This window comes from Lotus japonicus, chromosome 2 (assembly GCF_012489685.1).
Source record: "Lotus japonicus ecotype B-129 chromosome 2, LjGifu_v1.2".
NCBI lineage: Eukaryota > Viridiplantae > Streptophyta > Magnoliopsida > Fabales > Fabaceae > Lotus > Lotus japonicus.
The window spans coordinates 67,379,178-67,450,416 of NC_080042.1; the positions used below are offsets into that span (position 1 = coordinate 67,379,178).

Sequence of the window (71,239 nt, forward strand, 5' to 3'; positions counted from 1 at the left end):
CTGGCACATTTTTTTCCATGCTAGCATCCTACTTGGCACATTTTCTTTTTTCCTCCTAAAAACACGGTCAAACTCGTCCCTCACTTATGCTTCTTCTTCCTCTTCTTCATCTTCTTTATCTTCCTCCTCTTCATCATCTTCACCACACCATCACCATGCTTTTTTCTTCCTCTATGAAGTACCACCACTATCACCATGCTTCTTTCTTCTTTCGTTTGGCCATACAAATCAAATAGGAGCTTGCACTTGAACCGGAGCTTGGTTAGGGTTTCCATTTTGCGGATTAGGGACCCCTGAGTCCGAGGGTTCCACTGGTTTTGATTGTTCCATCGATTGGGACTCGGGGGTGGCTGAAAGTTGGGTTTTGAGAACTGGGTCGTTGGAAGTTGGGGTTTTGAGAAATGGGTGATGGAAAATTGGGGTTTTGAGGAATGTGTTGTTGAAAATTGGGGTTTTGAGGAGTGTTTGGTGGTGGTTGTTGTTGATTCCACGCTTGTTGAGGAAATCGATTGGGAAGTGCATAGGTACTGGTTTTCTGTTCCCCTAATTTTCTGTTCCATTTCTTGCTCTATCGTTTCTTATTCTTCATTTCCATAATTTTAACTTCAAAATCGGTCTTTGGTTTTTGAGTCCTTTTTCGGTTTCAATTATTTTCTGCATTCCTGTGTTGTTCACCTTGTGTGCTTATTCTTCCTGTGTTTTTCATATTAATTTGTTTGAATTGCTTGAATACCACCTCCTCACTTTGATCTGCCACCTAGTGATACTTGCACTGACTAGTGACTACTCTATTGTTCTTATGGTCTAATGGATCCTCTTTGATCAACAAGTGTCGTTACTACTGTAATTGAATTCAGCATGTTGTTTTATCTCAGTATGTTGTTTTCTTTCAGTCATTATTACATTTCTCAATTTGCTTAGAAATTGGTAGTGATCAAATGGGGCAGGCGGGTTTACTGGTTCGATCTCATGTTGTCAGCACTGCAATTAAAACCTTTGTTTGTTGCACATGTATCTTGACCAGTTGGGTTTTTTTAAGATTTGGGGTTTTGTTTGGAAAAGAGATTAACATGAAAAAGATGATGTTTGGGATATGAATATGTTTTCTTTTTTCTGGGTAAGATGATGAAGAAGATGAAGATTGATGAACATGATGGATATGTTGAGTTTCTTTTTTTATATTTATTTTTTATGAACTCAGAGTTTTTGTTTTTTCTTAGGGGGACTAAATTGACTAAAGTGACATAACAAGATCTGAGTTGTCAAGCCAAAGTGGCAAAAATTGTGACACTTGGACTTTTCCGTCTCAGGGACTAACGGAAAACTCAACCAAGGATGAACTTGACCGACGGCAACACATTCAGGGATGAAAAATAACCATTTCCAAAATATAAGGACCAGTCCGTCATAAGTGAACACATTCAGGGACCAAAATGGCTGTTTACTCAAAAAACAATGCACGGGTGTGCTCGCGAAAGCTCTGAAAGAAAAAAACAAATCTGGACCAAGAGTCTCGGTGGTGTCCCCACCTTTAACCAAACATGACTGACACTTTATTTAAAACCTCATCATCACATAAAACAACAAGAGACACTTGTCTCCATCCTGCCCTCTACAACATGGAATGGAATCGTGTCCCACCGTCCATTACACAACCCCTCTATCTTTTTTATTCATCGAATATATTATTCCTTCATTCTAAAAAATAAAAATATTTTTATTCAAACCTATCTAGAGTGAAAAAAGGTGGAGAAAGCCAACATGCAAGTTGAGACTACTAACTTTAGTTTACTCTTACCTCTAATAAGGTGATGGTTTTTTTACCTCATGTTTTAGTTGATCGTTTCAGTTGAGTGTGCATGTTTGTTCTTAATTTTCTTATGTATTTATGTATTGTGGATAATATATAGAGTTTTCTCGCATGTTATAAGTCTTTTTTTTTCTCACTTTAGCAAACATTTGAGTTTTAATTCCATATATTTTTGACAAAATAAAAGGTGATGACTCAAATTTTGATGTGAGTAAAATATCAAACATTTGAATTTTAATTTTTCAATTTCTATTTTTAAGGAGATCCTCTAGCACTTATTCTTACGAGTGAGTTTCTACTGGTCTCCTCAATATCTCATTGGCACCTTGAGAAAAAATATTGGATTTGAGATATAGATAAAAAGGAGATAAGAGATAAAAGTAATATTAAATTAGGCGGATATATAAAAAAATTTAGAGAATAAAGTAAGTTTGTTTAAAAAATTAACTATCTTTATCAAATATAATTAGTTCAACTGATATACATTTGATTTCTTATATCGAGTTCGAGTTCGAGTTCAAGTCTTAATATATTCTTTTTTGGTTAGCATTCAAGTCTTATAGATATTTATAGATATGAATATTTCCGGGTAAAAATTGTATCCAGTGTAGCTTACAAAAATTCAGTAACTAAATTGGTCCCTTTCTCCCTCCTTCGCTTTCGTGTTCCTTTCTAATCTTTCTTCCCCTCAAAACAAAAACCCCATCAATCAACTCAGATTCCTTTCCTTCACAAACCAGCAACCCCGGCGCACGATAGCACCATCGCTTCCGTTTCACGACTTGCTTCACTTTCTCTTCCACCATTCGAACCAAACTCCCTCAGATTTTCATTTTTCTCTGTTCTCTCTGTTTCTCTCTCTCTCTCTCTGAACCAAACGGAGGATCTGTCATCTGAGCCTCACACTGAGTCGGAGAAGGATTTACACATAAAAGCTTTGTGATCGACGCTCTCTGTTGATTGGTGCGTACTTCGCCATTTTTTTCCAGCTCAGATTTCGCTTTCAATTTCATCTGTTTCTGTTTCTATTTTTGCAACCGATTTTGCTTTGATCTCGATGCATTTTCGTGTTTATTGAAACAATTTTCATGTATTCTGCTCTGTTTTGTTACCTGAGAAAAACAGAGTATCTTTATTTCTGTTTTAGATTATCAAAATCTATTCACTTTGCTATGTCAAGTGTGAGTATCTGAATTCTGGATATGATGTATGCAAATATATTTACAGAGGAATCGTAGTATTTCTAGTGTTACTGTGATTTTTTGTTGTTGGTGATTTTGTGTGTATCAGTGGGGTTTAAACTGATGACACTGTGATTTAGAAGTTCTGTTACTTTGAATCTGTTTGATGAAATTGAATTTGCAAAATGGTAGGTTTCGGTTAGTAATCTAATTAAGTTTGCGAAACGTTTGTAATCTGCTTACTATTGAAACTTCTTTTAGTTTCATGCTTGGATTGGACAAAATTATTAAGATTCTAGTTTGCTCCCCTGCACGAGATCAGAAAATTATTAAGATTTCAGCTCATTCTTGTAATCTGTTTGAACACTTTAATTGATATCAATTAACTGTTATATCTTGTTTTGTCGGAGAAAGAGAGTTCAGTTTTTTTTTAATTGACCTCCTAGGAACTGGATTATTAGTGTCTCACAATGTGTTACTTTATTCAACTGTGTCTTTGTTCACTTTGCTGAAGTTTTCATCAATATAGAAGTGTAACATAATGAAACTTTTCAGCTAGGCTGATACAGGAATCAGGCAGATCAAATATTGGCTTGTGGGCGCATTACCGTGAAAATTCATCAATGTACAAACGCACTCCTTCAAGAGAATACTCAAACATGGAAGATGTGGAAGAAAACTCAGGTATTTCACCCTCCTCAGGTAGCACTTTGTTGTGAAATAGAGCATCTGACCTAAATACCCCCTCAGGAAATTCCTACTTGTGAAACTCTTGCCATCTTTCCAATATAATCCTTTCAATATTTCATTATACAACTAAAATGGAAAATAATCTAACATCCATAGAGATCTGAGTTTCATTTCTATGCTGTTGCAATTGCTTTTACTATTGATTACTGATAATTTGTAATAGATTGCAGTGCTGAAAATGATCCTTGAAAATTGAAAAGATGGCCTGTGTTAATGATGTACTGCATATTTTGATGAGCTCTTCAATCACGGTGACTACTAACTATGTGTTTTATATGACTGCTAGATCTTTTAGGCAACGGCTTGGATAAGGGAACCTCAAATCCTTCATGGAAGCTTTCTTTACCGCATGTTCTTGTGGCGACCATTTCTTCATTCCTATTTGGATACCATCTCGGGTTTGTTATTTCATAGCTTCACGTTTTCCATGCCCTCTGTTGATTCCTTTGCTTTAATTGTGAACCCAATAAAGACTTCAATTTTGATCCTTAGAATTTTTGGGTTCTATGCAGAGTAGTTAATGAACCGCTTGAGAGTATTTCTACAGATCTTGGGTTCAGGGGAAATACCTTGGCAGAAGGTGACAGAAGATTCCAAAAGCCTGTGCTTAATTTAATGTCATAGTATAAATTTAGAATAATTAGAGTTTTTTTTGAAGGTCTGGTGGTAAGCATATGTCTTGGTGGTGCCTTGATCGGATGCCTACTGAGTGGCTGGATTGCTGATGCGGTGGGGCGGCGTAGGGCTTTCCAGTTGTGTGCTGTGCCAATGATAATTGGTGCTTGTATGAGGTTATACTTCCAGAACCAATATATATTGTTTGAAACATTCTGCTTTTTCATGTAATAAATGGAAATTATCTTTGCAGTTTATGGTTTCATCCCTCTCTCATTTGGGTTTGGTGTGCTATGATTTAATTTAAAACCCATCTCACAGCTTTGAAGGGAGGGTAATCAATACTATTATGCATTTTTTTAATGAATAATGTAAGCTTTTGGTTGTCATTTTCATTTTAGAAGCCAAGATACAACATCATCACCTATCATAGTAAGATGGGTGAAGAACATATGCTTTTCTTCTTTCTTATATTTTGAGTATATCCGGTCTAATGGAATAAAACAGTAGAGCAAACCACCAGTTTAATTAATTTCTAAATTACTGGTGGGAAAGGTGTGCTGTAAGAAGGCTTAGTTTTTATTTTTAGGGGAAAGGCTTAGATTTCCTTACTGTTATATAATTTATACTGCAATGTTTTTAAGTTGCTTTGCTGAAACATCTGACCCCTGTATGTATTTCACTTTGATCGAGTGACAATTTTTACCTTTATCTTTTCAAATCTAAGTTCTTATGACCAATTCTCCCATTGGAAAATTCTGCATTTGCAGTGCAGCAACAAACAACTTGTTTGGCATGCTAGTAGGAAGGCTATTTGTTGGGACTGGCCTGGGCCTTGGCCCTCCTGTTGCCTCTCTGTATGTGACAGAGGTATGTGAATGGTTGCCTTTGTCTCATTGACTAGGCTGAAAATTTACTTGGCTATATTCACCTGATTACTGTCTTGAATGACAGGTTTCTCCTGCTTTTGTGCGGGGTACATATGGGGCCTTCATCCAGATTGCAACATGCCTTGGTCTTATGGGAGCTTTATTTATTGGAATTCCTGCCAAAGAAATTTCTGGATGGTATGATATAAATCTTAAAATCATATTTTATGCTGTTTACACACAATCTTCTATAAATACTTCCTGAATTTTTTTAACTCAGGTGGCGGGTTTGTTTCTGGGTATCTACCATTCCGGCAGCTATACTTATTGTGGCTATGATCTTCTGTGCAGAGAGTCCGCATTGGTTATACAAGGTTGACACCTTATACTATTTCATTTCGATATTTTCTCGTTACTATTTTTTGTAACTCATTGTTTCTGTATTTGTTTGAGTCTCTTGAAATTTCTATGTAAGATAATGCTAAATGTTTGTTCAAGATGTCCTCTTCTGCTGCCTCTTTTTGTATTCACATTTAGAACTAATTGAAAGCTTGATTAAACAATAGAACACTCTAGAATATAAAAAGCTAGAGGATGAGTATGCTTAATTTTATGGTGTTGCATATTTAACCTTTAAGGTGGTATGGACATGTACAAAGAGGACCTTTAGGGGCACCGGTGAAAAGGGTTGATAACATGGTATTTAGTCCTTTGGAGAGAGGTAGAGGGTGGCCAAAAAGAACTTGTGAAGATATTGTTAATAATGATCTTGTTATCAATAATATCCCTCGTAATCTTGTTTTTGGCCAAAAAGTTTATTCTTACTTCTACTATTGAGTGCTCTTCCCTACATCTCTCTCTTACTCATCCTTTACATAGTCATTGATCATTCCTATCTGTTGTGATATAGCAAGGAAGAACTTCTGAAGCAGAAGCTGAGTTTGAGAGGGTTTTGGGTGTATCCGAAGCAAAATTTGCAATATCTCAGCTATCCAGGGCAGATAGAGGAGATGACACTGAGACTGTGAAGCTCTCCGAATTACTTCGTGGTCGCCATTCTAAAGGTGTTTATTTTTCCTGCTTTATCCCTAGGATAGTTGTGGGTGTCAGTCATTGTTGTTATCTTGTCGCTGGTTTCTTTAGGTTTCCAAAAGTTATCTTTTATTCACGAGTTCATTTTGCAGTTGTTTTTATTGGATCAACCCTATTTGCTTTACAACAGCTATCTGGTATAAATGCTGTGTTTTATTTCTCTTCAACTGTTTTCAAAAGTGCTGGAGTGCCATCAGACATTGCAAACGTCTGTATAGGGATTGCTAATTTGGCAGGTATGGATACATGTGCCCAGGTTATAAATCCAAATTTATTGAGTTATTCTATTCTCTAATGCTAGACTTCTTTTCTTCTTTCCTCAGGATCTATCGTTTCTATGGTTTTGATGGATAAGCTTGGAAGGAAGGTCCTACTCTTTTGGAGTTTCTTTGGCATGGTAAATTATTATGAGTTGATGTTCTACTAGTATTTCTTTGTTTCCCTTATTATTCCAAGTGTAGCATATCATCACATTACGGGTGATTATCACAGCACATGAAAATATGGGACTCAAGGGGGTGTATATGTTAATTTAGAGGACACTTTTTTTTGGAATTTGAACTAGTGAAGCATGCTTGCCTGGCTGCCTGGCCTTCTGTTGTGGGGAAAATGCCTTTTGTTGTGTTAATTTTTTTATAAAAGACAAACCTGGCTTTCAATTACAATTTTGCTTTATTTTGAACTGTATAGGCAATATCAATGATCCTTCAAGCCACAGGAGCAAGTTCACTTGTATCAAACATGGGGCCTCTGTACTTTTCTGTTGGTGGCATGTTACTGTGAGTATCCTTTAACTATGAATGTGGATGGATGCACCTATAATGAGAATTATGAATCAAGTTAAATTCATGTTTCTGGAAATTGTGACATGCATTTCTTAGTTGTAAAGGCAAGATAATATGCGGATGCTTGTAATAGAACTTCCTAGATTTGTCAGTGTTTAACTCAGCAAGATATTTAATATTGGTATCATTGTCAGAAAAATCAAGGTCCTCAGCCTGTAATTAGAACCTTTGGAAGTTATAATGAACCAGAAAAAATCAAGTATGAGGCAGCCTCTAACTTGGTGTATGTTTCCGTATAAATGGAAATTGAGGATGAAATGACGATAAATTGACAATTTAACATTCAATTACTTAGTTCATATTGCCAGGATCTGTGAAGGGTACACAGTTATCACTCTGAACAGTCGCCTCGAGCTAGGGGTGCATGCGGTGGCCTGTCAGGCATACACTTCCGGAATATGAACACTTGATTTATTATTCTTTCATGCAGGTTTGTCTTAACATTTGCTCTCGGGGCTGGCCCAGTTCCGGGTCTCCTTCTACCTGAAATCTTTCCTGGTCGAATCAGAGCCAAAGCCATGGCAATCTGTATGTCAGTTCATTGGGTAATTTTCTTCTGCTTCTTTGATTTATAATTTCTGTTGTCTTATTGTGAACTATATGGGCTATCGGCTGCATACCATTTAGTCTAGATGAGTTTGGTAGGTTATGTTCTACAGTTTTGATTTATTATTGTGCAACTCTACCAAGGTTGAATTAAGAAAATGATGCCTGCTGAAATTTCCTGCAATCTTCGCCAACTCTTGAAACAGCACTATTCACAATGACCTCGAAGAAGGGAAAATCTCATTATTTATGGAATCCTTTTCTCATTAGGTTTCATGATTTTATTGTACAGGTCATAAATTTCTTTGTTGGATTACTGTTCTTGCGTTTGCTGGAGAAACTGGGTCCACAGCTGCTTTACTCTATGTTCGCTACCTTTTGCATCATGGCTGTCATTTTTGTAAAAAGAAATGTGGTGGAAACCAAAGGGAAATCACTTCAGGAAATTGAGATTGCACTTCTTCCCCAGGAGTAGAGCTTCTTGTGAATCTCAATTCATTGCTGTAATTTTGCATAGTTTGTGGCTTTGTGCAATCGTAGTTTCAGCTATGAGCAGCAGGTTGTGTTCATTCTATCTTGGTACAACTTATTATAGTACAAGGAGAAGCTCAAGGCAGAAACTGTGCATTGTTTTAGTGGAACAACAGTATGAAGAGGCTTAGTGAAATAAGATAGCAAGTTGTGGTGGAGATGATGTATACCTTCGCGGCTTAGTACACTATTCTAGTATCTTCAGTTTTAGACTCATGGTCTCTCTAATTTTGTGTCCATGTAGAGGAAAACATGTTCACCTGGAAATCTGTTCCATAATGTTAAAACGTACTGTATGTAATATATTTCTGTGTCTGTAGGTGACATTTTTTAACCTGGGCTCATCATGTTATCGGAGTCCTTATATCAATCATATTACTCTGGACATATTAATCTCTATAAAAGGGAATGATGTGATTGGATTTGTGATTTTAACGAACATTAAAATAAGATTCTTATATTTTTCCTAAAGATAATGTCAATAATTTTCCTCAAGTAGCCAAAAAAACTAATGACAATAATTATCTTTAGCACTACCCACTGAATCCCTAATGGGTAAAATATCAATCATATGGAATAAGATTGATTTGGTTAAATACTCTATGCTATTGTATCGTCCATCATTTAACCGGGTACAGTTTTAAATAAATCAACAAGGAATCTTAACACATTCTACAATACTTTTCAGTAATTTATTTTTATTCTTTGTTTCACAATTTTATTTGATCTCTACCAAATACAGTATCAATGAAACAACTCAAATGGTGAATTTGGTTCCAAGAACATGATATTCCTTGAGTTCAATTTTTCCTATGTATTAATAATGAAACAAAATTCAAATTGCATCATATCTTCAAGGGGAATGTACAGAGGACCAGCACCAGTGGTGGTGACATTCACAGTGCCACTTCACTGTCACCATGTAGAAACCAACCAGGGGAATCCTGCTCTTGTCTATTTCTAACCAAAGGAACCCGCAGCTCCAAGATACAGGAAGAGGCTCTTCACTGAAGCACTTGTCATGAAGCAACTCCATTGCCATGGCTCTCTTAGCTGGATCATAGCAAACCAGTCTTTGGATGAGGGAAACTTCATTGGAGGTGCGGTCAGGCAAGGTTGCTTCAAGACCGGTAGCACTATCCACCTTTAATAAACGACGAGATTGCAGCATAATCAGGAAGTTTGGAACAACCAGGCCAAGCTTCCTCATTGAGGTCCCCCAAGACACTGACAATTCTACTCAGATGATCTATATCAGTTGATCCAGAAAACAACGGCTTCAGTGCCAAGAGCTCCTTGAAGACGCACCCCACGGACCAGAGATCAACCTCCAAACCGTAGTTTGTGGATATGTAAAGCAGTTCAGGAGCCCTGTACCATTGAGTTCCGACACACGATGTGAGACAGCCGAGTTCATTCCCTGCTCCCTCCTCTGCTTCGTAGGTAAAAAAAGCCATGTAGAGATCATCATCTATGTCACTCGTTGTGCATGTTGCAAGGCATGAGATGTTACCATCATGGATGTTTGAATCCTTGCCTGTCATATGTGTGGCTCTTATTTTTCATCTCATCTAAAACTCTGAAATATTCCTCATGACTCACCGTTCCCTCCTCTTGATTTCCAAATCCAGTTTGGTTCCAGTTGTCTAGATTCGAAGCATCGAATCCATATGGTGGTGGTGGGTTCTCCACAGTAGCATCAAATCCAGTATCCATAAGTATCCTTGCCTGCAAAAAGTAGCCAAATTAAACATTCATTAGATCAGAAAAAGAAGGGTAAAAAACCTCATCAGAATGCATCAATCATCAATTTATAAAAAAAGAGCTATCCAGATGCAATACTCATTTTCCCTAATCTAAATCATTATCATTTTTCTCAGAGAGAGAGAGAGAGAGAGAGCAGAGAACTATCAACTAAACTACCGATTTAAAAGCAAAATGAACTGAAATTGCAGCTCTGTTGAAGCTAATTCACAAATTGCAACCATCCACGACTGACCCAAATCAAAACACATGATCAAGTTAAAAAAAATAATAACAATAATAAGTGACTCACCGTAACGATCAAGCAACCAAACGAACTCAGAAAAGGTGAAAATCTAAAATTCGAATAAAAAAAAATCAAGATAAAAACTTTTCGGAAAAACCTGTCCAAAATCTGCCAACTTGAGCATCCCATCATCGGAAATCAGCAAATTCCCAGGCTTCAAGTCCCTGTGCGCGATCATGTTCCGGTGGCACGAGTGGACCCCACTAAGCACTTGCATCATCCAGCTCTTAATCTCCCCGGCTGCGAGTCCCCAGCACCACTGCCGCCATCACCGGCAGCAGCTTCCTTGATCACAGCGGTGAATTCGGTCCTCAGAAATTCGAGAACGAGCACAGCGTCCTCGTCCTCGCACCAGAAGAACTCGTGCATGAAGACGACATTTCAGAGCCCTGAAGGACCCGCAGCGCCTCAATTTCCCGGGAAGCCGACCGGCAGTCATGAACCTCCTTCAGCGGCACCGTCAAGCCGTCGGAGAGGTGTCGTCCGCGGCACACGCCAGCGAACGCAACCGACCCGACCCGCTAAAGAATCTCGTACTTGGCGGTTATCTCGGGTCGGGTATGGAAACTCCAGCTATTAAATGGAGAGTCCATGTCACTACCGCTGCCACTGCACAGAGCAACAGCAATGTTTGTTTTCTCTTCGGGTTTTCAACTGTTTAATCTGAGTCATCCTTCTTGTGATTCTATGAAACGCTGCCCTGATGAAACACAACATCAAATGACTGATATCATTCTAAATCTGCAGCTGAAACTAATCTACAGTCACTAGGTTGACAAGGAAGTAATCAGCAACCAGCCAAACCACATAAATCAGGAACCTATGCCAAACCAGTCCCAAAATGAAATATTATTGGAAGAACTAAACTTCAAAGCGGAAATTGCTGCATCAATTCTCAAATATCCTTGGAAGTAACTCCCATGCGCCTACATCTATCTATGAGTCCAACATTTCATCTCGCAACTCTGCTTGGGGCAATAAGACCTGGAAAGAAAGTATTCTTTGTCACTCTCGCTCTCTGTGCTGCAGCATCTTCAGCATATAGATCTTTGTTATCCTGCAGAACAGAGGGAACAATTAACTAACCCCGGGATGGAATACTGTATAAATATAATAAATTGCAATTGCAATACATCATGCTACATTGTACGGTCAAATAATCAAGTGGTGATTATAAGCAACTAAAGTAACCAGCAGTTGTCACGAATTTTAATTGCAGAGAACTTCCAGAAGTCACAAAACTTCAGCTATGAATATCAAGGAATGCATTCAAGAATTCAAAGACCCCAGGCCAGCCATGCTTGGAATCGATAAAAGCTACTTTTAATTGGAAAACACATAATTTTTTGGGTCATGAGGCCAAAGTACATTCAACATAGAATTAAGTGTTTGGATAGCAAGTTAAGTGCAATGTAAACTGACTTCCGTCCCAATTTAGAAGAAGAGTTCATTCACTTTTGGCCTCAAAGTGAGTGCTAACAGCTACATTGGTATCAATGAGTAGAAGAAATACTGCCCAAACTAGAGAAAGTATGAGCAACAAGAAAAACTAAGAATAGAAAGGAACTCTTGCAGGTTAATGGTAAGGTAACAGCTCTAAAAAATGACAAAGGCCACACCTGAAACTTCTTTAGCATCTCCAATAACAGGTTCAGCCCAAAATCAACAATGTTTTTTTCTGCATGCAGAAATGCTCATATGATTGAATCCGTGACAAACTTGCTGACATGTATTACAACAAAATCAGGCCCGCACAAACAAAAATTACGTATTTTGGATACAGCTACAATCATATAGGTAACACACAGGTATTGAGCTCAATGCTTGGTCACGGTCATACATTTTTACGACAAAGTACCCACAATGCGAAGGATTAAGATCTTCTCAAGTCATATTACGTTGTCAAGTGAAACATCGAGAGGATCACGATCTCAGTGGGAGCGAGGGAGAGAAGGATGGGATGAAAAGCCGAGCGAAAAGGAACCAGAAATCAAGTATCCACCAACAACTATATAGGTCAAACACGTAATCGGGCAGTTCATACTGCCAACACAATTTGTTTGTCTCAAAAGTAGTGTAAAATCGCCATGCTCAAACTTATATACAGTGTAAATCTAGCATTTGCAACACAAAGCATCTATATACTTCAGCTTTTGACGTAACCTAACGCAACCTAAAAAATATGATTACTTTTCTACAGCATTCTTGAATGAATCTAGCCAAACTCTCCTTCTGAGGACAACAGTCCAAGCCCTCATAAACATAGTCTCCCTCAAGTGCACAAGCTCCTTGTATGTACCATTTTCTATTCTTTAGATAAAATAGAACTAGTCCTTCGCAGACTTCCATGGGAGTCATTGCCCCTCTCTACAAAAGAAGAAAATATTAACAATTATGACTAGGAGCATAAAGCAAAACAAATCTAGGTGTTCATTTCAGTTTGTCTAGGTTTGATACTCCATGACTGAGCCAGCATAAACACAAGCCTGCAACTGGTATGTATGGGAAAGTGTTGTATAATTTGCTACAACTCCTACAAGGATGTCCACTCAAATAGCCCCATAAAAATCATCCAATATGAGATCTACGAATCTTACACAATTATACGAGATAAACTAGAGGTGCTGGTCATATTTGAATGGCAGAGAACTTGTCTAAACCTTCCGTTAAGGAGAATGGATGTATCATAAAAGAGCAAAAGGTGATCCTTAGGGCTGAATGGATGTATAGTTAATATCTCTAACATGGTCTCTTATCACAAGCATTTTGGGCTAAGAGAGTGCAAAAAGCACAGGCACCTTTTGACTCATGCTGAAATTTAATTGTGAAAAGTGGGGACAGCATAGATCGAACTTTCTGACCACTTATTCAAAAGAGGCTTTGATACCATCTCAACAGATTAACCATCCCTAGTTGCAAGGTACAACTATGAAAAGTTTCTACCTAATACAAGAAAATACAAGATAGAAGTATTAACAATTCAGAGACCTTCTAACTAATTTGATATGATTTTAATTGTTTCAATAAACGGAGTAATGTAAAAACCAAACATTAATATGTATGATTACATCCTAAACAAGCTAAAAATAGCAGAACTTCCCACGCTCCTCTTAACAAATTCAGTAAACTATGTCACTATGTCAACCAATAACATGCTTTGACTATGCAATCTTCAGTCAGTAATAACCATGAAGTCAGGTAATGCAGCTGAAAGAACACAAGGGAAAAAAAAGTAAGGAAGACATACCAGATCCTGTTTATTGGCAAACACCAATATGACACTATAGAGCATAAATAGATCATTTATGATTGTCTGCAAGTAATCCATAAATCGATTTCAAAGTTAGTTTGTAGTAATATACACACACTGATAAAACTGGTATTCAAAGTTAAGGAGAGAACACAAAAAACAGAGAAGAAAATTGTGACAGATTCAACTGCATTCTGTATAGAAACTAAGAAATAGTTTTCTTACGAGAAGAACAATTGTTCTTGAGAAGAATTACACCTGGTTTTCAATAACCAGCTACCAAACCCCAATTCTCCCAAAAACAGACTAATAGAGATACACTCACCTCTATTTATACTAAACCAAATAACCTAATAAAATATAATAATAAGAATATACATTATGATCACGATACTGTAAAATTTCTTTTTATATTCTATGACAGAAGGAAAGGTTAATAGTATTATGACTATTATCCTTAGTTTCAACCAGGTAAGACCAAGCTTTCAACCTGATTATCAGCATTCCAACTATAAATGGAATGATGATTACAAACATTACAAAATTCGAAAGTATTATATCTCTGGTTATATAGAACTACTTCGTGGCGTGACATTAACAAGATCTCGTCATTCTGAGACAAGACAAATCCAAAAGGATTCAATAAAGTAGTCCTTTCAAAGTTGAAGAGCTGAATCCAAGCTCCAACGTCATTCATTTGCCAAACCAGAAACCTCGTCCTGCCTTCATTGTGCAAAATGCACAAGCAATCCTTCAAAACCCCAAGAATTGGAAAACGGAAGAGCTCTTCATTGTGTAGAGAATCAGGCAATGAGAATTGTGAATACTCTTCCCTCCCCAAATCAAGCGAAACAATAATGGGCACATCGGTGTTTGTTACTATCCAGTTAAGTGAGCCCCTCACATAAACTCCATTTTGCAATGACACTAACTCAATCGCCGGAGCAGGAAAAGATTGAATCATTCTCCAACAAGTACCACCCATGTCGTAAACTCTCACGACGCGCTCTTTACGATTCACAGCCACTGTCTTATAAGTGTCATTCAAACAATCATATCCAAACCCAAAAGTATAATAATTAGGTTCTAACAAATACAAAGGTGGTGAGACTTGAGACGATAACCTCCGAGCCGGGTTCCACAACCGGACCCGAACAACACTGCATTGCAAATTCTTCGCAAAGGAATAATCCAATTTCATGACAGAAGCCAAGCCATTGCAGACTCCAATCAACTCATACCCATTTTCTATTGGGTAGAGATCATGACCCTTTTGGTGTTGTGATGAGAATGACACAGAGGCAGAGCAATCTGTTTGATCAAAGGGTTTGTCGATGTGGGAATTGATCAAATCGAAGAGCAATCGGGTGTGTGCAAAGTGTGCGGTGTTAGCTGAAGATCGATGAAGGTGGAGTTTCACAAATCGGGGATCGGAGACGATGAGCTTCCATGATTTGCAGACAGACATGAACCGCACTATGGATTTTACAGGAAGGAACAACAATATTTCTCGGATGACTTCGTCGGGGATAAGAATCGCAGGTAGGCACTCCATGTTTGGTGGTGGTTTAGGCTGAGTTTCATGCTCGCAGCCGCATGTACTAGGTTTTTGATATTTTCATTACATCCTCTAAAATAAACTCACTTTATTTTTTTTTATTTGTTTCCTTTGGCCACTAGTCTCTACGAGAAAAGGTGTCTCACGTGACTAATCTGATCCGGGATACGGTAGTGATATCCCTCACCACAAATTATTTTAACAAAAAGTAAATCTCACCCCATTAATTAAATTGTTTATATTGATTTTTACAATTTTTTTAACTAGACATTTACAATTATTAATAATTAATAATAGGATTATGACTTATGGAAGGCAAAGGTGCTCCCTCCGTAAGGAGCTCGCTTGGCGAGTCTCTCATGGTGTTCTTCCTATGCGGGTTGTCCTAGGAACCTGGGGAATTGATGTGCATACTGTATGCCCAGTTTGTGGGGAGGCAGAAGAGACGGTGGCCCATGCGTTGTTCTTTTGTGGAGCGGTGGTTCCTATCTGGTTTGGCTCTAGTTTGTCCCTGAATTTTAGGCATGCTCCACCAGAATTTTCAGTGATTCAATGGTTGTATCGGATTTTGAAGGTGGATGATGATTGGGTTATTTAAACTGTGCTTACATTAATGTGGGCAATTTGGGAGAGGCGTAACCAATGGTGCTTCGAGGGACGGCGGATCACAGAGACTCTGGTCTGGGGTCGGGCAGCATCCTTGTCATTGGAGGCTATTAGAGCAGAGCAGCTTGTTGCAGGGTCCAGGGAGCGCAAGAACGACCTGTACGTCGAAGGTAGAGGCCTCCAGCACAAGGGATCATCAAGGTTATTGTGGATGTGGCAGACCCTTTAGGTACGATGATGGGATTTGCAATGGTGGCTCGGAACTTTCGTGGTCATGTGGTAGCGGTTAGAGTCCCACATTGACTAGAGATATAGTCAAACAAGTGCTTATAAATGGTAGAGTAACCCTCAACTCTTGAACTAGCTTTTGGGTTGAGTTAGGCCTCCCTAATTCTAATATGGTATCAGAGTCAATCCTAAATCCATTTGTTGTGGAAACCCCCCATATTTGGGCCACCCGTTGATGTTAATTCCACACTCCAGATATCCAACCCTGGGCGTGAAGGTGTGTGTTAGAGTCTCACATTGGCTAGAGATGTGGCCAACCAAGTGCTTATAAAGGGTAGAGCAACCCTCAACTCTTGAGCTAGCTTTTGGGTTGAGTTAGGCATTCCTAATTCTAATATGGTATCAGAGCCTATCCTAGATCCATTCGCTGTGGAGACATCTCATATTTGGGTCACCTGTTGATGTTCATTCCACGCTCCAGGTGTCTAACCCTGAGCATGAGGGAGTGTGTTAGAGTCGCACATTGACTAGAGATATGACCAAACAAGTGCTTATAAATGATAGAGCAACCCTCAACTCTTGAACTTGCTTTTGGGTTGAGTTAGGTCTCCCTAATTCTAATAGTAGCTTCGGCTGCCTTGATATGGCCAGGGGTGCGGACGGTGATGATGGCGGAAGGACTTGCATTGCGGTGGAGGCTCCAACTGTGCCTTGAGCTTGGTTTTTTCAACGTTGTGGTGGAGATTGACAACTTGCTGGTTGTGTCTGCTTGGAAGAATAGAGCTACACAGTTTCTTACCTTGCTTCTGTTTTGTTTGATTGCTTTGGTTTAGTTTAGAATTTTAATAGTTTTAGTTTGGTTCATGTGAATTGTGATAGCAACATGGCTGCAGACTTTTTAGCCAAATTTGTTCTTTCAAATTATTGTTTTGTTGGTTTAGAGGAATATCCTTCCGCAATGAAGGTGTTCTCTCTGTTGATATTTCGCTTGATTATCAATAATAATTCAGTTTACCGTAAAAAAAATCCTTTCATAACAATTTTTTTTTAGCAAATGTTGCATTCTTATGCAATGGTTTCTCAACCATATCTTTTTACTTTACTAACTTTGTAAGATTTTAAATTTTCAAATTATAAATCAATAATGTATAATGAATGTTTCTGAAGTAAAATAAAAAAAAAATAATGTATAATGAATGATAAAATTATTAATAATATATATTTTCCACCTACATTTTTAAAAGTTTGATGAGAATTTCAAGTTAGTAAATTTTTTGTCAATGTCTTACACATTTAAATTTAAAATTGTTATTGAAAAAAATTATCTCTAAAAAAATGTTTCATTTAAAATGATTCTTCTAGGGTGGTTTGGAATTGGACTTCTCCTCCCTCTTCTTGGGTCAAGCTCAACATGGATGGGAGTTGTTTGTTTTCCTCGAATAAGGCTACTACATGTGGCTTTTTGAGGGACAATAATGGTGCCTTGTGTTTTGGCTTGGCCTCGAAGTTGGGTCCTGGAGATGTTTTCCTTGTTGAGATTATTATTATGAAGAAAGGACTCCAGTTTTGTTGGAAGTGGGGCTTCCGCAAGGTGATTTGTAAGTCAGATTGTCTGGGTGTGGTGGATATTATGAATACAGCTGGTAAAGGCTTGGTTCCAGTCCTAGAGTATAATGTGGAGGTAACTGTTGTTATGCAACTCTGTCACTTAGATTATGAGGTTTCTCTTTATCATATTAGATGTTGTAATGTTGTGAGAGACAAGCTCACAAACCTTGATCATGCCCAGCAACATGTTCATCTGTCCTAGGAGGATCCTCCTCCTCTAGTTCTTGCTTTGCTGGCTACAATGAAAGGTGTTAGCTAGGGTGTTTTTTTTTTTTTCTTTCCTTTGTAGAAAAAAAATGATCAATCTGACGCTATAATGTTTATTTGACATTTTTTTTATCAATAATCAGTTCATGTAGGTGATCCACATAGAATTTTAACATATATTTTAGTCCCTAAAAAACTTCTTTAATCAAATTTACTTCTTCACATTTTTACACTTTTGTTCTTGTTCATCACATTTCGAACCCACCACCTTTTCTTCTCACCATTATTTTCGGCGTGCCATCGTGACCATCAATCCCGCGGCCACCATTAACCACCGCACCTGAAATTTTTCCCTCCCCACTCCCAAATTTTCCCTCCCCTCTCTTAAGTTCTAATAAACACTTAAGAGCTTGTTTGGTACGTTGTATAATATAAGACCTGATAGTATAATACCTGATTTTATTAGACATGATAGAATAAGGTCTGATAAAATTTTAATACTATACAACGTTTGGTCATACACTGTATAATTTGGTGGCGACACTGATGGTGTGGTAGTGGTGGTATTGGAAGGTGATGATGGTGGCAGTAGTGATGGATGGTGGTGGGGACGTTGGTGGTGGTAGTAGTGGCGATGGTGGCAGTGGTGGAGGGTGGTGGTGGCGGCGGTGGTGGAGGGTGGTGTTGGTGGTGGCGGTGTTGAAGGGTGGGGGCGGGGGCAGTGGTGGTATGAAGATATCAGCGATGGTGGCAGTGGTGGCGGTAGTGGTAGTAGTGATGATAACGATGACTAGAGCGTGGTGGTGGCTGCGGCGGCGATAGTGGTGGTGGTGGGGGCAGTGGTGGTGGTAGTGGTAGTGGTGGTGGCGGCGATAGTGGTGGTGGAGGGTGGTTGTGGTTGCAGCGACAGTGGTGGCGGCGGCGGCGGTGGTGGTAGTGGTGGAGGGTGATTGTGGTGGCGGTTGATTAAATATATTCAAGTAGTTTATACATTGCACTCTTATCATGACTTATCCATCATCTATAGGGTGAATTAAATAATCCATCATTTTGAATTTGATATATAAGAGGAGATTGATGTATAAGCTTATACAATACAATGTAACCACCAAACAATGGATAAGTCCTCAATATACATATGAAGATGCACATCGAAAAATGGAATTGAAATGACTTAATTGCACTTTTGATCCTCAATTTATCACAGTTGTGTGATTTGACTCCCTCATGTTTAAAACAAACAATTTTGGACCCTCAAGTTCTAATTTGTGAAAATCCGAACCCCCGTCAACTTGTCATCCAATTTCAAATAGAAATTGCTGACGTGGATTTTATAATTGCACCACCGGATGAAACATCTGTAAATAAATAAAACAAAAATAAAATTCAAACATAACCCCAAACACTCATGATATTCATCCCCATCCATATCACCCAGAAACTCATCATATCCATCCCCATCTTCTTCCTCATATTCATCCTCATTATTCCATCATCATCCCCAAAATTCAAAAACTCGAATGAGAAGAGCTTAATTTCAGAGTATTTAAAAAAAAAATGAAACTAAGAAATTTGTTTGTCTCAAAAGTAGTGTAAAATTGCCATGATCAAACTTATATACAGTGAAAATCTAGCATCTGGAACTCAAAGCATCTATATACTTCAGCTTTGGACGTAACCTTATGCAACCTAGAAAAAATGATTACTTTTCTACAACATTCTTGAATGAATCTAGCCAAACTCTCCTTCTGAAGACAACAGTCCAAGCCCTCATAAACGGCATCTCCCTCAAGTGCACAAGCTCCTTGTATGTTCCATTTTCTATTCTTTAGATCAAAGAGAACTAGTCCTTCGCATACTTCCAGTGGCGTCATTGCCCTTCTCTACAAAAGTAGAAAATATTAACAATTATGACTAGGAGCACAAAGCAAAACAAATCCAGGTGTTCATTTCAATTTGTCTAGGTTTGATACTCCATGACTGAGCCCGCATAAACACAAGCCTGCAATTGGTATGTATGAGAAAGTGTTGTATAATTTGCTACAACTCCTACAAGGATGTCCACTCAAATAACCCCACAAAAATCATCCAATATGAGATCTAGGAATCTTACACAATTATACGAGATAAACTAGAGGTGCTGGTCATATTTGAATGGCAGAGAATTTGTCTCAACCTTCCGTTAAGGATATGAATTGGTGTTCTACTAAGGAGAATGGATGTATAAAAGACCAAAAGGTGATCCTCAAGGCTGAATGGATGTATAGTTCATATCTCTAACATGGTCTCTTATCAAAAGCATTTTGGTATCTACTAAGGAGAATGGATGTATCATAAAAGACCAAAAGGTGATCCTCAGGGCTGAATGGATGTATAGTTAATATCTCTAACATGGTCTCTTATCAAAAGCATTTTGGGCTTGGAGCGTGCAAAAAGCACAGGCTCCTTTTAACTCATGCTGAAATTTAATTGTGAAAAGTAGGGACAGCATAGATCGAACTTTCTGACCATTTATTCAAAGGAGGCTTAGATACCATCTCAACAGATTAATCATACCAAGTTGCAAGGTACAACTATGAAAAGTTTCTACCAAATACAAGAAGATATAAGATAGAGACCTTCTAACTAATTTGACATGATTTTAATTGTTTCAATAAATGGAGTAAAGTAAAAACCAAACATTACTACGTTATATGTATGATCACATCCTATAGAAGCTAAAAATAGCAGAGCTTCCCACACTCCTCTTAACAAATTCAGTAAACAATGTCAATATGTCAACCAATTACATGCTTTGACTATGTAATCTTCAGTGATAACCCTGAAGTCAGGTAATGCAGCTGAAAGAACACAAGGAAAAAAAGTGAGAAAGACATACCAGATCCTGTTTATTCGCAAACACCACTATAGAGTATAAATGGATCATTTATGGTTGTCTGCAAGTAATCCATAAATCGATTCAAAGTAAGTTTGTAGTGATTTACACACACTGATAAAACTGGTATTCAAAGATAAGGAGAGAACACAAAAAACAGAAGAAAATTGTGACAGATTCAACTGTATTCTGCATAGAGACTGAGAAATAGTTTTATTTGAGAAGAACAATTGTTCTTTGAGAAGAACTACACCTGGTTTTCAATAACCAGCCACCAAATCCTAATTCTCCCAAAACTAACTAATAGAGGTACACTCACCTCTATTTATACTAAACCAAATATCCTAATAAAATATAACAAGAAAAATATTAAAAGCCAACACAAAAGAAAAGGTAAATTGTATTATCCTTAATTTCAACAAGGTGAGACCAAGCTTTCAACCTGACAAGCATTCCAACTATAGATGAAATGATAATTACGAACTCTCCAAAATTTGGATGTATTATATCTCTGGTTATAGAGAACTAGTTCGTGGTCTGACATTAACTAGTTCGTGGTCCTTCATTATGCAAAATGCACAAGCAATCCTTGAAAACCCCAAGAAGGAGGAGATCTGGATTGTGTTGAGAATCCGACAATGAAAATTGTGAATACTCTTCCGTCCCCAAATGAAGCGAAACAATGAAGGGCACGTTGGTGTTTGTTACTATCCAGTTAAGTGTGCCGCCGGTGCCCCTCAAATAAACTCCATTTTCCACTGATGTGAGTGACTCAAGTGACGGAGCAGGAAAAGACTGAATAGTTCTCCAACAAGTACCACTCATGTCATAAACTTTGACTTGGCACCCTTTACGATTGACGACCACCACCTTATAGGTGTCATTGAAACAATCATATCCAAAACCAAAACTATAAGTAGATTGTAACAAATACAAAGGTGGTGAGAGTTGAGACGATAACCTCCTAGCTGGGTTCCAGAAACGGAGTCGAGCAGTGAATGGTATTTTGTTTGCAAAGCAACAATCGACTTTCATGAGAGAAGCTAAGCCGTTACAGACTCCAATCAACTGATACCCATTCTCTATTGGATAGAGTTCATGTCTCTTTTGGTTTTGAGATGAGAATAACAAAGAGACAGTGTAAGGCAATGCTACATTTGTTTCTTCTTCGGGGTGGGAATTGAACAAATCGAACAGCAATCGTGTGTATGCGATGGTAGATGAAGATCGATGAAGGTGTGATTTCACAAATTCGGGATCGGAGATGAGGAGCTTCCATGACTTGCAGACACACATGAACCGCACAATGGATTTTACAGGAAGCCACAACAATATTTCTCCGATCACTTCGTCGGGAATAAGAATCGGGGGAAGCCGCTTCAGCTTCATGTTTGCTCAATTGGTTTGGTGCTGCCGTGGTTATTATATAGAGGGCTTAAACCTCATATTAGTCCCTGTCTTTGTGTCGCCGTCTGAACCAGGTCCCTGATCGGAAAAATTTGTGGAATCAATCCCTATCTTTCAAAAACGTATGGAGCCAGTCCTCGCCGGAGCCCAGAGCTCCGGCGAGTGATGACATGGCTTGCTGATTGTGCTAATGAGGCTTACGTGGATTTAAAATATAAAAATAAAATTACATATTAGAAAATTAAAAATGCAAATTACCCCAACTTAATTAATTAAAGGCTTAATTAAATCAAACTTATTAATTAAAAAATAAAAATCACAAAAAAACTTTTCAGAAAAACAAACTCTCTACCCTCTTCATCATCATCTTCTACAATCTTCATCAATTCTTTTCAAAAAAGAGACTTTCTCCATCTTCTCATCTTCCTCCCTCTCCCACCATACAAACCCACCCCCACCCTCAACCGAACCCCCAACCCTCACCCTCCACCAAACCCCCAACCCTCACCCTAACCGAAACCCAAACCTCCCACTCCCCACCCTTAACCTCAACCCCACCACCAATCGAAACCCCAACCCTAATCCAACACCAGAAAGGGGAGAAGAAAGAAAGAAACAACCCAAGGAAAAGAAGCTTGAGTTCGGTTCTGAAAATCTGGGTTCGGATCCGAAATTTTGGGTTTGAGTCAAAGTTTATGAGAGAAGGAGAAGGAGAAGAGGGTGAGAGAGGAACATAGAACGAGATTCACAATGGTTTATTCGTTATGGATCTGAGTTTTGATCTGAGAAGAAGGAGAAGAGAGTTTGGATCTGAGTTTCATCTTCCATGGTTTCTTCGACCTCGCACCAACACCAGAGACCTCCGAAGCCATTCATTTTCCTCTCTCAGATTGAAGCAGATGAAGCAGAAATTTGGGTTTGGGGTTTCTGGATTCTGGGTTAGGGTTTTGGATTTGGGGTTTCTAGGTTGAAATTAAAGGGGAGATTATATGGAAAGGGATTTGGGGTTTCTTGGTTGAAATCCCTCTTCAATTGGTGTTGATGGTCGTCCTTGCTTGCCAGGTACTGTGCTTGCTGTAGTTTCCTGTTCGGTTGGGTTCTGAAAGCATTAATTGCTGTGTATCTTGCTCGGCCAAATTTCCTGGGATTCCTATGTGGTAAATGAATTAATCTTTGAGAGGTTCATTATTTGCTGTGTATCTTGCTGGGCCAAAATTCCTTGTTTGCGTGAAGTAAATGGTCTAGAGATGTTGCATTTTGTATGGATACTAACAAGAATTTCTGGAATTTTTTCCTTCTTGGAGGAAGAAGATGATAGGTATTCTGGAATTCTGGAGTTGTATGATGAAGATGTACCATAATTAAGGTTTTGTAATAGGTTTTTTGTTTTGTTTTTTAAATTAAGGATTAAGTTGTTGTAATTAATACTTATTTTTAAATTATATTTGGATTTTTTATATATTTTTAATTAATAATTAATTTTTTTTATTTTTTAAAAAATCCACGTAAGCCACATTAACACAGTCAGCATGCTACCTCATCACTCGCCGGAGCCCAGAGCTCCGGCGAGGACTGACTCCATACGTTTTTGAAAGATAGGGATTGATTCCACAAATTTTTCCGATCAGGGATCTAGTTCAGACGGCGACACAAAGACAGGGACTAATATGAGGTTTAAGCCTATATAGAGGCATGAATTGGTGCTTTGATATTTTCATATAAATCACTTTTTTTAAGATAAAGTAATAATCACTGTCAAAAAAGATAAAGTAATAATCACAACATTAATTAATTAAGTCAAATTGTTTTCAAATTAACTACTAATTATTAGCCAAATCCCCTTTTATAATTTACTAGTATATGACCCGTGCCTTGCACGGGGGAATTGAAAATTATATGTAAGTTTCATTGCTTTTTTAAACAATTGTGTAGTTTATTCTTTAATTATTTTGTAAATTTTATGTATTTTGTCAAAATTGTTTTATTTTGTCTTGGTTGCACTGAATAATCCTAATATGTTAAATTAAATCTAAAAAAATATTGAGTTTTTTGTCAAAAAAAAAAAGAGGTTAATCTTGGCCAAGTTGATGTTGTAAAGTATGGTGATTTAAGTACAATTTGTCGGCAGTGTGATTTTAAGGTCTTTTGTAAACTATAGAATATGTGTTATGCAGATTAAATAAATCAAGGAAGATGAATTATAATAGACATTCATATGAAAGACACCGCTTCTGGAATGGCAGGATTAAACATAACTTTGGTGCATTTTAACCCAGCAGTTGGCTGATATTCACTAAAGATTTTTTGTATGGTCGGGTGTTATAAAGATAAAATATATGTGTTATTATAAATAAAAGTTGATTTAGTACGTTGACCAAAAAATGTAAATGTGTCTTGATTAACTATCACTTTTTCCAACAACAACATGTTCGATATCGCTAGTACTTGGAAATGCGTTCAACTCGTCGATAAATTCATCGAATAACACACATTAATTTTTATCCTTCGAAAACAAAGAATAACTTAACTGCTTGTGTAGTAGTTTACACGTTTATTTATTTTAAAATTGAAATAAGCTATTTTTTCGGCTTATAATTAACCATGAGATTCGATCTCAATTTCATTGATTTTCGTTACCACTACTCCGCTTCGCTCATATGAGTTTTTATTGCCGAAGTTCGTAATAGACTAAACCTTCAGTGATAATATCTTCAAAACGATTTGCAATGTCATTCCTAGCCTCTTGAATTTTTTGACCCTATAAATCAATTAGGTTTCAATCATTGCCTGATCATGAAGGAAAATAAAATATATTGAATTATTAATAATAGTATCAGACTCTATGGATACAAATATTTGAATCTATCAACAACAAATTATAGGACATATGATGGAGCCTTTCATCGTCATCTTCAGAATACCAAACCTTAAGGACTCTCACAATAAAAGATCACTCATGCGTTGACAGATTGATTTGGCCAAGATGGCTGAAGCGAGAATTCATGATGTATGTGTTCAAATGAGATGAAAAGAATGTGTGATGGTAAGGAAAATGAGTAACGTTCTTATAGTACAAATTCTGTCAATTTATGTCCGCCTATGTAGTTTTTTGTCAAACAATAAGTTGCAGCAGATACGATGTTGATGATTTTTTTTTTAAATTTTAATAAGCAAAGGTTTCGTTTTTTTTTATTCATTAAAAAATCAATTTACAAAAGGTTCAAATCTAATAATCTTTTAATTAATGCAAGTCTAAAAATTAGGCAACAAATGGTAAAAAAATTGAGTATAACTAATTTCTAATTGATAATTTAGCTCAAAATTAACAATTGGATTAATAAATTTTAAAAACAACTACAAATCTCATATATTGTCAAACACTTTTTTGTAAACTACGTTTTTCATTTTGTTTGTCACTTTTCCTTCTTTATCCAGGACTAATAATTTGAGTCACTTTCTTTACCTTACCCTTGAGAGAGCTACATAAAATTGACCATGTGTGAAGATTGGGCATGTAAGGTATAGGCCAACGTGAGACAATGACTAACATTGACTTTTATTTATAGTCATTGCAAAGCACATACTGATCGGAAATTGACATCATTTATTTATGTCCATTCTTGGAATGAAAATTTCATCCGTTGGTTTCTGTTATTACACCGGCACGTATAACATTTGTTCCAAGATCAAATACAATTAGTCGCGTCCCATTGCATAAACCGACTGCATGATCTATATTTCTTAAAAGCATTATCGGAGCATCTACCTTCAATGGTATTTTGTGATTCGGTATTCTTGAGCATGTAATATCATTTAAGAACTCAGTAGTAAACCACTCTTACTCTAGTTCGGTGTCCTCATCAGATTTGCAAGTGCTATCGGAGCTTAAGTACTCCTTTGTATCACCTGGAAGTAATTCAAGGATAAAATCATTAACCTTCTCAACAGATTCCAAGGTAGGGCACAATATCATCGTTCCTCAAAAAACTTGTCATTCTTCATGTTCTACACCAAATTGAGAAATGCAAAATCAACCTGATTGAGAATTGGATTTTAACTATCATGTATTAAAAGATCTGCTGAATATTCAATATTTGATTCGCCAAGCTCATTTGAATCGAAATCAATATCACCGATTTTGAGAATCTAGTCAGCAAATTCTTTTATTTATAATGCATGCTTTGGTAATCCTATTGTGCCTAATCTCATGTTTCCGGTGAGCTTTAAAACCTTACAATGTTTCCAAAGATCAGTAGAATTAACCGCAGCAAATACGATGTCTTGCCTTCCTTCTTTTGGAATGATCGGAAGAATTTGTCTGAAGTAACCACCAAGAACTACAACCTTACCACCAAATGGCTTGTCTATATTGCTTTCATCTTCTTGTCTCATGATATCTCACAAAGTCCTATCTAGTGCCTCGAAACAATTCTTATTTAACATGAGAGCTTCATCCCAAATGATCAATTTGGCACGCATAAGTAGATTTTCCGTTAAACTACCTTGTTTGATGTAGCAAGTAATTATTTCATCGGTTTGCAAAGGAATGGAAAACTTGAAATGTGTTGTTCTTCCGCCGAGCAACAACAATGAAGCAATACCACTTGAAACTACATTTAGAATAATCATACCCATTGAACGGATGGATGCAGATAAAATATTCCAGACGAAAGTTTTTCCAGTATAAAAAGAAAAATCTCATTATCAAACAACACTAACTGCATTATGTTGTCATATGCACCCTTCTATTCAGCTGTCATCATATTTATAAAGGATGCATATTTAGTTGTCATTTCTTCTTTGTTGTAGTTAAGCTCATCTACTATGAAATTGTTCTGAAACTGTTCCACAACATCAAATATCAGATATCCTTTGCCATTTCGTTGGAGCATTTTTTCTATCTCAACCAAACACAAATTTTGTAGATTTTGAAAAAATGTCAAAGTAAAATTGTTAAATAGATAACTGAAGTTAAAAAATAAAATAAAAAACCCACAAAATTAATATTTTGAACAACCTGGTATTTGAAGTATTCTCCTTCTTTCATGCAAAATTCCATCACCAAGTAACCTCCATGTAGCATTCCAAACGAAATTAGGTCTAATCATTGTGCTTATTTTAAAATGTTACTTTTCTATTAGTTTTAAAATTAAAGTATTTTCATATAAAATGTTCCACCCTGTGGAAGCTTTTTATCATATAATTACTACAAAATCAAAAGTAGACTATATAACTATGTAGTACATTTAAATATAATTTTAAAATTGAGAAATTTAATTAAAATTTGTTTTTCTATTAATTCTTAAATGAGTTATTTGGTGGAGAAGAGAGTGATGATGCCTAAAAAACAAAACAAAAAAGCTCCTCTCTACCTATTCATGCTCCCCCTTTTACACATTAAAAAGAAGAGAATTATTTGAGGGAGGATGGGTACACCACACTTCTTCAACCCTCTCTAAACTCCATTTAATCACCTTCTTCAACCCACTAAAACCATTTTTCACATCACCATCCATCAGCACCATTATCCAGCTATATCCTTCTATTTCAAAATAATTATGAATCAAATAGGAGGGTGGATGGTAAGGAGGAACACATTTCAAAAATCAAAGACACATCCTTATATACTATCAATGTCGAGTTACAAACTGCCTTCAATTTTCACCATATGGGTCATTATATAGTTTCAGGGAGAAGTAGAGAAGCATACAAAGGTATTAATTCAATAAGGAATCAAACCAAAATAATTATAATCAATTTATGCATTATACCTTATTAAAAATAATTTGAAATTTAAAAAAATTAAAATTAATTTTTCATCCAACAATTTTGTATTAAATCTAAAGGAGAAAATATAATTTACAAAAATATTAAAATTTAAAAATAATGATGCTTTCTTTTAAGTAAAATAAATACATATAGACATATAAAAAACTAATTTTGAAATTATCATCTAATCTACATATTAAAAAAGACATATTTTCCTTTAGAAATAGTAATTACCATTTAATGCATAAAATAGTCAAACAGTATAATTAAAAAGGCTTAAATGCACCTTTGGACCCTCATGTTTTAACTTTTTGCGATTGTCAACCTTTATCGTTTTTTTCTACGAATGGGAACCCTATTCTTTCAAAACGCTGCACCGTTTACCCTTCCGTCCAAATCCGTCAAAAACTTGACGGAACACGCTGATATGGCCTTCCACGTGGATAAAAGGTGGATTTTAAAAAAATGGCTTAAATGCACTTTTGGACCTTTAAGTTTACATTTTTTTGTGATTATTGACCCTGATCTTATTTTTAGTTTGAATGGAGACCCTAATCTTTCAAAATGTTGCACCGTTTACCCTTCCGTCGGAAGGCCAGGTAAGTGGGTTCCGTCAAGTTTTTGACGGATTTGGACGGAAGGGTAAACGGTGCAACATTTTGAAAGATTAAGGTCTCCATTCGTAGAAAAAAAAGATCAGGGTCAACAATCGCAAAAAATATAAACTTGGGGTCCAAAAGTGCATTTAAGCCAATTAAAAAAGACATATTTTCCTTTAGAAATAGTAATTATCATTTAATGCATAAAATAGTTAAACAGTATAATTCTCATCAAATTCTGCATTAAATGCATTATTCCCTAATTCATTTTGAAATTATCATCTAGTTTTATTCTATAGTCTTGTTTACATAAAAATTCAAAAAAAGTTATGGAAAAACATAGAAATTGTATTAATTAAAATTACTTTTAATATATATCTTTCCTTAACCACTTTATACTGTGTAATTTGATCTAAAATAATTGTATATACAGAGTAAGGTTCCTCTTGTTCAGTAGCCCTGCGCGCATTGCATCGGTTGAAGAAAGTAAATATTTTATAACTTTTATTACTTTTTTCCGCATTACATAAGAAAATAATGTTGTTTTAGTATTAAATACGATTTCAATCGGTTAAGTATGCGTTCTTTGTTTTGGGGGTCTAGATGGAAGATGCCCTGGATATCGAGGGCATTCTATCTTTTTCATATGTTGTTTTCGTTTATGCGAATAAATCATCGCTCGTTACTTTCAAAAAAAATGATTAGAACGATATTCCTACTAAGGTACTTGTTTTTTTTTTTTGAAAAGTACTAAGGTACTTGTTGAAATGTTCAGTGTGTGATGTCTTGTTTTAAATAACAATTATTTCATTTATTAACTAATTAATATTTCTATTTACTTTGTTGAGATTAATTTCTATGCACCGACGGTGTAAAAAGTTTTACACCATCATTCAATCACAACCTTCCATTTTCTATTTTTAGATATTCTTAAATTTAAAATTAATTGTAAGCTAATAAAATGGAGGGATGTGATTGAATGATAGTGTAAAACTTATTTACATCGTCGGTGCATAGAAATTAATCTCTTACTTTGTTTACATTAAAGTTGTTTGGTATAATATTTGTTTTAAGAATCTGTAAAATTTGATTAGTATAAATAAAATTGAGAAATATAAACAAAGGCATGATTTAACTATTACATATGGTAAGTTAAAAAAAAAAAAACTATTACATATGGTCAAAATTAAATATTTATTAAGGTGATACACATTAATTTATTTAATAAATCTGATAAATATATGAAGATAATGAAATCCATTTTAACTTGTCTCTTCCATAAATATCCATTTTATTGTCAAAACAACAAATATATTCCATCAAATAAAGATATAAGGATAACCTAGCATCGCATTTCAAGCTAATTCTAACATACATAAGAACTGATGTCTATTTTAAGATAGTAAACCTGAAATTAAATGAATAAACTGCAAGAAACGCTAAAAAGCACTTTTGGCCCCTGATGTTTCAAGTTTGTGTAAATTCTGCCCCTACTCTATTTTTGTCGATGTTTCTACCCCTCATGTTTTCAAACAGTGCACCGTCTACCCTCCGTAGACGGTGCACTGTTTGAAAACATGAGGGGTAGAAACATCGACAAAAATAGAGTAGGGGCAGAATTTACACAAACTTGAAACATCAGGGGCCAAAAATGCTTTTTAGCCAAGAAACTTTTGCCAAATAAGAAAGAACAAAGCTTAAAAGCAAAGGACATTTTGGGTATTCAAGAATGGAAAAATCTGGCAGTTCAAACAAACCTTTTTTTTATCATCTAAAGTTCTCATTCTATTAAAAGTTTAACATCAAATGGATGATTGACCTCACTTGATAATAATCATCATCATTGTAATCCTTCTTACTGTTAAAAGACCAGGTGAAACTCTAAATCATACACAGTTTAATGTAGCTAAAAACAAAAGGGAAATGTAGGGTAGAAAAAAGAGTAAACTCTAAACATTAAAAAACTTCTTTGTGCTTGAAGTCTTGAACATAAGCTTTTAATTTTTTTTAAGTAAACATAAGAGTTTGTTACCACCATGACTAAAAACAAAAGGAATCTGAACGACTACACCCAACGTGCTTCGTTGTGCTTGAATCCTTTCTTACTTGAGAATGAAACAAAATGATCATACCCAACTTGTTTCTTTGTGCTTGACTCCTTTCTTCACTTTAAAATGAAACTGTATGACAACATCAACCTGCTTCTTTGTGCCTGAACCCTATCTTCCCTTAGTGTGTTGACAGGGGAATTGCCCAAAGCCTTCTTTTATATCAAATACTTGCAAACGAATTCTACCGAAAACAATCTTCAGAGATGTAGATATGTCCATGAAGACTTTGTTAAGTAAAAAACATTCAAATTAGAGCCAAATTGTATAAAAAATCTGTGTAAAAACAGATTAATTAAAGGGAGTCTGTAGCCAAGTATAGTTTTGCTTTGAATGGAACTTCTTTCTAACTATGTCTTCAATTTTTCATTAATACCAAATATAATTTAAAAGTATTGTTAGCATTTGTTGGGAGATCCATAAATCTATAATTTGTTAGCTGAAACAGTTCTAATCTTACATGTCTCATTGGGTTTTCTCAACTCAACCATTTACTTTCTTGGTAGAAGAAAGGCATATGTTTTGAAAATTTAGTTTAAAAAGTGAATTATATAATAAAGATAAGCCTTATGACTCCTTTTAAGCAATTACTTATTGTAACAGGGACCAACGCATGCCTATGTTGCTGATATAGGAGAAAGAACATGCTACTTGAGAAATGAATGCAATAACTAAACTCACTCACCATCCTTACCAAAATTGTTAAGAAATTTTATTTGAAATGCATATTTTGAGAGTCTCTTTACATATCGTTTTAGATGAAGATATCAGCAGACTCCAGGAATTTGAGTTGCTAGCTTCTATATAGTAGGACAGAACATAATACAAACACCACAAAATATAATCTGAAATACATTTTATTTGCTATTTTCTTTTATTTCAATGACTTTCTCCCACCCTACATTACATCATATGAACAGAAGGAAGGTTAAAATAGAAGATCCAAATACTTTTTTCTAAAGCTCATAGAAAATGAATTAATATATTGGACTATTGGTAACAAAAAATATGCTACAGTAGTTATTATTATAAGACACTCTTTGCAGATTATTTTACATGGAGGTATTAGAACTTAGAAGTTTTCAGACTTCAGAAATTTGGAAATGAACACAGATTTGTTGCTCCTCTAAGCATGAAATTGAATGACTACACCAACTTGTTTCTTTGTGCCTGAAACAGGATCAAGAGAACTTTTACATAGATGGTAGGTTATCCTCATTCCTCAACCTGGACCAGTTTAACCGCAATTACAGTAAAATCCTATTACTTTTCCTCAAAGCAATATCATAATCTGTCGAATAAACATTATCTCATAAATTTACTCATTCAATTTAAGAATATTTGGAAATATTAAATTTTACATATCACTTGACAAATCATAAAACCATAATCAATTGTCCAAATCAAAATAATACAAAACTGAAAGAAAATAAAAATTAAGAATAAAAAGGTGATAAACTGAACCATATATAACAGTAACTCACACCTGAAATCATATTATAATTATAATGACATTGAAGTGTGTTTCCGAAAGGCAAGTGAATAGACATGGAATGCTGTACAGTAAGTTCTATTATATTCTCGAGAGGCGACCTAATAGCCTAAAACAATATGAAAGTCTTAGCGGCTCTGACTAATATGCTTTGAGTGAGATGAGAGATCTTTCAGTGAAAAGTTTCAGCTTTCATTGTTTTTCTTTAGGTAGAAAAGCTTCTATATTTATAGCAGAGTGTAGAGTAGAGCTACTGATCTATCTGAAAGTTGCTGCTACAGTTGTACATGTAACCGCCTATAACTGACATTATAACTGAATTGTTAAATGAAGACGAAGATGACTACAACAATAAAATCCTCATCATTCAAACTTTGTAAGAATATCATTTTGCATAAGGGTAAATATAAAAAGGCAGGTACCCCATCATCAAGTAATGCATACATATAAACTAACTGTTAGGTATAAATTAAGGTGGTCTCCTTTCCTCTTTCAGCTGTGAAGCTTGTTGTGCATTTGAAGTTTTACTTACTAATAACAAATAAGTTCATCCTCAAATATTTTCAGGTTGGGATTTCATGTGGATTTTCGGTCACATCCTGTTAATTTTAGCAAACAGCCAAATAATTAATTGTACATACCTCACACCCAATTGAGTTCTAACTTCTAACTTGTAGCCACTCTTTCTTATTTATAGCATACAATTTAAACATGTTTTTACTGTGGATGTAAACTATGTAACTCTCAGGAATAGATTGATAAATTAAGTCCTTTGTTTTTACAAAACTCAAACAGAAAGGCTTCAAGCATCATATGACCAACTTGAAAAGCAATATAATGAAGAATTAAACATAAAAGAGATCTTTGTTACCAGATATCTGAGTTGAAGCGATAGGGAAATCAGCAAGTAGCCCCGAGCACCTATAACTTGGGGTCTCCACTATCTAGCAAGACCAACATCACTTGTTTCAAACATGCATCCTATAAGGACAACATATGCAAGTAGTTATTAAAAGGGGAAATGGTCAGCAAGGTAATGTTATGAGTTAGGAAAATTTACAGTTATCTCCTCATTCAATTTTGCACTATAAGAGTTCAAACAAACACATTAAAAATCTCACATATTTGTATTCTAGAACGAAAAATATTTAAGTATGAACAAATAAGCACCATTAGAACACTAAATTAAGCATTACCAAAATAAGCATCAACGTGATCTATAGAGTTAACAACATCATATCACATTATAAGAGTTTACCTTAGAATTTAGGTCCTTCTTCCCTTACTTGGCTTCAACGCTCACAATTTCTTTCAGCTTTCTAACCTGAAGAGTCATCCCCAACACCCTGTACGTGTAACAGAAAAAATCCAACATTTAAGGATCATCTTATAGACATGCATCAAGGGAACATGTTACCATTACAACTTGTTACCATTGCACTTGGTTTGTATTTTGGTCAAACAATTGGAGTGAAAACCAGAGTCAGAGGAGGGAAGGTGTCAAACACTGCATACTATTGATCTGTGTTGTAGAATGATTCAGTTTAAATAAATAAAAAGCATGTAAGTTTCAAGAGATGTGCATCTTAATTCTAATTGAATTGATCTTATAGGTGGTTTGACAGAAAGCTCTTGTAAAAAAATCCATAAGAAATCATTTGAATTGAAAGAAAGCCAAAAGCTTTACTTTAATTTTGGATGATTCATTTTGCATTTCTGACTTACTGTGAGCATGCTTAACCTGCAGATGAATTGGATAGAAAAGAGAGAAAAAGACTTTCTTCATACAACTGTTAAGAGAGACGATGACAATTTGGAAAATGAGGAGTACAAAATCACTGGTAAATAACATACCAGAAAATATACTTGCTCCGAAGAACGTCAGGAAAAAATCGAATGAGTCATGGCCACCACCGAAGCCGCCCCCCATACTCAAACCCTCATGCTCGACTGCTCAAGCAATCTCTTTAAACTGCAACAGAGAAAAGCTCAAATCTCAGTTCTGGATTCACTTGACCACACAGATTAGTACAACACAGAAACAATTGAGTAATCAATTCAGACAAACACTAAATTAGGAAATCTCCACTGTTAGAAGAAACCCTCAGTCTCTCTGATTCATGCTCTGTCTCCAATCTCTATATATTTGCCCTCGAAAAGATGAGGATTGAGGAGAGTAGGGCATGAAAGAGAAAAGATGAGGATGAAGCAGATTGAAGTTGACAGAGAGAGAAAGCAGAAGATTGTAGAAAAGGCTAAACTTATAAGTAAAAGAAGTTCAGAATAACCATCTGCCCAAAAGGGCACCAACGAAATCAAAGAAACAAATAAGTTAGAACAAATAAGCACCATTAGAACACTAAACAAAGCATTAACACAAAAAGCATAACCACGATCTATAGAGTTAACAACATCCAAACAGTATCAATGTTTTTCCTGACACATTATAGAAGTTTACCTTGAAATTTAGATCCTTCTTCCCTTACTTGGCTTCAATGCTCACATAAAAAACACAGCAAAGAAAAGAAAAACAAAACCACAGTTCAATGGGAACATAAACGACTCAAAATAAACACGGTTCTAAAAATATAAAATATCAAGTGTGCAAAGGACAATGCAGAAGTAGCACCTGTTCTTCTTATTCTTTTCCTTAACTTATTCGTTGTCACTTAGAATGAGTAAATTTTGGATGTGAACTTGGTAGCTGTTGTAATCCGAGGCTGCACCATGAATATTATGGAAAAAACTTGAGAGAAGCTCGAACTGTGCATCGCTCTTCCTCTACAGTCTCTCCAGAACCTGTGGCGAACCCGCTTTATCTCACTTTAAACATCTTCAGAATAGAACACTAAAAAGATATGAAAGCAAAAAAATCAAAACCCAAATAAATAAAGATGACAGCTTCAGAAGAAGAAAAAAAAGAGCACATTCATGAATACTTCTTCTATTCATTATAGAGTGGACAAAGTAGAGCTCCATGAGTGGGTTCCTCTGGTATATGTGTGAGATATTGCAGGCAAGAGAATACGCTTCATATATTGGCTTCCTTCCCCAACCTATCTTGCTGCAAGAAATTATGACACAGTGAGACTGAATAGCATGAAACGTTGCTTAGTGGCTCATAACCTCAGAGTAGCGTCATTATATGAAATGAAATCTGAAAGGTGATGAATATTGATTGGACTTTGAATATCTACTAATTCAAAAGGAAAGTTTTGATTTGATATACAAATACAAATTGATTAAATCGGTGAGAAACTGATTCGGGTGGTTTTAGGAAAATATTTGAATTCAACCACTTTCATTCCAAAAGTAATCAACTACTTATCAATAAAACGTCAAAAAAGAATTTAAACTGTTACCTGCGAAATATACGGAATTGCATTCATTAGCGGCGAAAGCAGTTCCAAAATATACGGGATTCAAATGAAGGAAGGTGCCGGTGCCGGAGCCGGAGGAAGAAAAGGAATGAAGCCGTGATGAAGGAAGAAATACTCCCGAACCTCTCATGGACTTCATAAACCAGAGAATGCGCTGAGATTGGGAGTGGGAGAGAGAGAGTACGCGTTAGGTTGCTCCCGGATGGAACCTCTTCGGTAGCAGCTCGTCCATCACCGCCTTTGAAGGTTGCTCCCAGATGCAAGAGTATGAATAAGAGAAAGATGATACCATGGACTTGGAGAAGCAGGTTTTTGTGTGGGTTTGAGTCCTGGTAAGGATGATGTTGCGAAATGGGAGTGCCATGATTGAAACGGCAGAGAAGGAAAAGAGATGAGATGAGATGAGATGAGACTTTCAAATTTCAAATTAGAAATCAATAAAATATATATATATATATGGGTTAAATATATTTTTGTCAATGATTTACACACTTAAATTTAAAAAGGCCATTGAAAAAAACATCTTTTTTTTTGTTTCTACAAAATTTGGTTGATTTAAAACGATACTTCTTCTTCTAATATGCTACTTCTTATTTCTTAGTTCTTAGAGCATCTCCAATGCTAGTTCTTATTTTTTAGTTCTTAGCACCATTCATGTGTGCTTGTATTGTCACATGTGTTTAAGCAACTCTTAAGCAATTTTGCTCCAACCATGAGTTCTTAGTTCTTGTCACTATTCATTTGGTCCCACCAATCACATTATTTATATTTTTTAATTTCATAAAGTAATAAAACAAAACTCATAAAGTAATAAAGTAATGTGGATGAGAGAAAAATAATTAATATTTTAAGCTAAGAACTCAAAAAGCAAAACTCCTTATATAAGAAATGGGTTCTTATTTTTAAGAACTAAGGAGTCCATGTCAGCCCTCCAATAGTAAAGTTCTTAGTTCTTAACTCCAAAATAAGAACTAAGAACCTTGCATTGGAGATGCTCTAAGTGGTCTTGAATCAGGCTCCCCCTTCCTCTCCTTGGTTCAAGCCAAGGTTCTAAATATCGGAACGATATCTGAATATCGTCGGATTGTTGCGGTAACGGCAAGAGACGTTACCGATATGGAACGATTTTTCGTTGCTATTCCAAATCACGGGTATCGGCCGCAACGTAACGGCCGTATCGGCCGCAACACCGTAACGTAACGTCATTTTTATCGTGACAACTCTTTTTTCCCCCCAAAAACCCTTTTTTAGAACCAATAATAGAGAGAATCAGAGGAGAATCAGAGAAACTTGTACAAAATTTTAGCTTTTTCTTAGATTCAACTCAAAATTCAAAGCAAACTTAACCTGTATTTTCAATAATTTCAATAGAATGAATTCTTTGAGCCATTCCACTCCAATCTCCATCAGTTGAACCAATTTAAATGACGTATTATTTAATCCATCATGTGAGTGATGGATAAGGCATGATAAGGATGTGACGTATAAGTCACCATCACCACCACCCTCCATTGCTGCCAACTTACACCACCATTGGCCCCACCACCGCCACCGGTGTTGCCGCCACCACCCGATCACCACCGCCCTACTGTCACCACTGGTGTTGCCGCCACCACCACGACCACCGCCCTACTGCCACCACAACCACCACCCTATCGCCACCACCACCATAATAGCCGCCACCACTCTATTGCCACCATCGCCACCACCGACACCACAACCACCACCATTGCCTCCACCCTCCACCGTCGCTGCCACCCTACTGCAGTCGCCACCGCCTTACCACCACCACCACCACCACCACCACCCTATCGTCGCCAACACCACAACCACCATCGCTGTCACCACCACCACCACCGCCCTACTACCACCACCCTATCGCCACCACCACCATAATCGTCGCCACCACTCTATTGCCACCACCGATACCACAACCACCACACTATCACCGCCACCACCATCATTGCCTCCACCCCTCCACTGTAGCCGCCACCCTACCGTAGCCGCCACCGCCACCGCCTTACCACCACCACCACCACCCTATCATCGCCACCACCATCGTTGCCACCACCACCACCAACCTATCTCCACTGTCACCACCACCGCCACCAAGATCAACCTACCACCATTGCCACCACCATCACCAACCTACCACCACTTCCATCACCACCGCCACCACCGTTATAATCACCTCCATATTCGATTTTTATTATATATCATTATTCAATACTTCACTAAACATAAAATTGCATTAATTTAAACGATATGATAAATTATATAGAGTATGGCCAAACGATGGATAGTATAAGAAAGTTACCAGGGCTTATACTATCTGGCCTAATACTATCAGGTTTTATACTATCAGGCCTTATATTATACGTCGCACCAAACGTGCCCTTAAAATTCTTCATCCCTCTCTTAGGATGTATTGTGTGGGGATCGAACCAAAAGTTCTTCCCATACGCTCAGCCTGTGTTCGCAACTGTGCTAACTCTTGGATTAACTCACTTATTTTAAGAAAATTTAAATCTCACACCATTAATTAAATTGTTTATATTGAGAATTTAAAAGTTATTTATAATAGGATTATGACTTAGCCAAATCTTTTCATACCAAACTTTAGTTTTGTGAGATATTGGGGAATTTGGAAATGGAGATGTAGTATGGTTATAGACACTCAACCCTGGACAGTTTAAGTGGCGTGGAGCAAGCTCTGTCATGAGCACGACTTTTAGAGGTGAAGCAATACAGGTGAGATGGAGGATGGTGATATGCTCTCGCAGACTTGGCATCCACCACCGACGAACAGAGTGAAACTTAACGTAAGCGGAAGTTTCAGACCAAAAAACGCATGCATGGGAGGGGGGTCTTATTCGTGACAGCAGAGGTAACTGGATAGTCGGGTTTTCCTGGTATGGTGAGGGAGGATCAATGTTTAGAGCTGAAGCTGAAGCTCTCAAGGAGGGTCCGCGACTTGCTTGGACTCGAGGTTTTCGGCAATTAAATTGTGAGACGACTACTCTGACTTAGTGGCTATGCTCGAGGATGAGGATCGAATTCGTTTCCACGGTTTATATGGGGTGTTGATGGATATTCGAGAGCTATTGGCTCGAGACTGGAGGGTTTCTTTGGTTTAGGTGCAACGAGAAGGGGATGCTTTGGCGGACTGGCTCGCGCGACAAGGAGCGGTATCTCCCCCTAACAGGTTGCGTATTTTGGAATCTCCCAACACATAACTTCAAGTTCTGTTGTTGAAGGATTCCTTAGATGTCCCTTAGTTTTCCTTTCCGTTTTGTTAATTTTCCGATGCATCAAAAAAAGATGGGTTAAATATTCTTTTCGTCCCTGAACAATAGCGAAATTTTGGTTTTCGTCCCTCAATTAAATTTCTGATGGTTTCTGTCCCTTTACTTAGTAAACCGTTTGTTTTCCATCCTTTTACCATTTTGACCGCTGACATGTCAGTTATTTAGCCGGTTTTGAATTATTTTAATTACACGTGGAATATGCAGAGGGACTAAAAAAAAGTTAAAATTGCATTTTAACCCATCAACTTCATCCCCAATCATCTTCTCTCCACCATGTTCTTCAAAATCCCAAAAAAAAGTGACCCTCAAACCCAGAAACATTACCCAAATCCAAACCAGAATCTTCATCTTCTTCAAGTATCTTCATGTGTAAAGCCCAGAAATTTGTAGAAAAATAAAAACAATCCTATCTTCATCTTTCTCCCTTGTGTGCTTGTTAACTGAAATTATACCTCTTTAGCTTCCTGTGCATCAGAGGAGGGAGAACCAAAAACCCAGCAAACCCAAAAAAAACCCCCTCTTCTTCTTCATCAAATCCCCTCGTTCACCACCGTAACCCACACAACAACACTTCCTCTTTTCACTCTCCACACAACCACATCAAATGAATTTAACGAATCAGAGGATAATCTATCAGAGCTCAATCAATCCAACATATTTAAAAACCCATATTCATCTCTTAAAACTAAGATTTGGCCCCAAAAAAACCTAAATCCAGCCCCCAAAAAATACCCAGATTCGATTCAACACATTTAGAGGTTGGTGGAAGGAGAGAGGAAGCATATTGGAGTTGCGAAGTCGCTGGTGAAGCATATCAGAGTCGCGGAGGCGCTGGTTTGATGGTAGCAGGGCTTCTCCTCTGCTTCTAGCTTGAGAAAGAGATCGATAGAGACGTAAACCATCTTCTCCATCGTGAGCTCCGTCCCGCTTCTCTCGTGATTTTCCCTTTGCTCCAGTCTTCCTTCAATCGCTCTCTTCCTTATGATCTTGCTCTCGCAATTTCGCAAGAGGGTCGAAGTCTGGTGGTTCAAAAGATCTGGGCGTGGGTGGGTGATAAGTGCCAATTTTACGTATTTTTCACTCTTATTTTGGGCACTTATCTGACAAGTGTGCTTCATTTACATATCATTTAACCCTTATTTTAGTAGTTTATTATAAATCTAGTATTAGGATAGATTTCATGTCAAATACTAGTTTAATCCCTATATTTTGTAGGAAAGCATTGGTTCCTTGATGCTTGAAGTTTGCTTGGAGTAGTGAAAATACAAAAGTGAAGATGGCTTAAGCTTGAAGCTTGCTTGAAGCAGAGGAATTACAGAAGGGAGATTGCTTATTGCTCAAACATTGCTTCAAGCAATCATTTTACAGTAAAGATATTTTTTTTCTTCTGAAGAGTGCTTGAAGAATGCTTGAAGCAAAAGTAAGGCGGTGGAGAATTCTTTCCCACGAAGAAAGCTTTCCTGAAGATGCTTGAAGCAACCTTGGAGCAATCTTGACAGCAAAACTCTATAAAAGGACCAAACACACACTTTGAACGGAAGCTGGGCATTTTTCTTCATTTCTACACATACCCAAATAGAGAAAAACAAGGGAGAAAGCTTAGGAGGCTGGAGAAGAAGCTTGGGTGCCGGATTCGACGGCGAGACATCTCGGAGTCTTCGGTTCTTCTTTCTTCTTCTTCATGATTTTAAAGCTATCCATGAAAATGGATAGCTAATCTCTCTTTGTTGGGATTGGTTGTAGATTTTTGGCATTTATGCACTCACTTTGATCTATATATATATATGAATCTTTGTTTCTATGAATGGTTTCAATAATGTTACTTTGTGCTTAATGCTTGTTTTGGCTTGATCACCTAAGACATGAAAATGGATTTGATAAGTTTAGTGAGAACTAGCTAATTGAATCTGATCTAGGTAAATACCATCTAATGAATCTAAGATCTAGAGATAGGATTGGATCATTAGTCAAACTAACATCTATGTTTAATGCTTCTTGCTTTGTTAATCAATCAAGAGATCGATGGTTAATATAGTAAGACGATGATCTTCGCATAGGGAGACCGTGTAGCAAGATAAGATATGGTATGATGGAACCAATCATAGGATAAGATTTATGTATGAAGTCTTAGAGTGCGTAAAGTCAATCGGTGAATTCCAATTCCAACAATCGTCTCCTCTTGATTTCAAACCTCTTTTATATCGTTTTGTTAACTTACATGTTATTTTAGTTACCGAAACAATCAATCATTGTGAAACCCTCATTTAAGTTGTTAACTATTGAACGGCGAAAGTATTACACCTTCCTGTGTGTTCCGGGTAAGAACATTGAGAAAGGGTGTAATCCCTAGAGAGAGAAGTGATTGCACTTAGGAGAGAGCTCTAGAGAGAGAATAACTGAATTTCCTGTGTGTATTCATAAAATGAGCCAGAAGTCCTCTACACTTGATAACTACCTCCTATTTATAGAGCTTGGGTACTACCTATTGGGCCAATTGGGCCTCCGAGGTCAAGGCCCATCTGAAGGCCAGGGCCCCGCCTCAGGGCGGGATACATGCTGGGCGTTGCCCCTCTAGGGGCTCGCCCAGTCCACTAGTCCACAAGACACCGAGCTCGAGGCATGAGAGCTAAGTGTGTCTTTTAAATGCTTTTACATACGTCTTACAGTACACCAGAATCTGCACTGCCAACATGGCTTGAGAAAAGAGAAGTAAACTATATCGCCAACATGGCGTGAGCAAAAGGAAACTAGCATTTTCAGTTACCCGATCCACTGACTTGAGCTGGCAAGTCCACAAGTCCACAAGCGGCGAGAACGATTACTTCGTATTGGCGATAAGTTGGAGCAGGTGTATGATCGTTCGCCGGCAGGAAAGGTGGCAGGCATGGGTCATGTGCTGATCATTCAATCATTGACTGGCGATAACCCCGGCGAGCGACTGAACTTTGTTGTTGGTGTCACCTGTCAGGCGATGGTGTTTGATCTTTATAGTGGCGAGGCTTTTCGCGCTTTCCCTTATTTTAAAACCCTTTCAAATCCCTATCTGCCCCACGTGACTGCCCCACGTGATGTGTTGGTTACATCAATTTCCCTCTTTCTCCGGAACCGTCACTTCACCTTTCATAACCGTCCCATCGTGCGCAGTAACTCCCCATTGCACGCGACCCACCTCCCCAAAACCTTCATGACTTCCAACCTTCCACACGCGTCCAACACGCGTCACCCTTCCAGCTTCCCCCCTTCTCCTATAAAAACCCTTCTTCCCCACAGTCATCCCTTTCCGAGACCCCTCTTTACTTCCCTAATCGCTTACCAAACTCCTTCTGCCCACTTCCGCTCCGGAGCCGTCGCTTATCACCCTTTCCGCTACCCACTCTTCACATCCTACTCCGGTGAGTCTCACTGTCCTTATCTTTGCATCATACACATACTCATCTTTCCCTTTCTTTCACTTCACTGTCTTCTAAAAATGGCCTCAAGCCCTACCTCCCCTAACCACTCCTCTTCTTCCTCCGGAAGCGACCCTGATGCCACCGCCGCCGGCGGCCTCCGTTTAGAGGTCCCGGAGATCCCACCTTACCGACTAAAAACCTACGCCACTCTGCCCCTTCCAGTCCAAATAGCCCCCACTCACGAGGCTATAGACCAACCTTCTATTTTCCAGAATAGCGATCTCATCGTGCAGTTCGTGAACTCCCTGGGTGGTTTGTCTAATGACGATGAATTTAACGCCAAACTCAGGATCTGGATTTGCAGTCCTGAGGACCGCCCCTGGCTTCATAAGCCAGACGGCGACGTAAAGAGATCCCATTTTTTCTTTGCGTATGAATACATGTTTAGCGAGCTTGGAATCAGGCTTCCTTTCTCGCCCTTTGTCCAAACCGTCCTCCGCGACATCAACGCGGCTCCCTGCCAACTCCACCCTAACGCCTGGGCCTTCATTCGATGTTTTGAAATCTTAAGCGCCGCTGTCGGCATCGCCCCATCCCCCACCAGTTTCTTCTACCTCTACGACGTCGACCCCAAGTCCATCAAAAACAAAGGATGGATTTCCTTGAAGGCCCGAGCCGGCCGGAAGTGCTTGCACCCTCACAAAAGTAACGCGAAGTCCTCCTTTGCACGGAAGTACTTCCGTGTGGCGGTTCATCCCGCCTACCCAGAGGCATTCACCCTTAGAGACGGGACCACCCTTTTTCCTCTTTACTGGACGGAGAAGCCCAATGGGATCACCGATCCTTCAGAGGAATCTTTGTCCGCCAACGACAAAGCCTTTCTTAATCTCCTTGCCCCACTTCCCATCCTTGACTGCACAACAGTCCTTGAGGGCGCTGACCTCTCAAGAACTCCCAAATACCTAGGTTGCCCATAGCTCACTTTCATTATTGACATTTCCTTTCTCGTCTCCTATGTTGTCACTGATCGTATTTTTATTGTTACAGAAGATATGAATTTCACGAACGCCGAGCTCCTGAAGGCCCGCGAGAGGAGAATGGCTCGCTTTTCCCCAAAATTCAACACTGAGGGCGACGTGAAAAAACGGGGCGGTGCTGAGAACCAAGCCGAGAGCACCAAAGCTCCCAAGAGGAGAAGATTGGTCAAAGCCTCCTCCGGCGCCGGCACATCAAACCCTGGCGCTCAGCCCACCACTGCTGCTGCGCCTAAAGGCAAAAATGTCACTGAAGCCTCCGTCGCCGCGGCTATCGAGCCAACCACCGTACCAGCTTCTACTCCTGCCACCGCCGGTGCGACCGCTGCTGTTGCCGCTGAGTCCTCTGCTGGCGCCACAGCCGCCTCCGTCGGTGCCACAACCACCAACATTTCTCAATCCTCAGCTGCCGAGAAACTCGCCGGCGTCAACGCCACAAAAGCTGTTGCGTCTTCCGACACTCCTGTTGGAGAGAAGGAAAAAGAAAATGAAACCCCGAAGTCTCCCTCTCGCCAAGGTGCGCCTCCTAGCCCGCCCTCAACACATGATGCGGGCTCCATGCCTTCCCCGCCTCATCAAGGGGAAAAATCCTGTCCTGGTGCTGCCACTACCTCTGAAGCGGCTCAAATTGAACAAGCCCCTGCTCCCGAGGTCGGTTCTTCAAGCTATTATAATATGCTCCCCCACGCCATTGAACCCTCAGAATTCTTACTTGCTGGTCTTAACCGTGACGCCATAGAAAAAGAAGTTTTGAGTCGGGGCCTTAATGATACCAAGGAGGAGACTCTTGCTTGCCTCCTACGCGCTGGGTGCATCTTTGCCCACGCGTTTGAGAAGTTCAATGCCGCCACCGTTGAAGCTGAGCGGTTGAAGGCCGAAAGTGCTAAGCATCAAGAAGCCGCCACTGCTTGGGAAAAGCGTTTCGACAAACTAGCGACGCAGGCAGGAAAAGACAAAGTCTATGCCGACAAGATGATTGGCACGGCGGGGATTAAAATCGGCGAGCTGGAGGATCAGCTGGCGCTGATGAAGGAAGAAGCAGATGAGCTTGATGCAAGCCTTCAAGCTTGCAAAAAGGAAAAAGAGCAAGCCGAGAAGGACTTGATCGCTCGAGGCGAGGCGCTGATTGCTAAGGAGTCAGAGCTTGCCATACTGCGCGCTGAGCTGGAGTTAGTGAAGAAGGCGTTGGCGGAGCAAGAGAAAAAGTCTGCGGAGTCCTTGGCCTTGGCGAAGTCTGACATGGAGGCGGTGATGCAGGCTACGTCCGAGGAGATCAAGAGAGCGACCGAAACTCATGCCGAGGCCCTCGCCACGAAAGATGCTGAGATTGCTTCCCAACTGGCAAAGATCAAAAGACTAGAGGACGAACTGGCGATGGAGAAGGCCAAATCCACTGAGGCGAGGGAACAAGCCGCTGACATCGCCCTTGACAACCGCGAGCGCGGTTTCTACCTCGCCAAAGATCAGGCCCAACATTTGTACCCGAACTTTGACTTTAGCGCCATGGGAGTAATGAAAGAGATAACCGCCGCAGGACTGGTTGGTCCCGACGATCCTCCCCTGATTGACCAACACCTCTGGACAGCGACTGAAGAAGAAGAGGAAGAAGAAGAACAGGAGAAAGAAAACAATGAATAATGTAATTTTAACATTACTTTAGCTTTTACTGTCACCTTGTAGTGTACTTTTCCGCCATTCGTCTATGTTTAAGCAACCCTTCGCCATAGCTTTTTATATCGCCGTTGGATATTTTGTAAATCATGTTGGAATGCTTCCGCCGTACACTTTTTAGTCGCCGCCTTCTTATGGCTTAAAAAATTTAAGAATAAGTTTCATAGTTTAACCCCTCAACACGCCAGAGTAGTAAAATATTCAACATCCTGAGTGACCAAGCACTCGCCTTCCACCTTATTCATTCGCCGACCTTATATCTTGCGCTATTTTTCACGCGTCATATGATTGAATTACGCCTAACGATTTCGTGCCTTAATTTTAACTAGGACTTGTTGCTTGGTATTCCACCACCAAGACTTTAGACGTTTTCCCCAATAGGAAGAAACGGCCTCCATTCTCGTAGCATTTTCACGGATCAAGTTGCTTTCTGGGCGAGTCCCATAATATGGTGAAGGGACTCAACCAGTCCACAAGACACCGAGCTTGAAGCATGAGAGCACAATGTGTCTTCAAGCCGAAGTCGCCGCCGCATCGTCCTTAGGAGAAGATCCGCCCAACACGCATGCTCCTTCTCTCGCCAGAGTCCACAAGTCCACCAGACTCCGTCCAAGTCATGAGGAGTAGGAATGTCCTCACTCGCCGCATCGCCATCACCATCTTGCTTTAGCACTCCGTCTAAAGTCTTGAGGAGTAGGAGTGTCCTCACTCGCCGCATCGCCATCACCATCTTGCTTTAGCCTTATAAGAAATTAGTTTGACTTGCTCGCCACTCTCAGCGTAAGGCCGCCACCATTTTGCGGTAGGTCGCTACCCTCATTTTTGGCGGTAGGTCGCGACCCTCTTGCGGTAGGTCGCGACCCTCTTGCGGTAGGTCGCGACCCTCTTGCGGTAGGTCGCCACCATTTTGCGGTAGGTCGCTACCCTCATTTTTGGCGGTAGGTCGCGACCCTTTAGCGGTAGGTCGCCATCCTCTTGCGGTAGGTCGCGACCCTCTTGCGGTAGGTCGCCACCCTTAGCGTGAGGTCGCCACCCTTTTGGCGACTTTTGTGTGTCTAAAAACTGAGTCTTACAGGTCGCCACCCATAGCGTTTGGTCGCCACCCTTTGGCATGAGGTCACCACCCTAGCGGTAGGTCGCCACCCTTGGTGTGATCGTCCCATTTCGGGACTCAAAGTGCTTTGGGTTCCAATGGCCAGTTGGATTACCAAAGCGGTGCTCAGTAGAATGGGCAATTTGTACCCCACACATCGCCAATGAATCCGGTTGTTACGTGGGCTTTTCCGGGGCTAATTTAGTTCATCGTGAAACTTGTTTCACTTTGTAACTAAATCGCGCCATCAGGAGCTTGTCCCACCCAATAACAAACCGCTTATGGAAGAGTCTTCCAAGTTTCACAAAACTTTAATGGTGTGCCTCAATTCACCCACTCCTTCTCTTTGATCCGATTTGCTCCTCTCTGTCTGAATCAAAACCAGTGAAGACAATATAACTTCTAATATCAACTTCAAAATAAGAAAATTAGGAAATACAACAACTGAGAAGGGAATCAAATGAAAGATGGAGGAAAAGTTTGAAGGAATTGGAAAATTTGTTGGCCAGCGATCTTAACCATAGCAACGCTTTACTCGCCAAACTTCCATGGCCAAAACAAAACGTGCCCACCAGAATTCCGCCGCCGGAGTAAAACGTGCTTGCCAGATTCCAACGCCAACAACACTAGCTCGCCGCCTACCTTCAAAACGTGCTCGCCACAGCCAACACGTGCTCGCCAAAGCAAACGTGCTCGCCAGAATTTGCTCACCGCCTAACTTCAACGCCGCCGACACTTGCTCGCCGAACTTCAACCGCCAAAGCAAAAGCGTGCCCGCCAGAATTCCAACGTCTCGGGATTGGCTCTGCTCCTCATGTATTGTGCTCTGGACAGATTCCTCGCCTTTGTTCTTTTCTTCGTCATTACCGATCTGCTCTCCCTTGCCTACATGCTTCCTCGATCTGAAGCTTCACCTCTGTTGACGTTCTCCCGTCCACTATAGCCACTGAGTTTCATCGATTCCTTTCTTAGTCTCGAATTCGCTCCCACTCCGTCGATTGACAACAGCGATCAAGCTTCCACCACACTCCGCCTGTGATGCCACAATAATCAACAGATCCGTCCACTCTAAATCGCGAATCCCCTCCTCCCAGTAGCACAGGCAGTTCCGCCTCAGAATGCGTGGCTTGTCTTCGATGCTTCTATTTCCGAACTTCCGCCGCCATTGTTGGCGAACCTTGTGGAAGAAGATGCTGCCGAGAGAACTGTAGTGACATGGATTCTTGAAGGTCAAGGTGCATTGTATTCCTTTTCCAATCCAGAGCCCAAAAAGATCATCCAAGATCCATTCCCGTAATCAAAATCCGTCCCGCGAAATCCACGAAAATCAACGAAAATCTCAAGCAAAATCAGTTGTGCAATCAATCCACGTGATCCGGGAATCAAAAGTTTATCGGTCCCCACAGACGGCGCCAAATGTTCCGGGTAAGAACATTGAGAAAGGGTGTAATCCCTAGAGAGAGAAGTGATTGCACTTAGGAGAGAGCTCTAGAGAGAGAATAACTGAATTTCCTGTGTGTATTCATAAAATGAGCCAGAAGTCCTCTACACTTGATAACTACCTCCTATTTATAGAGCTTGGGTACTACCTATTGGGCCAATTGGGCCTCCGAGGTCAAGGCCCATCTGAAGGCCAGGGCCCCGCCTCAGGGCGGGATACATGCTGGGCGTTGCCCCTCTAGGGGCTCGCCCAGTCCACTGTGGATACGACAAAACCCTTTACTATACTACAATTGAGTCTTGAAAGGGATTCAAGAGTAATGTGGTAAAAACTCTTTCAACCGTGGGTTTCCTTATGATCTTAACTTTTTTCCTTATGTTAATTAGCAAGCCTTTGAAGCGGTTTATCTACAGGATTCAATGCATGTATATTATTACCAGTGGAAAAGGTGAGTATCTCTTCTGTTATAATTTGATGCTGCAATTTTCGATGATTACCTTGGAGGTAACTCAATATGTAGGCGTGGAAAGGTTGGGGGGTTTTAATTAGGTTGGGGGTGTCCAACTGGTCAATTGACTTGGGTAATTTTGAGCTGTTGGTTATGCTTTTCTCTGTAACTAGTTTTGCTCTGTTTTACTCCAATTTTGATTCATTAATCTTTGTAATTTAGGGTTTGAGTACCCCTAGTACTCTTTATTAATATATTTTGCTTACCCAACAAAAAAAAGTTGTTCTTATTGTTGGGTTTCTTATTTTTAGATTGGTTGTTGTTGTTCTTGGTGATGAATCTATTTTTATTTTCTGTGTTTTTGATGAATAATGATGAAGATGAAGATGAAGACGAACAACATAAACTTGAATATGAAGATGATTGGGGATGAAGATGATGGGTTAAAATGAAATTTTAACTTTTTTTTTGTTTCAGTCCCTCTGCATATTCCACGTGTAGTTAAAATAATTCAAAACCGGCTAAATAACTGACATGTCAGTGGTCAAAATGGTCAAAGGAGGGAAAACAAACGATTTACTAAGTAAAGGGACAGGAACCATCAGAAATTTAATTGAGGGACGGAAACCAAAATTTCGCTATAGTTCAGGGACGAAAAGAATATTTAACCCAAAAAAGATTTTAAGTTTTCAAATGATCCTTCTAAGGTGGTCTAGAACTGGTATCCTCCTCCATCTTCTAGGGTCAAGCTTAATACGGATGAGAGTTGTTTGTTTTCATTGAGTAAGGCTGGTACCAGTGGCGTTGTGAGGGACAATAATGGTGCTCTGTGTTTTGGCTTCGCCTCAAAGTTGGGTCGCGTAGATGTTTTCCTTGTTGAAATTATTGCTATAAAGCAAGGACTCAAGTTTTGTTGGCAGCGGGGCTTCCGCAAGGTGATTTGCAAATCAGATTACCTGGTTGTGGTGGATATTATGAAATGATGTGGTAGAGGCTTGGTTCCAGAGTATAATGTGGAGGTAATTGTTGTTCTGCAACTCTGACACTTGGATTGAGAGGTTTCTCCTTATCATATTAAATGTTGTAATGTTGTGACGGACAAGCTCGTAAACCTTGCTCATGCCCAACAACATGTTCATCTGTTCTGGGAGGAACCTCCTCCTCTAAAGCTTAATTAATCTAATGTCATAATGCTTATTTGACACTTTTTACCAATAATCAGCTCACATAGGTGATCCACGTCGAATTTTAATATATGTTTTAGTCTCTCAAAAACTACTTTGATCGAATTTAGTCCTCCACATTTTTACCCTTTTCTTCCTCTTCATCACCCTTTCTTCCCACCCACCACCCTTTCTTCTCACCATTGTTTCCGACGAGCCACTGTGACCACCAATCCTGCGACCACCATTAACCACGCACCTGAAAATTTTCCCTCCCCACCACCAAAATTTCCCTCTCCTCTCTTAAGTTCTAATAAATACTTGAATTCTCAATATAAATATAAAGATGCACACCGGAAAATGGATTTGGAAAGACTTAATTGCACTTTTGATCCCTGATTTATCACGGTTGTGTGAATTGACTCTCACATATTTAAAACGAGTGATTTTGGTCCCTCAAGTTCTAATTTGTGAAAATCGGTCCTTCCATCAACTTGTCATCCAATTTGAAACAGATAATGATGGTGTGGATTTTATAATTGCACCGCCATGGATGACATATCTGTAAATAAATAAAATAAAAATAAAATTCATTATTTAAAACAGAACACCAAACACTCATGACCGTCATATTCATCCCCATCCATATCACGCAGAAACTCATCATCTTCATCATATCCATCCTCATTCTTCCATTATCATCCCCAAAATTCAAAAACTCAAATGAGAAGAGCTTAATTTCAGAATATATTATAAGGAAAATTAACTAATTTAATCATTCTTAACATGTGACACATAGCTAATTAAAAGATATATTACACTTAAATAGTAAATGAAGGACAAGTGTTGGGTCTCTTATGTAGATTTGTTTAAGATTTACAATTTACACAATTTCTAACAGATATATAGAAAAAGAAAACTTTCTCTGGCATAGATCTAATGCTTGATGCAAAGGATGATTTCCATTGAAAAGGCATCCGTTTCAATCTTGAACACTTGCATCTATGTCAATAAAAATGTAAATGTTTAACCTTTATAAATCGATAGTTCCTTTTATTAAGATTCAAAAGGGGAAACCCATTTGTACCCTAGATTAACAGTGATAAAGATCAAAAAGAGAAATCCATTTTGATCCCAACCAAATAGTGATGAAGATTCAGGAGAAACTCATTTTGATCTAAGACAAACGATGATAAAGATTCAAAAGGAGAAATCCAAAAGGAAATATGATCCAAAAAGGTCTGAATATTAAAATTAATTAAATCTGAAAAAAATCAAAGAATATTCTAAGATGCTCCAGAATTTTATTTTAATTTAAATAAAATCTGAATTATTAAAATAAAACTCTATTTTTCCTCAAAATATCCAATTATTATCTCTTAATAAATCTCCAATTGTGTGTTGCACACACATTATAACATTCAGCCACCAAACCCTTGGGCTTATTTGAATCCTCAAGGGAGTATGTGATAGTTGACATGCATGTTGTGAACCTTATTCAAATGTTCATGAATGTGGTAAGTAACCCCAATAACGAGTTGTTGGGACGGTAATGGAGTCTTGCAAGTGGCACTAAATCTTTCTCCTCTAAAGCAAAATATAACTAAAATATAATTATGACATTATGTATATCTTCTATTCTATATCATATAACATATAGATTCATTGGGTTAATATTAATTTCATTTTTTGTTTCATATATCAATTGAGTACCAGGTCCTTCACCCCTAGTTGAAGCTTGTGAGGGCTGTTTTGTGAGACACTGCACTAGATGGGACATGGGCAGTGGTAGACATGTTCCTTGGCAATCTGCGAAGAAGCAGATTAAGACCCTTCGCAAGTGTTATCAAAGAGTTGGAAAATGGCTACTCCAGAGTTATATGGGTGGAACACAAGACCTATTGTGTTGTGCTAGTGTTCGGAGCATCATCAACGCATACTGGACTACACAAACTTGGACAACACCAAGTCTAGCTGAATCTGAATCCGATGATGTGAATGTGATGATTAGAAAGGGTGGGGATGGTACTGTTTGTGGTGGTGCCACTTCTTTTTGGATCTCACGTCCCAAGGTGGCTTTTGATTACATTCCTGATAAAAACGAAGAGAAATCAGATATAAAAATTTAGTAATTAGGGAAATGAAAGAAATTACACGCATAGTATGTGGAGCTGATACCGATATATATATATATATGTGTCTATTATACTTCTTTTCAATGAAGATTCCAGCGAGAACAGTCTATTATAAGAAACTTGGACAAATTCTAGTGGCTGCTACTTTGTTTATGCAGAGGTGTTTGGTTCTTCATTAGATTAGCGTTAAAGTTTTTCCCATATGTTGTGTGTACTCAATAAATTTGCATCAGTAATAAAGTTGACTTTTCAAGTTACGCGTTGCGCGAACATATATTAATATTTTTTGGTAAAATAATAGTTTTTTAAAACATAAATTAAATGCTAAGAATTGTAAAATTGTAATTTAAAATATTAATTGTGTCAATACTGATAGTATTTAGTAATAATTAAAACTTACTTAGAAATAGAACTAACAATAATTCATGCAACTAATTTAACTACTTATACTAAATAAATATAAATTATTTTAAAGAATCTTAATTAATTAATAAGAATTTAAATAAATAAAAATATTTTGTAATCTTTTCATATTATTAATTTTACTAAATATGTCAATAAAAAAATATACATTTTATAAAATATTGTGAATATTTGTATATGAATATAGACACACATATATATTTATAGTGAGCATGTATTATATGTTGGTTTTATAAACATGCATTATAAGTGTGTTATATAAACATGTATTATATGTTTCTTGAATGAAAAGACCTAGACTCTATGAGATAATCTAGAAGTATCTATATATATTTTGAGTTTATATTTATAAATATGATAAATATATCAAAAAATAATTTACATATTAATAATATATTTTAAAGAACAATTATCAATAAATAAAATTGTGATCAAATAATTTTAATGTTCAATATTTTATTTTTGTTTAATTTTGTATTTAGTTGTTATTATTATTTTACTAATTTGAAAAGGACTAAATATGGAAATTTAATATAAGGTTTTATATTTAAATGATATTATTTAATATTATGAGTATTTTTATCAAACTATAAATAGGTGTTATTATACTGTCATGAAGTGCGCAATATATTAAAAGTTAATTATTTTTTCTACCAATGAAGCACTTTCATTTCTAGTATTGGATTTTTTTCTAGTTCAAATTGGCATATTAATGACGGTTGTGTCGTCGGTAACTTAACGACGGTTGAGGTCGTAAGTAACTTACCAACGGCTATGACCATAGCTAAGTTACCTATGACTTTTGAAAATCGTTGGCAAATATTACTGAGGAGCTTAATAACGATAGATATTTGATCGTCAGTTATTTTATTTACTAACGACTTTTAAGGCTTACTGACGATTTTTGTCTGTCAATAATTTTCATTTTTCTTGCAATGAATGTCATATCTTCAACTTATAGTTTAAATAATTAAGGTGACTTCAAAGATGTGCAAATGTATTTTAAAGTGGGGTTAGATGAAATGTTAACTATTCATTTGGTCTATCTTAAACTTTTTTCTTATTTGAGTCTCATGTATTGAATGTTGATGGAGTTAAAAATGTTATATAAAATAATCATTTGGAAGTTGAAAAATAAATAGGAGAGAGTGCTCCATGTTGGGCCGAGAGAGGATAAACCAGAGGATCATCACTTTGGGCTTACATGAGCACACCAAAATGGATTGGACACCACATCTTTCACCCAAAACCTTAAGGCATTAGGTGTGTGGGTCTTCTCACTTATAAATTGCTCATTACTCTTCTTACTCACACTTGACAAATACTTGCACCGTTGTTGGCCACCTAGCCACCATTGCTAGGAAAACTTTCGACATAAGGAGCCTTCACGATGATCGCACTAACCATCGACTCTGATACCACTGTTGGGCAAAGAGAGGATAAACCGGGGGATCATCACATTGGGCTTACATGAGCACATCAAAGTGGATTGGACACCACATCTTTCACCCAAAACCTTAAGGCATTAGGCGTGTGGGTCTTTTCACTTATAAAGTGCTCATTACTATTCTAATATTCCAATGTATGACTTCTTACTCACACTTGCCATCCCAACACTCCAAAATCTGAATTTAAATTACTATAAATTTAGTGTTTTTTGGTGTTGAAGCTTCCAATTTTACCAAGCACCCCTTCAGTTTCATTCACACCTCACGTGTGTCTTGTATATTATCCTCATTCCTCACAGCTAGCTCTTCACTACTTCAAAAATTTGTTATTTTTACATACTATTTCATTCTTTGCTCGGACAAGTAAGTATCTACTACTCAGTAGTTGTTAGCATCTCTAGAGTAAATTAAAAGTAGTCTATTCATATTGTAGATGCATGAGACCTTATAAATATCTATTTTCACTTTTTCAGTACTTCATATTTCAACGAGACTGAAAATGATATCAATACCACCTGAAATGTCTACTATTTTTCAAATTGACCATTTAAATGAATGACTTTTTGTACTTAGCATCTGCATAAATTTCCAAAAAAATAATCCTTGGCTATTCATTTCTTTCCTAAAATGATAAACACATCAGGATGGTTCAATTTAGGCCTAAAATTATTTATTGGGCCAGCCTGATTTCTGTCCAGAAGCAGTGACTCAATGGCCCAACTTCAACTTGAAGGAGTGAATGGGATGGCCTGATTCCAGCCCAAAATCAATGATTGAGCTTGCTATATTTAAGCCTGAACCCAAGTAGCACCCAGTTTTTTTTTTTTGAAAGTGAAAGTAGCACCTAGTTTGATTCTTCATAGCTATGAATTTTTTTTTTTTAAAAAAAGAAGCTATGAATAATTAGTTTGAGAAACATTCAATATACAGTGTAGTAGTGTACTATTTCCAAGGCTATGTTCAACATCCAGTTCAATGTGTATCTATAACTACTAGCGTTTTTATCCCGTGCGTTGCATGGCGAATATTGATCTCATTATTTAAGCACGATTAATGAATTAGGCTTAATAGCTCTTTTGGTCCCTCACTTATCACAATTTTTCACTTTTGGTCCCTTTAGGAAAAAATTAGCAAAATTAGTCCCTTATATTTACACACTTTTGCAGTTTTCGTCTAAATAAGGATCATTTTTGCAAACAAATAAGCAATGTGGAGGACCAAAAGTGCTAATTTTTTTATTGGGAACCAAAAGTGCAAAGCTGTGATAAGTGAGGGACCAAAAAAGCTATTAAGCCTTGAATTAAGATATGAAAAATTGAAAAATGAGCATTCAACCAAACAAAATCACAATGAGTATTACACAACTTGCAAAATTTGACAAAAACTTTATATACATTTAATCCTAAATATTTTTAAAATTATAAAAAATATACTTAAATTAGATTAAAAATTGTTCCCAAGAGTTAGCAATAGTGGTAAAAGCTAGGAGCCATAAGGGAAGGATGGAAATGAAGAGTTAGCAAAAATTATTAGTTTTAACATGAACTATTTCTTGTGTAGAATGTTTTTCCCCGTCAAACTTTTTTACCATGTAATCTAATCATAAGTATATAATACTCATTTAAGAAAAATGTTTTAGAATTTGACTGAAAATTTGGCCTCAATTACTATTATTTAGTACTCATTTTAAATTTCAAACTCAAATCTCAATTTTTTTTTTTTACAATTTTTAAAAAAGAAAATTCATTAACTTAAATTGAATATTAACTCATTAATCAATGAGATCATTCTATAAATTATATTTATTTCTTAAAAAATTAAAAGAAACCTAATTAATTATTATGAATGAATTTACAAATGATTTAGGGTGGAAAGAAAAGCGTATTCTGTGTCTGAGCAAAATAATTTAAAATCCGAGTGAAAAATTGGATCAAATTACTTTTATTTAGTACCCATTTTAAATTTCAAACTCAAATCGCAAAATTATTTTTTACAATTTTAAAAATAATAAATTAATTAAATAAAATTAAATATTCACTCATTAATCTATGAGATCATTCCATTATTTACCTTTTTTCTAAAAAAGGTAAAAGAAACCCCAATAATTATTATGAAAGGAAAAATCAAAATCTACTCATTAAAACGGAACTGACTCTTTTTTTCATCATTCCACTCTGAAATTTCATGTTGCCCAATTAGAATGTTTTTTTTTCTAAATTGATTATTCATTTCCTTTTTACTTAAAAAACGGATTTGCCTTATTTATACTCATAACTAACTAAATCTGATTTTGCTTAAGAAAGTTGATTATGTACTGCACTCATTAAATTCAATATTTATTTTCTTTTTTCATTAAAACTAAAGGATTAAGCGTTTACATTTTTTTTAATATCACACCATAAATTTTGACGCAAGTACTATTATTCACAACCAATTTTCAATTTCAAATTTAAAACTCAAATTTCAATATTAAATTGAATATCCACACCATAATCTATGGAATTATTCTAAATTTTATATTTATTACATAAAAAAGTTAAAGTAACTCCATTAATTATTATTAAAGGAGAAATCAAATTTATTCACTAAAACAGAATTGACATTTTTTTATTTATTTTACCTTGAAATTAAATGTATCCTAATCAAAATAATTTTTTTAAAATTGATTATTCATTTCCTTTTCATTAAATAAACAGATTTTTCTTATTTATATTGATCACAAACTAAATCTGATTTTGTATAAGAAAGTTAATATCTACCCATTATATTTATTATTGATTTGCTTATTTTGTTAAAAAAAAGTATCAAGTGTTTTAAAATCTGACTGAAAATTAGGCTCCAGTTACTATTATTTAGTACTCAATTAAAATTTCAAACTCAAATCTCAATTTTTGTTTACATTTTATAAAAAAAGAACTCCATTAACTTAAATATAATATTATGACCTAAAAAATTCTACATGACCTAAAAAATATAATATTCACACCATAATCTAAACGCAAAACAGTAAATAACTCAAAGTGCACAAATAAATAAATAAATTACAACATAAAACGACAATCTTTGCTAAGTTGGAAGAAGATGCATCAGCCTTTAATCTAGAAGTAGTTGTCATGAACGGATCTGAACTATCCTGAAATAAGAGTAAAAATTGAAATTCACAATACATAACTATCTATAGTGATAGCATGTGCATATATAATAGTATTTAATTTTATTTTAACTTACATCACTTAATACTAATTATGTAAGCCGCAACTGTTCAACACTGTCATCATCAACCAAAATCTGTGAACACCAAAAGAAAAAGAGTATAACCAAATTGTAACATGCTAAACATTAAATCAAGCAGCAAGGTCAGTAGATGAAGATTCATGCCTAAAATATAAAGATGTATATGTTTTCCTGAGTTATATGTTTCAATATGCTTTGCTCAAAATAAATGTGAATCAAAAAATTCATAAGGCTTACCTCTCATTCCTCGTATCTCTTCTTTGGTTTTTAATTGTAGAACAAAACTCAACCAAGCCACTCTGGAAAAACAAACAAAAAAATTCAGCAAAATCTAACAGAAAGTAGGAAGAGGGCAAAAACCTCACATGTTGTATTCACTCTTGAAGAATCTTCCATATAAGCTCACCATCCCCAATTCCAATTCGCAATAAAAGTCCCATGGTGATGAGGCCTATGAAATTACAGAAGGAAAAGTAAAAAAGCATCACTCCAATCAAAATCATTTCAATAAATCACACACGTTGCAGATCATTTCATAATGTTCATAGAAATGTAACTATACCCTTATGATATGGCAAGAAACTGGTTGAATCAGAAGCAATACCTGAACTTTTTTTTGCTTTTTCAACATTTGCTTCTCAATTTCCCAGTCATCACAACAATAGTTATTTCAAAGCTCTTAGATGATGGTTAAATAATGGAATGATAGAGGAGAAGAATTACATAAGAGAGTTTATATAGATGAAAACAATTAGGGTTTATGTTGTTTGCATGTGAAAAAAGGAAGGAGAATATTGTTCAAAAAAGAATATTCAAAATTTGAATTTATAGGTTGTCAAAATTTTAAAATTTGAATCTTGATTTCAAAAACGTACTTTTTGAAAGGTTAGCAAAATCAGTTTTAATCACATAAAAAAAAAAGCAAAATACGTATAACAAAAGTGAGAAAGTTTTCGTTTTTAAGCCTTATGTATGAATAAGAATATTAAACATCTATTAATGTGATTTTGAATGATTATTCCATAGGTAGTCAATGATGGGTGATGACTTTTGTGACAGCATTAATGGAGAGTTTAAAAAAAATTAAACAACAATTAATAATATTTTGAATGACTATTCCATAAGTAGTTAATGATGGGTGATGACTTTTGATTCAGCATGGACAGTTAAAAAAAATTAATCAACAATTAATGAGATTTTTTATGATTATTCAATAGATTGTCAATGATGGGCCACAAAACCAAAATTAAGGAGAAATTGTCTCACCATAAATTTGTTAGAATGACTTAGAGCTTGACACTTGTCAGCTAATGAGGGAGGGTGGATAAGAGTGAACCTGGGAGTGCCAACTCATCTAAGTGGGTCTCACAGAGTTCTTCTTTTCTATAGTATATAGACTACAAAGGGATAACATTTTTGCCACTATTCACATTAGGGTTTTTCATAAATGTTGCTTAGGTGCACCATAAGGAACTTTTTTTTGTTACTTTTTGGTTTTTTATTTGGTTTAAATTGAAGTTTTAAAATTATTAGGTTATGCTTCAAAAGGTATTTTTTGTTTGTATTTACTTTGGTTGAGTTTGATGGAAATAATTTCATATTTTTTATTTTTAGCTCTATGTAATAATTCTTTTAATAGATGATATTTGTTAATATTTATTATGTGGATATTAATATTGATAGTATAGAGTATTAAAAAAAATATATTGATAGTATAGATAATTGTAGGCCTAAATAATAGAAATAAAAAAATAGGAAATTAAGTATTGAGATTATTATTAATTTGATAATATGATACAAATGAATAATTAGGGAAAAACTTAAATCAAGCTCCTTATCTCCATATTTTTAAAGACTCCATGGTAAAATTGACAAATGAACATTATTTGTAAAAATAAGAGATATTTATTAAGACTTAATTATAAAATCTATAACTACTACAAAGGAGAGTCAATATGTAACTATTTCTGTTCAAAAAAAATGTAACTATTCATTCCTGTTCATGGTGTTTTTTTTTTTTATCTTTTGGTATTTTAAAAATATATATAGTTTACTTTTCCCGGTTTTTTTGTGGAAGGACTATATGATATATCAGTTTGTAGCTAATTAAGGTTACTTTTGATGTTACTTTTTTCACTCGAAAGTTGTCGGACAAACTTTTGATGTTACTTTATTCACTCGAAAGTTCTCGGACAAATTTGCAATACAAATGACTTTGTGGGGCACTTTTGATATTACTTTTTTCACTCAAAAGATGTCGGACTCATTTGCAATAGAAATTACTTTGTGGGGAACTTTTTATAGGAAAAATTTGTGCGAATGTGATGTTTGTGATTTTGCCCCCATTGTATGGCTATATAAGTGTCTAATTCTTGGTTTTGTGAGGCAAATATCGTTGGTTCTATTTTGCTTGCTGTTACTTTACTCTGGTATTTCATAATTGGAATTCTCTGTGTTATCTGGGAGGATTATTCTAATGGCTTCATTTGCTGATTCACCTGTGGATTGCTGATTCTTTTATTAGAGAAAATAAGCTTGTGTCCATGAAGCTGATTCTGCTTGACCAACATGTACGGTTAAACTGCACGGTTTGTTCTCTTTTTCTCTATTTTCCAGTTATGCAGTTAATGTTTTTTTAATTTGGTGTGTTATTTTGAATTTCTGGGGTAACTCTCTTTTGTTGGTGTATGGAGAGGTGATCATGCATACGTGTGATCAATTTGTGTGATCAATTCAATTGACTAACATGTTTTGATTTTTTTTTTCCTTTGTAGTTGAATTGAAGAAGCAAAGTTCATGCTCAGTTCAGTTGACTAACAAACTTACCACTATGTTGCTTTTAAGGTTCGAACAATGCCCCTTTCTTCGTTTCAGGCATGAAATAATGGAGAGATTTATCGTTTTGGTGTGAAATTTGCAGGTCAAGACCACATCGCTGAAGAAATATATCAGGTTGAGGTTTGTCTGCAGCAGAGTTTTTTCTTCCCCCTCTGTGGTGCCGTGCTTTTTTGAGCAAGGATTGGTGATATTCTTGTACTGCTCTCGGGTTTTACTATTTTACTTGAAGACCTGTTTCTGGTTGCTTCTCGTTGATTTGAGTGGCAAGTTTGGTTTGAATTGGTCGCACATGTTGTGCGTAGGTTGTTGGGGGTGGGAATGCAAATCAGTTTGTGTGTTATTTGGAGAGATAAGGATTGACTGAGTATTTAAATTTGGGGAGTTGAATTGAGGCGCAAGATTAGGAGCAAGGGGTGGGTTATTTGCTGACACAATATTTTGTGGAAGAGAGTGGGGAAGTGAGGTTGAATTTGAATTAGAAGATGAGGCAGATAAAGAAGAGTAAGGAAAAATATTCTTAACAAACCTTACATGCTTTGATGTATACAGTTTTTCCTTATATTCTTGAGTTTGTTCTTTTCAGATTTTTTTCCTCTTTAGCCTTTGGCTTTCTTTTGTATTTTGGTTGAGGTACCCATAGTCCCATAGTACCTCCTTCAATATATTATCTTTGGCTAAAAAAAAGGACTTATATTGTTTTATCTTTTTTATGGGGTGAAAAAATACAAGCAATTGTGAGAAAATTGATGTTTAGGAAGTAGAGTGAGCAGTATGTGGAAGGCAATGTGAGAAAACTGATATATAGTTAAGATTTTATTTAGTTTTTTTTTAAATGACATTTGTTAGATTTTGATTTTGTTTTTGGATGTTTTTTCATACGGGATGTGATAAAATTTCATAGAATAAAGTACAATCTTAAAAAAAAATTCATAATATAAATCATAGACTTATTGCTAAATAATTATAATTAGAATAAACCAAATCTTATTTTTGTATGTGCAGATTTTTTTTTCCACAAAGTGTATGTGCGAAATAAGATAAAACCAAATCGTTAAATTTTTAAAAATTAATTAATTCTTCGCAGTTGTTAAATTTTAAGATTATTTACTTTTATAAATTTAGAGGCTGCCAAATTTAATTGATTATTAGATTGAGATATCATACGTAATTTATATGGAAATGCTCTTATTCATTGTGTATTTGAGATAAATTATTTTTCATTGTGCATGTGTGAAATATGTTATTCAAAAGATTTATAAGATGAGTCCTAATTATTGTTATATTTGCGAAAAAAGTATAATTGTTTTTTACACCGATAATGGATATCCAGTGACCTGTTTTGTGTTAGTGAGTTGTTAGATTTTAATCACATTCTAAATTGTTTTACATCGATAGTGAATTTTTTTCTTTGATGTATGAGAGTTTGTTTTCAGTGAAAATTTATCATTGTCAAAATAACAAGGTTGAAAAATAGATTAAAATTCGTTCTTGTTTATTTAGACGGATAGGTTTTAATATTTTGTCATTTTATTTGATTTACTCTTTTTTGTATGACATCATAATTAAATCAAATTATATATTAAAAATAGGAAAATAAAAAATGATCAAATATGATTGAATCTTATTATATTCGATAGAATGGATATGTTATTTATTTTTGAGTTTAATGGATATGCACAGTTACATTGACAACCATTACACCATGCCACATAGGTGGAATAATAAATTTCACCTTAAATTTTACTTAAAACCGTAATATACTTGCTGATGTGATAGAATTCAATTGAGTGATTGTGTAAATAAAATTTATACTAACGGTGCATACGCATTAAATTCTTAATTTTTAGTACGAAACAAAATCAAAATATGTGCACTGATATACTTATATTTTATTTTTAACTTATCATGTTATAATATTATATTTATAAAAAAAATTCAGCAACCGTGCATCGCACGGGATACTACCTAGTATATTACATAGGAAAATTACTAAATTCTGTGTTGCTTGCATTTGTAAATTTATGGCTATCTGTTTTCTCATAAGGTGGTGGTATGATTTAGGCTGTAAAAAACTGGGTATGAAAGGTAATTTTATTAGGTACTAGTTACTACTGTGAGTCACACTTTATGCTGTATCCGCCATTCTGCAATAAGTAATGGCCACATTTAAATCCATATTATATAGGCTAGAGGTAAAGAAGCATTTCAAGTTAAAAGGTGACGGTTCTCTTGGCTTAATAAATTGGTAACTATATAAACACAATATCCCTCAGTAACATGTGAGAGAATGAAAAATTCCCTCCAGTGTCTAATAGGGTCTGTGAACTGAAAGTCTGAAACCAGCTTAATATACTATCTTACAATACAAGAATAAAGATACATTTAAATATGTAAAATTAGTTTCCATGAATCCACACTTGACCTTGAAGCTTTTGCAAAATAGCATCCATATCAAAAGCAGGTGATGGTGCAACTGATGTGTGAAACCATTAAGCAGCACAGCCTCCACAAACAATACCTCTGTTAGTCAGTAAAGAAACCAAGTTAACATAGAGTCCAATGTTGGTGTATGATAAAATTTCAGCACAAATAATCATAATTCTCATTTGCAAAGAAAAAATGTATGCTTCAGCTATTAAATCACAGGGTGGTTTGAACTGATGTAGGGGTTAAGAAAATTAACACATTGCAACCTGAGTCTCAATTTCAACTCAGACATGAAATTTTCAGATGAAATGGTCCTAATCAGATTCAGATTTTCTGCAGTCATGAGGACAATCCTAAATTTACACATTCAAGTAATTTTGGCCGTTCCATCAAGATTGGACGACTCATAGGTTTCATTAAAATCGGATAAGCTTAGATAAACTTGAAATCTCGTATGATTTCGAATGAATGACTAAAATTTCTTGGCTGTGTGAGTTTAGGATTTCCTTGACTACAATGAATCCAAATTCGTCTTAATCTCCATTCAAAGATGTTTCAGCATCATGACAAATGTACAGAGTTTTTGTTTTTCCATAATAACTATATCTACTAAGTCCAATCATCATATACCTAGGCATAAGCTGCAATATTCACATTGCCTAGCAATTCAATCTCCTTATTCATTAGGGAAGTCTCCAAGAAAAGTATACATACACTATTCTATCATCAAATCCTTAACTTGAACTATGAATAGATATGAAAACATCATCCATCAAATGCTAAGATAAATCATTAGAATGATTGAAACTCAATAGAAGTAAGAGGTACTTACACAAATGAGCAGCCAGACCTTCTATGCCTTTTCTTACTAGCCATTTCTTTCCTCCTTGGAGGTTGAAGGACAACCTTAATTGCAGTATCAAAAACTGCTTTGACATTCTAAAAATGAAAATATATCTTCATCATAAGATTCTCTACAGATAAACCAAAGTACATTACATCATACAAGAGCTGACCTCTATGGATTCAAAATGAAATTTAAACCCACTACCTGTTGAGTCTTCGAGCTGCACTCAATGTAAGCAGCTGCACCTATTTGTTTCCTTAGTTCTTCCCCCTGTAAGTAATGTGCTAAGATTAGTGAATGAGAAGTTTTCTATACTTAATACATAAAGGGCTTCATTAATACATATTACAGAAAAGCTAATCTAAAGTATTCATACCTCAGCAGATGTTATAACATTAGATCCCATGTGATCAGCAAAATATCCCCGATCTTCACGAAGATCTAGAATCAACAATTCAATGCATTGTGTCATTCACTTATTTCCTCAGTTAGAAAACCAGCATAGAAAATAGTGTACAAAATTTCATAGGTGCAGCTGCTTACCTAACTTCGTACCAACAAGAACAATTGGAACATTAGGTGCAAATCTACGCAATTCTGGCATCCACTGAAAAAGAATATAAAGAAAAAAGATGAGTAACTGCACTATATGTTAAATAAACAACATTAAGTGGACATGAATGCTATGTTGAAGATGGTTCATCATTGCTTACGCCAAACACAATGAAAACATGCACATATTCCCTGTATGCAGAACAAAAAAGTTACAGACTTAAGCTTAGTTTGCATTTGAAGTGAAAATGAAAACAATAAAATAAGTACGATTCTGTTTCCTTCCTTCATGTTTGGATGAAAAGAAAGAAAAAAATGATGTAAGTGATTTTCTTTATAGTAATGAGAGAGAATTTTATGTTATAAACACATAAACACCCTCGTTATGACCTTTTTTTTAAATCAACTTGATAGTAACCCAGAAAGTGAAGACAAAGATTGACTGGCAGAACTGAAAAAGAGGAATTGTGTTACTGAAAATTGAACACATACATGGAGGATGAATTCTCCCCAATGGGTTCCCTTTCCCAGAGGATTTCTCCTTTTAATCACAAACCAACAATGATAATAATCCTCCTATTCTGATTCTATCTATTTATATAGCTTCACCTTCTGCTACTAACTACTTTAACAACCTCTAAGCCCCTAACTAGTTTCCCCTTCCCTTACATCCTAACACAATTATTATCAATATTAGTTGTTAAAAATTATTCACATAAATTACTAGTAAAATATCATAGAAAACAATTTTCTGCTACATAAATAATAGGCTTGGCTTAATTCCACTTTGGGCCCCTGATCTTTTAAAAATGAGTGATCGGGGCCCCCGTGTTTAAACGTAGCGGTCAGGCACCCCAACGTCTCAAAAACGTGCGTTCCAAGCCCTTCTGTAAAGTGTCGTTTGTTTGACCAAACGGAGTCAGTGACGTCACTTAACAAAAGGGCTTGGAACGCACGTTTTTGAAACGTTGGGGTGCCTGACCGCTACGTTTAAAGATCAGGGGCCCAAAGTGGCTCCGTTTGGTCATCGCTCATTTTGGTCAAGTCACCGGGGGGGAGGGGGGCGATCGCTCATTTTTTAAAGATCAGGGGCTCAAAGTGGAATTAAGAATGAAAAAAAAACGCCACGTCACTGGCTCCGTTTGGTCAAACAAACGGTACTTAACAGAAGGGCTTGGAACGCACGTTTTTTAAACACTGGGGTGCCTGACCGCTACGTTTAAACACGGGGGGCCCCGATCGCTTATTTTTGAAAGATCAGGGGCTCAAAATGGAATTAAGCCTAAATAATAATGTTAGTAGATACGGAAATGTAAAATAACAGTTTAGCAATTAAGTTACAGTGATACCTTTTCCCAAAATGAGTTGTTTGATTTAGTGCAGCTAGTTTTATAAGCACTGCTTGAAAATATTATAAGCATCATGACACACCATCAATGTTTTTGAACTATAATTATCTGATACTGTACTCACTCAACAGTTAACATTATTTTAAGTTTTATTTTTGGATCAGATTGAACCAGTATATTCCCTTCCCCCCTCTCTCTGTTGAATTTTCTATCCCTGTCTATAAGTAGCCATCAATAGGCAAAAATGAAAAGTCAAAGAAGGTGACAAAAATCAACAAAAGACCAAGATTATATAAAATTAACCAGTGATCATTGAAGCTCTTTTAAATCAAATATTCATTATTCAACTTGATTTCTCTGCTTAGTGATCCTGTATTTGAATATCGTGCCTGTCAATTTATTTGTTGTTGGCTTGAAGCTGTTGTTCTAAACGGTTTAAAAGAGTCACTCTTTAACATTTTGAAAACTAAATTTCCTTCTCTCAACATTAAAACAAAATGCTTGACAATATGTTAATCAACAATTTCAAAGCTATTTGAAACAAGGGCATAGTTAAACTATTTTCTTTCATTTAAGTCTTCTGTAGTACCATAGAAAATGTTTTTCACTATGAACTTTGTTCTATGTTTTCTATTAACTATTTTCCTTTCCTCTCAATTTACTCATACATTCAAAGGAAGTCTTGAAGAAAAAGACACACTTTGAAAACTTTAATCCAAAATCCAAAAATAGAAACAAGAGAGAAAAAGTAAGATATGAGGAAGCAGAGATAGGCATGAACCTTCTTGAGAACATTTTCATAGCTAGCTCTGCTAATCAATGAGAATGCCAACACAAATATGTCTGCTCCCCTGTAGCTCAGTGGCCTCAACCTACTATAGTCTTCCTGGCCTTTAAAACAATTGGACCAAAAAAGTATCAAAATTAGAGAACCAAAACTTAGTACTGGACCATAAAAACTCAAGTGGGGGGAGCTCCTAGTACCTGCTGTGTCCCAAAGCCCCAAATTGACAATGCTTCCATCCACAGCTACATTAGCACTAAAGTTATCAAATACTGTGGGTATGTAATCCTGCAATCCAAAAAGGAAAAAAGAAAAACAGGAAAAGGAGTGAGCATACATCATCCATGCATCAGAAACACAAAACCCAGAACACAGATAATGAAGCATCTCAGCACATTGCAATAAATGTCCCAATATAGAAAAAAACCCAAAACTTTATCTTGTTTATATGGTGTCTATATGTGTAGGAAAAGCACCATTCAAATGAAAAATCCAAAAATGGGAAGAAAATTAAACAAGGAAAATTAATGGATAAAGAAACATACAGTGGGGAACTTGTTGCTGGTGTAGCAAATGAGCATGCAGGTTTTCCCAACAGCTCCATCCCCAACAGTGACACATTTAATGAACTTTGAAGCACTCATCATAACTAAGATTAAGCAGCTACAGACACTAACACCTGTTCTAAATATAGAAAGACCTCAAAAGTTGGATTTTATAAGCTCAAAGAAAATGTGAAGAAGAAGGAAATGGAGAAAGAGGGTCTGGATTCTGATCTCTGGGTTGCATTAAAGGGTGTGAGATAAATAGATAATAGGACCTTGACCAATTTTCAAGGAATAAAAAAATTGGTGAGAGGGAGAGAGAGACACTGCAATGCATGTGGTCAAATGTTGTTGTTGCTGCACTTTTTCATCCCACTCAATAAATTTCAAATCCAACAGCAAATTTTTTGAATTACACAAAGGGGTCCCTCTCTCAAACGGTACCTATATTTGAGGCATGACCAGCCCCAGCATCTTCATTTGTTGGCTTCCAACTAAAGAGTCATTTTAGTGACTTATTATAAGTGATAAGTCCCCACTAATTGATCTGTAGGTGCCACCTAATATGCACCACTTTTTAGTGGCCCTGTTAAAAAAATTATTTTATAAAAAGAAAAAAATATTGGTATTACCGGGTGGATTTTGATGGGATTAATTTTTTGAACAGGGATAAAACGGACAATTAACATAGTGGTGCAAAATTACACCACTAAAAAGTGGTGCATATTAGGTAGACCCTGATCTGTAAGCTTTATTGCAAATAAGACGTTAACAAGTGAATGGACTTCTTATATTAGAATTATTACATTCAAATGCAGGTGATATCTAAACACACAATAGCATTGCAGTGTTTTAATTTGTATCAATGTTAGGCTAATAATCATAAATTGTTTTGTGTGTGTTTGAATATCAGTTAACTAAATATAAAAGCATATTTATCTCAATTTATAAAAAAAGTTTTATTCAATTTTTATCTCAAAATAAGTTTTAATATCGGTTATTATTGTTGTTAACGAGTATTCAAACATTAATATTAATAGATAGAGATAAGAATAACACAGCGGATAGCTTAGCACGGGAAGCTTGCCGTCTTGGATCTCCTCTTCAAGTTTGGAAGCAGTCACCCTCCTTCATTTATGTTTCCATGTACTTAGATTCTGTTAGTTAGTTTTGTTTTTCTGTTACTTTTCCTCTCGTAACAAAAAAAAAAATTAATATTAATAGTGGTAGGGGTTGTCTAAATCGACCAAAATTTCATAGAGTCAAAATCATTCTAGCTTAGCTAGTCCAGTAACATTTTAACATGTATCACATAAAATTTTATTTAATTATATATGTCAAAATAAAATTTAGTCACTAAAAGTTAAAGTGATTATATTTAATAATTACTTTGAGTGATTTAGAAAAACACTATAGTATATCTACTCCCTTCGTTTCAAAATACTCCCTCCGGTTCTTATTATAAGAAACATTTGACTTTTTAGGTTCATTATGTAATTGATGTATCTAGTCTATATTTAGTAAAAGATACATTAATTATTCTATGAACCAAAAAAGTCAATTGTTTCTTGTAATAAGGACCGGAGGGAGTAACTGACACTATTTTTAGCTGAATTTTGTTCCTAATGATTTGTCACTTTACAAAGTTCAAGATATGCATTAATTATACTTTACTAATTGTACCATTCATTTATTGATGGTAGGAAATTTGAAAAGTTAGAATTAATAAGAGAGATAAAAGGTATAATAGAAAGTTACATATAGTAATTTTAATAAAACAAGCACATTAATTATTATTTCTTAATACTTGTGTAACAACCTTAAATTGTTAGTTTTTTGGAACATAGAGAGTAATAAGGAGTATTAACTCTTGATATAGTAAATGTAAAAAATGAAATTAGACTTCTTACTTTTTTTTCTTGGACATCTCTTTCTTTGACTTATTGTTACTTGTAGAAGAAGAATCGCACTTTTTAAGACATTTGCATCTAAAGCTACAGAGTAGAAAGGAAGAACAAAACAAACAGTAATATAATGGTTACTAAAAGCTTGACAATATACTTGTTTAAAGCTTAAAATATTTGTTTCCATATTTTATTAGTTAATTCAGTCCTTAATCTTTTTTGCTTTAGAAAAAACAAAGCGATCACAGAACTGTTGATTAGCAAATTAGGATTGAAAAATGACGGATTTTTGTTTCTGTTGATGAACGTGTAGAACACTGGAAAGGATGGACCCACATGTCTACATAACCCCACCAGATTTTCATTTATGATGAAAAGCTCACACATCCCAACAGAACATTCAAATGTATTCAAGTATTCAACCGTTGAAGCTTTTGTTTTGTTGCTGCACTCTGCTTCTGGATGTGTCTCAGAAAAGCAACCTAAGTACCTGATCAAGGTTAGGTGGACTTCTTCATATCCTGACTAAATCACATGGATGAATGTACTTGTAGATGATTTGGATTTTTATTTTTGGTTGCTTTATACCAATTATTGAAAAAGAAAGAACGAATGATTTGAATTTGAATGTCTAAATATTAGTTGTTACTTGTTAGTAATGCATTCCCTCCATTTAAAAAAAATGCATGTTGTTTGAAGTTGTGACACAAAGAGTAAGATGATAATTATTAATATTGCAATTTTATCAAAATACTCTTATTTAATATTACTATTACGATGTTCAACTATTAAATTCAGTGTATAGATTGAAAAGAATTTGGAAAAAAAATGATTTGATTTTATGAAACAACACATTTTGAAAAAAATGAAAAGATGAGAAAAAAGTATAACTTATATTAATAGGAGTTTTTTTTAACATATATTAATAGGAGTTTAATTGGGATACATCCAATAATATTCATCCTTTTGGCCACATCAGATTATATTTTAAAATAATTTTATGTGTAAAGAGGCTTTACATTGCCAGTGTATTCTATTAAACTCTATTAATAATGTGTAAAATCACCGATTAATCAATGTACTATCTATAACCAGCTCGCTTTGCACTCTAACACCAACTCTAACATTGTCAAACAAAAATGTTTATTGTAGCCACATTTTTCTTTATGTATACTTCAATTTTCAGAGATGAAAATAAGGTTAAAAAAATATATTTTGGTCATTTTAATGATTCAATCTCTATTTTAATATTATGGCTATGATCAAAATTGACCTAAACACCTAATGTACCAGTGTCCTTCATATAATTTTGAGAGGCACCGTAGTGTTTACCATTATAGGTCAAACTATAATTAATTGTCTCTTTCAAGTATTTAAATACTCTATTAACAGCATGTCAATGGTCTCTACTTGGATTACATGTATACCGACTTAACCTACCGACAACATATGGTATATCAGGTCTAGTACAGGTCATGGCATACATTAAACATCTGATTGCCTTTGAATATTTAAGTTGTGCTACAGGACATCCCTTGTGTGGTTGTAAATTAGTATTTTGATCAAAAAGGTTAGAAATTGATTTGCAATCAAAATAATCAAATTTCTTAAGCATTTTCTCAATATAGTGAGATTGGGATAAACCAATACTCCCACCATCTCTTATGATTTTAACTCCTAAAATCACATCTGCTTCACCTAGATCTTTCATATCAAAACTATTGGATGAGAAAGATTTAGTCTTTTCTACCTCATTTAAATAAGTGCCAAAGGTTAACATATCATAAACTGTATTGAAAAAGAGTTATAGAGGATTGGGAGTGGGTTTGATGTGCGATTTGGGAGAATAAACGGCTTCCACATCAAAGGCTTTTTAAGGTGTGGAGCTTCGACATGTAAAGCATGGGGCGAACACAGTGGCTCAATTTCTCCCTTCCTGCTTATCTCCTTCAACGATTTGTGTTTCCCTCTTCTTTTAACTGGACTCTGTTGTCGAATGGAGAGAGAAAAAAATAATTTTTTAAGCAAGTAACAAGTTAAGGAGCGTTGCTTATTAGCGTTGCTTAAATAAGCAACGTTGCTTAGCTTTTAGCTTTAAGCAACTTCATATCAACAAGCTCCAATGGAGCACAAAAATAAGCAACATTGCTTATTTCCTCTAACCAGGTTAAGCAACCTGTGTTGGAGTTGATCCAAGGCCTTAAGTGGGTTTTAATTGCCCCAATTTAAGCTCAAATATCCATGGTGATGTCTAATAAAAGATGGACATTTTGACATTAGAGGCGCAAAGAAGGGGCACAAAAGTGCGCATGCACCTTATACTAACTTTAGCTTGAGAATCAATTCACCTGAAAAGGATTTTCCCATCAATCGAGCGAGGCATGCATTCTTTGAACCAGGTAGCAGGATCTTAACTTATCACTTCATAAAAAAAATTGTTTAATCCATAAAATTCATATTATGGAAAACTCCATGAAAATAAATTAATAAAGTTGACCCTTATTTTTCTAATCTTTTACTAACTTATATATTTATACAATCTTGTAAGACACGTTATTATAAAGGGTGATGGCTATGATGCCTCTTAAAATTACCTTTTGGGGTGACATTACAATTTTTTACTTTATTTTGAATGAAAGTACTTATAATAACGATTGAAAACAGAGTCTACATATAAAGCATGAGCTACATCATCTAGGGATTATCCCCGTAATTGTGAAGGAAAAATAAATTCCAACATCCCAAACACCGTATTAAACATTAGTGGACTGGGCGGGACATAAGGATCCCTTATTCTCGCCCAAATCGAGCATTTAGATGAACGAAAGCAGCCATGGCGGGGTTTGCGGAACAACATCGAATCCCGCCCTTCCTTTGGACAGGCCCACACGCCAGCTAGAAGATTCCTTTAGATTTGTCTTATATGTATAGAGGCTTGGGCCCCGGTTGTCAGGCCCAAGTACAGTACAAGTCCACATCATGACCACTCCCTCTATAAAAGGAGAGGTCAACACCTTGTAAAAAGTACCTTTTGAACATTTAATGAGAATATTCCTTTTATGATATTTTTAGTACTCTGCTAGGGTTTACTTTCTGTCAGTCTCTTACGTCAGATCTCCCTAGTACAGAACATTGGCGCCGTCTGTGGGTCTTACCTCGATCTACTACTTGACGTCAAGGGTGAGCTTTAAGATCCATGGAAACCCGTTCGTGCGGTGTGGGCCGCCGCGATCATCGCCAGAGGGGTGGTGGTCGTCAGGGCGGCCGCGGCGGCGGACGATACAACAACCGTGAAGTACCTCAAGAGTAGGAGCAAGAGTCTTCCTCGGAGGGAGTTCACTCAGTGGCGCAGTCACCGACGTCGTTGGTGAATGCAGCTCCGGCGAGACCTTCAGATCTGATAGCTAGATCAGATCCCGGAGTCAGGCGACGATCAGCGCCGCCTGAATACGTGAATCTCGAAGACCCCAAAAACAGCGCTCCGAGAAAAGTACCAGAAGTAGTGACGGGAATAACACCGGCGGCTTTGCAACAAATGTTGGATACTTTGCAAAAAGTACAAAGCCAGAATGAGCAGTTGCAAGCCTAGGTGGAGTATTTAACCCAGCGGCAAGACTATAAGCAAGAGCAACGGCTCGAGGCTGACGACGTTGTCGAGTTCCAGCCTTTTGTTCCCGCCATCACGAGGGTGGGAATACCAAAGCATCTGCAAACGATGACTTTGGACGCCTTTTTAGGCGACTCGGACCCCATGGAACATTTGCGTTACTTTAACACAAAAATGGTTATTGGAGGAGCAACAGATGAGGTGAAGTGTAGATTGTTAC

At 36.5% G+C, this 71,239-nt stretch overlaps 4 protein-coding genes, 1 long non-coding RNA gene and 1 pseudogene across 14 annotated transcripts; 2 read left to right on the top strand and 4 right to left on the bottom strand.

Moving 5' to 3' along the window:
- Positions 1–2,404: 2,404 nt before the first annotated feature.
- LOC130738985 (probable plastidic glucose transporter 2) lies at positions 2,405–8,668 on the top strand. Of its 3 annotated transcripts, XM_057591182.1 has the most exons (14): positions 2,406–2,773; positions 3,547–3,675; positions 4,028–4,139; positions 4,254–4,321; positions 4,400–4,532; positions 5,127–5,226; positions 5,311–5,423; positions 5,506–5,599; positions 6,136–6,289; positions 6,410–6,553; positions 6,641–6,714; positions 7,008–7,096; positions 7,593–7,707; positions 8,001–8,668. In XM_057591182.1, the coding sequence occupies exons 2-14, from the start codon at positions 3,615–3,617 to the stop codon at positions 8,181–8,183; spliced, it is 1,440 nt and encodes a 479-aa protein (XP_057447165.1). In that variant the 5' UTR covers positions 2,406–2,773; positions 3,547–3,614; the 3' UTR covers positions 8,184–8,668. The 3 variants fall into 3 exon arrangements, with proteins under 3 accessions (XP_057447163.1, XP_057447164.1, XP_057447165.1); XM_057591180.1 differs by having other exon boundaries at positions 2,405–2,773; positions 6,136–6,553; XM_057591181.1 differs by having other exon boundaries at positions 2,405–2,773; positions 3,551–3,675; positions 6,136–6,553.
- A 180-nt stretch (positions 8,669–8,848) lies between these two features.
- Positions 8,849–13,551, bottom strand: LOC130738986 (cyclin-dependent kinase F-1-like; annotated as a pseudogene).
- Positions 13,552–14,002: 451 nt separating this feature from the next.
- LOC130736904 (F-box/kelch-repeat protein At3g23880-like) lies at positions 14,003–15,094 on the bottom strand. Its single transcript, XM_057588676.1, has one exon. The coding sequence runs from the start codon at positions 15,092–15,094 to the stop codon at positions 14,003–14,005; it is 1,092 nt and encodes a 363-aa protein (XP_057444659.1).
- Positions 15,095–15,710: 616 nt separating this feature from the next.
- Positions 15,711–17,741, top strand: LOC130736905 (uncharacterized). Its single transcript, XM_057588677.1, has 2 exons — positions 15,711–15,904; positions 17,294–17,741. Exons 1-2 carry the CDS (start codon positions 15,711–15,713, stop codon positions 17,739–17,741), a joined length of 642 nt encoding a protein of 213 aa, XP_057444660.1.
- Positions 17,742–31,345: 13,604 nt separating this feature from the next.
- LOC130738987 (uncharacterized) lies at positions 31,346–35,783 on the bottom strand. 8 transcript variants are annotated; one of them, XR_009019730.1, is made up of 9 exons: positions 35,359–35,783; positions 34,936–35,060; positions 34,455–34,844; positions 33,851–33,968; positions 33,722–33,737; positions 33,430–33,518; positions 33,255–33,342; positions 32,868–32,977; positions 31,346–31,795 (listed from the first exon to the last, which is right to left on the bottom strand). It is a non-coding gene; the product is annotated as an uncharacterized LOC130738987 (long non-coding RNA). The 8 variants fall into 8 exon arrangements; XR_009019728.1 differs by having other exon boundaries at positions 33,684–33,737; XR_009019732.1 differs by lacking the exon at positions 33,722–33,737.
- A 25,424-nt stretch (positions 35,784–61,207) lies between these two features.
- On the bottom strand, positions 61,208–65,879 carry LOC130738988 (rac-like GTP-binding protein ARAC7). The gene is made up of 8 exons (XM_057591183.1): positions 65,509–65,879; positions 65,164–65,251; positions 64,961–65,070; positions 62,822–62,885; positions 62,655–62,719; positions 62,483–62,548; positions 62,264–62,370; positions 61,208–61,524 (listed from the first exon to the last, which is right to left on the bottom strand). Exons 1-8 carry the CDS (start codon positions 65,608–65,610, stop codon positions 61,494–61,496), a joined length of 633 nt encoding a protein of 210 aa, XP_057447166.1. The 5' UTR covers positions 65,611–65,879; the 3' UTR covers positions 61,208–61,493.
- Between the last annotated feature and the right edge of the window lie 5,360 nt (positions 65,880–71,239).

Coding starts and splice junctions, on each gene's coding strand:
- LOC130738985 (XM_057591180.1), top strand. CDS start 3,615: ATGTACAAACGCACTCCTTCAAGAGAATACTCAAACATGGAAGATGTG. Junction 3,676..4,027: donor AGATGTGGAAGAAAACTCAG/GTATTTCACCCT, acceptor TATGACTGCTAG/ATCTTTTAGGCAACGGCTTG. Junction 4,322..4,399: donor GGGAAATACCTTGGCAGAAG/GTGACAGAAGAT, acceptor TTTTTTTTGAAG/GTCTGGTGGTAAGCATATGT.
- LOC130736904 (XM_057588676.1), bottom strand. CDS start 15,094: ATGGAGTGCCTACCTGCGATTCTTATCCCCGACGAAGTCATCCGAGAA.
- LOC130736905 (XM_057588677.1), top strand. CDS start 15,711: ATGTGGGCAATTTGGGAGAGGCGTAACCAATGGTGCTTCGAGGGACGG. Junction 15,905..17,293: donor CAGCACAAGGGATCATCAAG/GTTATTGTGGAT, acceptor TGATTCTTCTAG/GGTGGTTTGGAATTGGACTT.
- LOC130738988 (XM_057591183.1), bottom strand. CDS start 65,610: ATGATGAGTGCTTCAAAGTTCATTAAATGTGTCACTGTTGGGGATGGA. Junction 62,886..64,960: donor ATGAAAATGTTCTCAAGAAG/GTTCATGCCTAT, acceptor ATTCTTTTTCAG/TGGATGCCAGAATTGCGTAG. Junction 62,371..62,482: donor GCAGCTCGAAGACTCAACAG/GTAGTGGGTTTA, acceptor TTTCATTTTTAG/AATGTCAAAGCAGTTTTTGA.